Source organism: Lactuca virosa, chromosome 4 (assembly GCF_052849685.1).
Source record: "Lactuca virosa cultivar CGN04683 chromosome 4, Lactuca_virosa_CGN04683_v6, whole genome shotgun sequence".
Taxonomy (NCBI): Eukaryota; Viridiplantae; Streptophyta; class Magnoliopsida; order Asterales; family Asteraceae; genus Lactuca; species Lactuca virosa.
In genome coordinates this window covers 485,286,915-485,359,003 of record NC_136429.1, presented here as the reverse complement: position 1 = coordinate 485,359,003, position 72,089 = coordinate 485,286,915, and the positions used below count along the sequence as shown (strand labels likewise).

The window sequence follows — 72,089 nt, the reverse complement described above, 5'->3', positions numbered from 1 at the left end:
ATAGTTAGACAAATCAAAAATTCAAGAAAATTTATCTTGAGGTCTTTGACTTCAATTAAAACTGAAATGCAAAGTTTGGGAACTTTTAGAACTAAATTGATTTAGTTTTGAATATTTAATCATTGGAACACCTCTAAAATGTTAAATATTAACATTTCAATAATCGAAATTTTCCACTTAAATTGTTATATAACAATTGATTCTTTGAAACTTAATTTCCACAGAAAAATATTTGTAACTTATCTATATTAAATTTTGACACAATATTGGCATAATTCTATTGTAGTAGTAAGTATACTAGTGTTAGATTTCGATTAGAGACTCACTAGCGAATACCATTATTGTAGGAATCGATAGTGGTACAAGTGGAACTTAGCTCAAGGCATCATTTGCATCATCTCAATGCATATTGTGAGTATTCACGCACTCCCCTATTTTCAGTTTTTATGTTTTGGGGTGGAAAAGCATGTCCCGAAAAACTATTATTTGAATGTTGTATTTAAATTGATTTGTATCAAACATGATTGCTATTTTATTGCTATGTCTCTCTATGTATGTCTATCCAACACGGAACATGAGAACTTATCGTACTAAGGCCCTTCCCTTATCTCTAACCATTAACTCTTTGAGCCAATGGTCATTATGGATAGCGCTATTAGGAATTGACAACTCCTCACTCGCCCTATTGCTGGAGTGCATGATACCATATTCATCTATGGAACGATAAGCATAGATCTTGATAGGGCTTCAGTCATAGGTTTGGTTGAGACTCATTGTTTGCTCATACACATACAAACTCGTTTCTCGTTATAGCAATAAACTTGTTATTAATTATAGCAATGAACTTTGTTTCTCATTACAACAACGAACTTTTATTACTGAAAACTTATATACATGTTTCAGCAATGAAATTGTTTGCTCCTTGTAGCAACAAAATTGATTGCTCATTTTAGCAATGAAACTTGTTTACTCGTTTGAGTAACGAACTTTATCTTCCATGAGAATATGAATGTTGCATCTTATTCGGGCAACATACTTTATCTCTCATGATGACAAAGAACTTTGTTTTTACAAACTTATTTACTCCTTTTAACAATATACTTTTATTATTGGAAACTTTTATCAAAACTTTGATTTCAATTCATGAACCAATATTATTTTGTTAAACTTGTGAGTACTCACCAACTATTTTTATAGTTGACGCTCGTTTTACATGCTTTTTCAGGAATCATCGAGTAAGTGGCACTTAGGGACACTTCACTTTTAGGAGCATTCGCATGTGTTGTATTTCAATTTACATTGTAATTTCTTTTAAAAGTTGTTCAAACCCATCGTAAATTTGTAATGATTTTTAATACTATGGTTGGTGTTGTCTTTTAACTTTTGCTATGAAACCCTTTATACTGCCACGCCTCGTGTTTCCGCGTTAGCGGGGTGTGACAGGAAATGGTATCAGAGCCGAAGGTTATAGAGAATACCGGTTTTCCTTTGGAGAACCACAACTATAGCCAAACAAAAAAAAAAAAAAAAAAAAATTCAAAATGTTTTTAAAATACCGAACATACTACTAGTATAACTAATTCGAGTACGCATTATTGGACTTTAACTAAGTATAGCCTGGCCAACTATGCTTAATTAAGGAAGGTTAATGTGAGGCTGGAAACGGTTATACTAGAATTATGTTCCAAACAATTTTCAACTTAAACTTTTGAAAAACAAAATTTTCGGTGAGCGTACGGGCATTGCATATTATAGGCATTCATCTAGATACACTTAGAAACTAAGTGCACTTTTATAACAATGTCTTTATTTAGAAATATTCTTATCCCTTATCAAGTGCTAGGTTAACCACTTAGGTTATATCACTAGCCACTCTAGGAGCAATGCACTTAGTACTGAGAATGAGTATTCCTTGGTAGCTATTGACTTTAGATGTAAGGTTAGTAGCTAGATATACACTAGTAATAATCATAAGTCGAAACCTATACCAATTATTCCTCAATACCTCTTCATCGTCTTCGTACTAGAGTTACAACTATGAAAAAGTGTTTCGATATCGACACAAATGATAATTGGAGCATCGCGTAAGGAGGTAGATGAGTCGCCACTAAGTAATCATTTGGATACCATTGGTGGGCATTCCGGATTCGACTCACGAGGAGACACGGAGGTTTAACCCATACGTGAGACCTTATTACTACGCTACGATTTAGCTCTAAGTTGTTTCCACCTTGAGCTTAAAACTTAACATTGGATATCCATTTGACCTCTATAAAAGGTCGTAAACTGTATTGAGACCATAAAACGTTTTTCAAACAATTTTTCTTGTCCTTTATCTTGGGGAAAAGACATCGGCACTCGCCTTAGACTCGCATTAGTATTTAGGTACGATCAGCTACACTAACATACTTATTCCTTACTTCTTAATCTTCCATCGAAAAATTATTTCGCTTCATCGGTTTTATTTATCATCGATAAAATATTTTATAACCACTTCAGTCAATTTAGTAGACATTTCCTAACAATGTAAGCCATATTCTCGCTAAAAAAAATATTTTGACAACTTGCTTTAATTTAACACTTTTCTTCAAAACTCAATTTAACCAATATTGGTTTTAACATTGCTATTTCAATTTCATTTCAATCCATTTCAATGGATAGATGTGCTTTTAAGGGCATATAAACCATTTTAAACCTTGATTACCATTTTGACACGTTTTCGAAAAACTTAGAAACATTTTCTTTTATAAAAGTGTTTAAATTCTATGCTATAAAACTTAGACATATGACATTGAAGTTCATATTACGTGTAAAAGCTTCATCGGATCTTTCAAACGAGTTTTGTTTTGGCTCTTTTGACCACTTTCTCATTTAGGCATTTTACTTTACTTAAATGTGTTTTCCTGAAACCCAACATGGTATTTTTACAACTTTCTAATTCAAACATGTTTATAAGAAATCTCTAATTCCTACATTTCCAACATACCTCATTTATTTATTTTATTTCAAATTACTTTTATACTTTGTAAAGTTTCTAAAATTTAAAGCATTGCAAAACTTAGTGTTCACTTTTAAACTTCCAGTGACGCACTTTCGACAATGCACAATTATTCATCTAAATATGTTAAGTCTTTACCTTATCCGTTTTAACCATTGTTGGACTCTAGTCTAAAAGGTCAACACTATCAGATTTTCAATTACCAATTGTAGTGCTTCTTCTTTTTCACAAATGGATTTCAATTTAATAGATAACTCATGAATTTTTAGCAAACACTTTAAAACTCCCACATGACTATGTAACCATCAACATACATCAAATATTGATGTTTGAAATATATCTCAACCTGGTTTTAAATCTACCTATATTTATTATTCTTAAAATTTTAACAATAGCAATCATTGTCGCTGGTACCTTCCTTTCTATCCCCCGCACTTGATTTCTTGCTCTCCTTCTAATTTTAGATATTGCACACCCACGATAATAACATAATACATTGACTAACTTTGTTTCTGTCTATTCTGCTTCTCGTGGTATCATGTTCGTACACATACAGACTAGAAGTCTACCCTTTCGTTTTGAGCGATTAATACGTGTATAGTCGTGACACATAATTTTGATTTAGTCAACTTTGATATATTCAATTACGCCTTTTATCATATACATCTTGTTTTTATTTTGAAATCTACTATAAACAAATGATCCTTATTTACATTTGCTCTTTCGTTCTAAATTCAAAAACTTGATATAAAATGGAATTTTCATTGTAAGTTTTCATTATAATTAATACACAAGATGAATACTCGTATGCTTATCATTTTTCTATATTCAAAAATTATATGTGAAGGATATGTTTCCTTATGTTTTTCTTTTCTTTAAAATACATCAAAAGCTTTGAATTTTACGATTATCTATTCTCTAAATGATTGTTTTTTTTAGAAACACTAAACTAAGAGTGTACTATTTTCAAAGATTGACATTTTTACACATTTCTTAAAATAGTATTTTACTTTGCAATTTTCAGTGAGTTCCTAAACTCTCAAACTTGTTTTCATAAGTATTCCGACTCCCCGTAAACTTGAATTTGTCCTGACTTAGACAATTGGACAATTTCTCAAAAATTTAATACAAATATTTCTATACAAATTCCTTTAATGGCGACTTAAACCTTTAACCTTAATTAATCTTTATATTATTTTACTACTTCGTTGGATCGCCACACATGTATCTTCATTATCTTGGAATTATTGAACATTTTGATAACAGTGAGATTTTTGATCACTTCTAAACACTTAAAATGCTATATACACAATGTGATTTAATTTATCATAAATTTTCTTCGCCTCCATTTGCACCAATGACTCTCTAAATATATTTATTCTTCGAATAAGGTTTTATTATTGTAAGAGTAACCGTAGTGGTAATTATAGCCTCGGAGATGCTCAATCATTTCGTAATTTATTTTGTCGACGACACTTAATTAGCCTTTACATTTGAGATGTACCAAAACTTCGTTGCCTACCCTTAGTACGTATTTTTAAGAACTTACCCTCAATCGCTTCTCTTTCATTCATGCCACCCCTTCTTATTTCAAAATATATCTTTTCCAGATGTAGTAGCCAACCCGGAAGTGAACAAATTGTTCCTAATCTCTTCTTTATTAGGCGGCAAATTCACACTTAGTGCTAATTTAGAATGCAACTTAAAGATCAATGCAGATTTAACGCTAAATGCAGTTGGTGCTTCGGAAAAAAAAATTATAACTCTCTTGATTCAAATAATATCTAATTAAATAGTCTTTTTCAACTAGGTCGCCATGGTTGGATCATGATTTCCATGATCCTAATTTCTCGGAATCTAGACTGTAGAACTCGAATTAAGGAAACATTACTTTGATTATAGCTAAAGAACTGGGCTCTTCCCTTGGAGAATTAACCCAAAATAATCAAAGAACACTTCAAGTCACCACCTCCCGAACGATACAATTGTATTCGGCTGAGTTCTAATAGAATACGTCACGAATTTAATTTCGGGACGAAATTCTTTCAACCGGGGGAGACTGTGACAGTCGTCAAAATTCGAGTCGGTTTTAGATTTGACTAAACTTAGTTGCACATATAGGCACTACACATACTAGACTTAGTAACTAGAAGCTAAGTTATAACCTACTAGAAACTTGGAAACAATTAGAATCAATGGATAGTGTGCATAGATTTCACATTGATATGTGAATTCTATAACTACTTAACTGTAGAGACTATCCATATTCGGGTCATTCTTTGACTCGAACACCATTTCATGAATCATATTCACACATCATGCACTTGACCTAGAAGTAGAAATTAGGTCAAAGTCTCATAGAAACTTAAGTCAAAGTTGAAGAGTAGGACTAGTATACTTGATTCCTCAATTTCGTTTGAATCTCGGAATCACTACATAGAATGCCAATAAACCGCTAAAAATAAATTACAAACAATATTTCTAATTTGAATAAGAGTTATGAAACTCTAAAATAGTTTGAAGTCTCAAAATTCAAGTAATTTTGATATCCAAAGATTTACAAACTCTCAAAAACCCTAAATGCCCTAAAAACTCACATTTATAAACTTTGACCTTAAAAATTCTATAAAAATAATCATGAACCTTATAATATGATCTTATAACAATTAAAATTATGAAAATCCATTCAAGGAAAATGAAATTTAACTCATTAACATTTACCCTTAATTTATAAACCAAAAATCAAGAGTTTTATGCATAAAAACTAGGTTAAGGTGCACATTTTATAAAAAGTTGGATATTTTTATAAAAGATTTGAATTTTTATAAAAGAAACAAGAGAGAGGGAGCCCCTCCTCCCCTAAAATCGGATCCCTCTCTCCCCATATCTCTCTCACACTCTCATTCTCCAACACACACATCTCTCTTCTTTCTCTCTCTAGAAAACTCTCTCTACCTTCTCTCTACTTTTTCTCTCCAAACACCACTCCATTCTCTCTTCCTCCCTCTAAAGAACCAAGCAATATTCCAGAAAACAAACCCAAGAACACTCCTCAAACTCGAAATCTTCATCATCTTGTGGTATTCTTGAAGGTAAAATCGATTTCTACTTCACTTTTCCTTCAAGTTTTGCTCTTTTCTTACACTTTCTCCTTCTTCATCTTCTTCAAACTTGTTTTATTTTTGTTAAAATGGTTTTTAGAACATGATGGATGTGTTTTAACACCATGCATGTATGATAAACAAGGTTGCATGTTCATGATCTTAGTGCAAAAATCGATTTTAAGGATTAAAACATCAAACTCAAGTTAAGAGTTTTTGAGAAACAAAATTTTCTTCATAAATGCATGTATACATTTTGATAAGTTTTAATCTTTTGATCTCTGGAAACATGACCAAAATATGAGGTTATCATGATATATTTAAAATACTTCAAAAGGTTTACTCAAGGAAATGATGAAAACTCACTTTTCTAACCAATCATCATGCATGCAATCTGCCAGATTTCTTTACCTGACTTTAAACTGTCATATCTCACTTGTTTCTTAGCCAAAATTCGTGATTCTTTTTCTGAAATATAATATATTGAGTTAGCTTTCAAACCCATCTGACCTCACTGAAAAATTCCAATATTTCGATTTTTACCAATTTTTACAAAACTGTTGCTCAAACAGCACTTTCCTTATGAACATTTGTTTTGTGTTGCATGTTCAAAGGACTTATTCATCACTAAAAATCATTCAAAAATTATTTTGAGCTCTTAATATCATGTATTAATAGGTACAAAAAGATCTTGATTCAAAAGTCTTTGTAACATGTTGCAAAAATTGTCAAAGTAACATCACTAATCTTTACATAAATCACAAGAACCAAGTTTTCTCTATAATTTATTGAGCCTTTAGGCATGGTGTTCAACATCAAAAATAAGAACACAAATTGTCATTGTTATCAAATTGTATGAAGATGCATTCTGGAAATTTTCAGCTCAATATATATTTTCTTTATTTTTATATGAAAATAATAAGAAAATAAAGTGTTAAATCATATAAAATACTTAAGCTAGTAAATAAATTATGGAAAAATTCTTGGATGATCCTTTAAGTTAATAAACATCTCCCATTAAGTTTCATCCATTTTTGTTACCGTTTAATATGGTTTTGAATTTTCTTTTTGTTTAGCTCTAATAAATCATAAAACCACATTAGGGAATATAAAAATGGTATCTAATAATTTTTGCAGCTTATACTCTCTGTGGAACACTTAGAAAAATATTTTTGAGAAATTTTCATAATATATTCCTATTTTTCTTCGATTTTTTTATTTATAATGGACTAAAAACAGGAAAAGTAGTTTTACTCATCCAAAAATTATGAAAATTTACCAGAACACCTTGTAATACATTAGGATGCTACATAAAAATTTTGATGATTTTTCTCTTCTGTATACTATTTTTCTTCTATTTTCCCAAGATTAAATACACTTAAACCCAATTTTATTAGAATAAATACACAAAAATCATAAAATTGGGATAAACAGTTTAGAAATTCATTTTTATATTTTTCCTAGTTTAATAATGACTAATAACAGCGTTACAAAAATTTTGGACAATTTTGGAAACAATTTTCTATTTATCCCCATTTTTATTAGAATAAATGTATAAAAATCATAAAATTGGGTTAAAAAGTTTAGAAACCGATTTGTATATTTTTCCCAGCTTAAGTACGTGTAATGACATTACTATAAAAAGTTTGGGGCATTTTCTTAACCGATTTCTATTTTTCATGAATTTTTATATATTTAGAGAATTAAATATATGAAAAATGGTTATGCATATCCATAATCCATGAAAATTTATCTAGAAGCCTTTTAACGTATTTAGAACCAAAATCTGAAGTTTGGTAATTTTTATTAATTGTTTAGTATTTTTCATGATTTTATGGTTATCCAAGAAACTAAAATGGTGAAAAATAGTTAGACAAATCAAAAATTCAAGAAAATTTATCTTGAGGTCTTTGACTTCAATTAAAACTGAAATGCAAAGTTTGGGAACTTTTAGAACTAAATTGATTTAGTTTTGAATATTTAATCATTGGAACACCTCTAAAATGTTAAATATTAACATTTCAATAATCGAAATTTTCCACTTAAATTGTTATATAACAATTGATTCTTTGAAACTTAATTTCCACAGAAAAATATTTGTAACTTATCTATATTAAATTTTGACACAATATTGGCATAATTCTATTGTAGTAGTAAGTATACTAGTGTTAGATTTCGATTAGAGACTCACTAGCGAATACCATTATTGTAGGAATCGATAGTGGTACAAGTGGAACTTAGCTCAAGGCATCATTTGCATCATCTCAATGCATATTGTGAGTATTCACGCACTCCCCTATTTTCAGTTTTTATGTTTTGGGGTGGAAAAGCATGTCCCGAAAAACTATTATTTGAATGTTGTATTTAAATTGATTTGTATCAAACATGATTGCTATTTTATTGCTATGTCTCTCTATGTATGTCTATCCAACACGGAACATGAGAACTTATCGTACTAAGGCCCTTCCCTTATCTCTAACCATTAACTCTTTGAGCCAATGGTCATTATGGATAGCGCTATTAGGAATTGACAACTCCTCACTCGCCCTATTGCTGGAGTGCATGATACCATATTCATCTATGGAACGATAAGCATAGATCTTGATAGGGCTTCAGTCATAGGTTTGGTTGAGACTCATTGTTTGCTCATACACATACAAACTCGTTTCTCGTTATAGCAATAAACTTGTTATTAATTATAGCAATGAACTTTGTTTCTCATTACAACAACGAACTTTTATTACTGAAAACTTATATACATGTTTCAGCAATGAAATTGTTTGCTCCTTGTAGCAACAAAATTGATTGCTCATTTTAGCAATGAAACTTGTTTACTCGTTTGAGTAACGAACTTTATCTTCCATGAGAATATGAATGTTGCATCTTATTCGGGCAACATACTTTATCTCTCATGATGACAAAGAACTTTGTTTTTACAAACTTATTTACTCCTTTTAACAATATACTTTTATTATTGGAAACTTTTATCAAAACTTTGATTTCAATTCATGAACCAATATTATTTTGTTAAACTTGTGAGTACTCACCAACTATTTTTATAGTTGACGCTCGTTTTACATGCTTTTTCAGGAATCATCGAGTAAGTGGCACTTAGGGACACTTCACTTTTAGGAGCATTCGCATGTGTTGTATTTCAATTTACATTGTAATTTCTTTTAAAAGTTGTTCAAACCCATCGTAAATTTGTAATGATTTTTAATACTATGGTTGGTGTTGTCTTTTAACTTTTGCTATGAAACCCTTTATACTGCCACGCCTCGTGTTTCCGCTTTAGCGGGGTGTGACACAAAGGAATGACAAGGGTCTCATCAGACAAACATTTCTTCAGGTTTGACACATGAAAGGTAGGATGAACGTGATTGAGTTCCTGTGGTAATCGTAGCTTGTATGCCACCGGGCCAATCCTGGCGAGGATTTCGAATGGTACGATATACCTTGGATTTAGTTTACCACGTTTTCTGAAACATATTAATCCCTTCCAAGGTGATACTTTTAGAAGTACTCGATCCCCAACTTGAAACTCCAAAGGTTTTCGTCTCTTATCCGCGTAGCTCTTTTGTCGGTCTTGCGAAGCCTTCATTCGTTCTCGAATTTGGACGATCTTTTCGGTGGTTTCCCTTATGATTTCTGGGCCAGGGAGTGCGCTGTTAGGGACTTGCCGTCTTGCTAGTTGCATATCGCCGACCTCAGCCCAACACAGGGGTGATCTGCACTTACGGCCATAGAGGGCTTCGAACGGCGCAACTTTGATGCTAGTGTGATAACTATTATTGTATGAGAATTCGATAAGGGGTAAATGGACATCCCATGCCTTACCAAAGTCTATCACACAAGCTCTTATCATGTCCTCTAACGTCTGAATGGTTCTTTCACTCTGCCCGTCAGTCTGTGGGTGGTAGGCTGTACTCATGTCCAACCTAGTTCCCATAGACTTCTGCAGTGACTACCAGAATCGTGACGTGAACCGACTATCTCTATCGGAGATAATGGATATCGGTACTCCGTGAAGACGCACTATTTCTTTAATGTAGATCCTTGTCAGTTTCTCCATTTTGTCTGTCTCTTTTATTGGTAGGAAGTGTGCGGATTTGGTTAATCTGTCGATGATTACCCAAATGGTGTCAAGTCCACCCGTGGTCTTAGGTAACTTGGTAATGAAATCCATCGTATTCCGCTCCCACTTCCACTCGGGTATCTCTGGTTGTTGAAGTAGTCCCGAGGGCTTTTGATACTCTACCTTAACCTTGGCGCAAGTTAGGCACTTGCCCACAATGGTAGCTATTTCGACTTTCATGTTCGGCCACCAATACATCTTTCTGAGGTCTAAGTACATCTTGTCTGAGCCGGGATGTACGGAGTAGCGAGTTTTATGAGCTTCGTTCATGACAACGTCCCTGAATCCACCAAATTTTGGTGTCCAAATCCGGTTCATGAAACAACGAACGCCGTCATCCCTGACTTCAAGATTTTTGTCCATGCCTCTCAACGCTTCACCTGTCACGTTTTTTGGCTTCAAGGCTTCTTCCTGAGCCTCTTTGATTTGTTCGGACAGGTGGGAATGGATAGTCATGGTTAACGCCTTTACTCGGCGGCCCGAGTATTCTTTTCTGCTCAAGGCGTCTGCAACCACGTTGGCTTTTCCGGGGTGATAACGAATCTCACATTTGTAATCGTTTAGTAATTCCACCCATCATCTTTGTCTCATGTTGAGTTCTTTTTGATTGAGGATATGCTGAAGGCTTTTGTGATCGATGAAGATAGTGCACTTAGTGCCGTAGAGGTAATGTCTCTAGATTTTTAGGGCGAAAACTACTGCTCCTAATTCGAGATCGTGCGTCGTGTAGTTTACCTCGTGTGTCTTCAGTTGTCTTGAGGCGTAGGAAATGACCTTTCCTCGTTGCATTAACACACATCCTAGACCTTGGTTTGACGCATCTCAATAAACCACAAAGTCTTCGGTTCCATCTGGTAAGGACAAGATCGGAGCACTGCATAGAGTTCGTTTTAGTGTTTGTAATGCAGCCTCTTGCTTATCCCCCCAGACGAAAGTCACTCCTTTTTGAGTCAAGGTGGTGAGTGGTTTTGCGATTTTGGAGAAGTTCTGAATGAATCTTCGATAGTAACAGCCGAGTCCTAAAAATTGTCGGATCTCCGTGGGTGTTCATGGTGCTGCCCAGCTTTCAATCGCCTTGATCTTTGAAGGGTCCACATGGATTCCTTCCTTGCTGACTACATGTCCGAGGAAATTCACCTCTCGAATCTAGAACTCACACTTTGAGAACTTTGCGTACAATTTCTCCGCCCTCATCTCCAGGACTCGACGTAAATGCTGGCTGTGTTCTTCCTTACTTCGGGAGTAGACTAGTATATCATCGATGAAAACAATCACAAATTTGTCTAAGTAAGGTTTACACACCCGATTCATCAGGTCCATAAACACTGCGGGTGCATTTGTTAAGCCGAAACGCATCACTACCAATTCGTAGTGACCATAACGCGTTCTGAAAGCTGTCTTGGGAATATCCTCCTCTTGAACTTGTAGTTGATGGTACCCAGATCTAAGGTCAATCTTCGAGAAGAAACTTGCCCCTTGAAGCTGGTCGAAGAGGTCACGGTAGTCAATGCACATGCGGAACGATCCGTCCTTCTTCTTGACGAAAAAAACCGGTGCTCCCCTAGGCGAGAAGCTTGGTCTAATAAAACCTTTGCTCAGCAGTTCGTTCAGTTGACTGGACAGTTCCTGCATTTCGGCCGGGGCTAGGCGATATGGCGACTTGGCTACGGGGGTAGCTCCAGGAATTAAGTCGATTTGGAATTCGACTTGTCGAGGAGGGGGCACTCCTGGAAGGTCTTCCGGGAATACATCGGGGAAATTGCAGACCTACGGAATATCCTTAATGTCTTTCACTCCTTGTTCCTTGTCTACGACGTGGGCTAGGAAGGTGTGGTACTCCTTGCGGAGATACTTTTGAGCCTTGACACAAGAGATGATCTGAAAGTTTGAACTAGGTTTGTCGCCATAGACAACGAGAGTTTCGCCACTTGGCAGATTAAGGCGAACGACCTTTTCGTGACATAGGATTTCAGCATGGTGAGGGCATAACCAATCCATGCCAATGATAACATCAAAACTTTTTATGGTGTCCGGTATAAGGTCGATTTGGAAAGAGTGATTGTTTAAGGTGAGGGTACACCCGGTGTAAATGTCGTTAGTGTTCTCTGTTTTTCCGTTAGCCATTTCTACGGTGAATGTGTCTTTTAGTGTTTGTGGTGTTTGATTAAGCAAGCGTTTAAATTGGTGGCTCACGAAGCTTTTCTCCGCGCCACTATCGAAAAGAATGCATGCGTATGTATTGTTGATGAGGAACGTACCGGTAACCACAGTTGGATCTGCGACGGCTTCCTCATGACCTATCGCCAGAACTCTGCCCACTTCGCCGGGGTTGGGGTTTCTTGCCTTTGGACAGTTACGCTTGAAGTGTCCTGCTTCTCCACATCTATAGCAGGTTCGGCTGGCTCCGGCGTTGGCAGCTTGTGCGTTCGGTTGGGCCGGAGTTCTACAAAACCGGGCGGTGTGCCCCTTTTTGTTACAGTTGGTGCAATGCATTTCATGACATGCACCGTTGTGGTGATAGCTGCACTTGTTGCACTTGGGTAGGTTGTCGGCGTGTTGCCTTATTGGAGTTGGGTTGGTAGTGGTTGTGGCAGCGTGCACAGCAACCATTTGTTGTTTCTTGGCAGGGTCTTGAGCAGGTTGGCCCTTCTTATTATCCCAAAACTTCCTTTTGTTGTTTCCCCCTTTTGCTTGCTCGGAGGTGGTCGTCACAGTGCCATGGTTGGCTTTATGGTCGATGAGTTGCTGTGCCAGTTCCTTGGCACTGTCAAAGGTAATTGGCTTTGAGGCCAATACGTTTCCTTGAAGTTGGGAAGATAATCCCCATATGTACCTTTCCACCTTCTTGCTTTCAGTAGGAACCATCCCGGGACACAGCATGGCTAGATCGCTGAACCTTGAGGTGTACGACAGGATGTCAGAGCCTGTCATTTTGAGACCCCAAAATTCTTCTTCCAGCTTCTGTATATCACCCCTGGGGCAGTACTCCTTCATTAACATGGTTTTCAGATCTTCCCATGTTATCGAATTAGCCACCGGGAGCGTTAGTGCCTTGACGTGGCCCTTCCACCAGGTGAGGGCCCTTTCAGAGAATGTGCATGCAACAAATTTGACCTTGATGGCTTCAGGGCATGCGCATATTTCGAAAATGGTCTCGGTTTTCTCGAACCATTGTAGCAACGCTATGACACCTCCGCTTCCGTTGAAGGTTTTGGGCTTGCCGTTAGTAAAGTCTTTGTAGGTACACTCTCTCGAGCGTCCGTGGCCGTCCCCGTTATTAGAATTTGAGGCACCACTACCCGCACCTCCTGAATTACTGGGGTTGATTTGGGCTATCGCGGCTGCCACTGCGGCCGTCACGGCAGCCTGGAACATTGCTGGGTCGAACTGAGGGGGCGGTGGAGGTGGTGGGGGCGTTGCAGCTCCTGCGGCGCCGCCGCGTCTAGGATTTCTACGAAGTGGCATTTTCTGCCATATCAAGAATGAAAAGACAATAAGTCTTTGATAATACTCACAAGTCGAGAGTTTAAAACTAAACATTATTAGTTCTTTATATGCATCATGATTCCGACTTGTAAAGATTTTGTATAAATCCATTCATACTAAAAGTCTCTAGATAATGAAATATGGACTTTATGAATGCTGATAGTTTTGATCCACATGAAATGTCTGTAATAGAATCCATACCGGGCCCATCCAACGATCGTTTGAGGTATAATATTTATATTTAATTAAGATTAAATAAACTTTCGAATCTAATGGGTCTGCCCCGGGCCCACTACCAAACAAGGAACAGGATCCAAGGCGGAACCACCATTTCTAGGTTGACATGGTCTTAATTATATATAACTTTGATTTATACACCAAACTATCATAAATCAGACACCAATAAATTTAATCTGAAAATAGCTCATGTTATGAATATGATGTAGTAAAGCAAATAGCGTGTCAATTTCATTGATATAACTTAGTATACAATATTGGGGAAAATTTGACCCGACTAGGGGTCTATGCTATATCAATGCATGGGAAAATTTTGACCGCCTAACTGATCCCGGAAGTGTAAACACTTAAATCGCGAGATCGGACATAAAATACTATAAAATAATAGTAATATTTATCCACAAAACTAGATTAAACTGGAGCGAGCAGTGCAACACTACTTGCGGCGGTTGAATCTTTGAGGATCACGAAGTTCCTTATTTCGGTTCTAGATTCCGCCGCTTGGCGCTCTGCTTCAGCCAGACGTCCTTCTAGAGTGGCTCGGTGTTCTCGGAGTTCTTGTACTTCAGCTCGGGTTGCAGCCATTTCCCGTCGAAGAAGCTCGGTGCGGTCTCGAGTCCGATCGTGGTCGTCATCCAACCGACGAATGCGAACGAAGTTGACTTGGCTAGTGGCACCAACTTCCATGAGATGTCGGGTGTTAACTCTTGTTTGCTCTTTATGGCGCGTGACACAGTGAACTATGACAAGGAGGGCTCGGTCGACTGACCCTCCTCTGCTGAGATCGTAGAAACCTCGTTGCATGCCATAGGGAGGTCGTTGACCTTGCTCTCGGCTCCATCGATGTATAGTTTCGGCCCATTGGGGCGTTGGGCCCTGGAAGTGTTGCGGAGGAATAGGGGCAGGGTGTGGATTGTAAACTTCGGGTTCGGAGTCGGTCCTATCTGAGTCTTCTTCCTCTTCACCGTCTACGGATTCTTCCTCTTCCATGGGTTCCTCATCCTCCATGGGTTCTTCTTCAGGTTCTTCCTCTGGGTCTTCCACAATCCAACCGGCATTCCCTTGGTTGGGAAAGTAGGGATCACCTGGTAAATGAAATCCTGCCATTACGCCTGTACAAGAATAGGGATAAGAAGGATATCGCGAGAACTTTTGGGAATAAGAAGTTAGTTATCGCAATTTATAATGTGCTTATTACGGTTTTTGAGTTAAAATACTCCTATAGTATTTTTTATGTTTGATTTTCGAAGTTTTTGGTAAGTTGAAGACTTGTTGCTCATCATGATCCTTCTTCGGCATACATTGGTCCTACATTGGATAAATGTAGTTGATCAGGCTATATTCATCCAAGATCTGACTACATACCCCGAAGCTGAATCATGGTGTTCAACTTGTCTTGATACTTTTATGTTATTGCCATTATGATACTGAATTAGTATGTGCGATTGTGCGAATACTTATATAAAAATATAAATTTTTATTTTAAAGTATTTTTGAAAAGCTACATTAGAGAATTTTGTCCCGTTGTATTTATAGTTGGTATATCTTACATGGTTCGATATACTTAGTTCACTATAAAAAAAGCTCTGATACCAATCTGTCACACCCCCAAACCAGAATGGCGGAAACGTTCGAGGGCGGAGGACGTCATGCTCAGTATCATAACCATAGTGAAGAAAGTAAACACAACCATCATAAATATAATTTAAAAGGGTACATCGTTTCAAAAGTACATGTTTCCAAATAAATTACATATGATGTCAAAACATAGCAAAAGAATCTACGCCTTAGCGTCTTGACTTCAGAAATCTTGTGGTTACCTGTTTTACTGATTACCTGAGAATACAAGTTGTTTTGAAAGAGTATCAGCATAAAGCTGGTGAGTTCATAAGCAAATTTATGAATGAAAAATGAATGATGTTCCTTTTTGTTTGTTACAAGTTTGTTTCCAGAAAATCCAATATTTTCTAAAGGGTTGTTATAGTCTTAACTTAACCAAGATTTAGTGTATGTAAGTAAATCGTCATACTCGTGTGTGTGTGGTTTTATATTTAAATAAAACTCCTTAAATCCCGTGAACTATGTGTTTTGTTAATTTCCCATGTGAGATGTTATAACCATACTAAACTCGAAGACCTCGTACTCGACATTCTTCAGGCGTCGGAATGTTATGACACTTGTCACCCCAGACCTGGCGGTCTAGCTGTTGCAAGCAGCTTAGGTGCGGGTTTGTCAGACCCAATATAGATCTATACACAACTATCACGCTCTCCCTCCAGGAGATTCTGATTATAACTACAGGACTTTACTGTGGTACTTAAGAGTACCCCAAAGGAGTCTCACAAATTTATTTATTAACAAGTTCACGTCGTGTGTAATGAAATACTTGTTTTGTAAGTCGATTGAGTTATTGTTTTCTTTGTCAAACGAAGTGCTCAAACTATACCTATTATAGTTTATCAAAAGTGTTGTGTGTTTGAATGAAACCTTGTTATGCATTTCTTTGTATTTCCATAAAATGACATTTAAAATACTAAGTGTAAATCGTACACACCTTGCTCAGCATGTTACAAGGTGTGAATAACTCTTAAACATGTATTTGACAGTTTTACCCTTAACTGTCACTGTTTTAGAATATTTTTAGAAAAATCATCGTAAGTCGAAAACTGAATCCGTAAACTCTGAGTATTTGGAAAAAGAGTCTACTGTATTCATAAATTTTCCTATAGTTTGTGGTGGTCTCAAACCAGGGTGAAAATGTTCATCTTCACAACCTGGTCCGACTTTGATGCTGTAGTGATAGGCAGTTTTGTAAAAATCACCATAAAATGTAGAAAAATCGTATGGAGATTTTAAAGTAGTCATTTTAAAGGTATAAACCTGAACTACATGCATATTAAACAGTTTTGAAAAATATTAAGTTTAAGTTGGGTAAAACAGTTCGTGAACATGTCACAACTTTTCTGTTGTAAGCTGTCAAGTTAAGTTTCAAATATGTTTTGGTGTTTTAACTTGTATTCCCCCCCCCCTGAAAACTAAAGAAAACGGGAAAATGTAGGGGTATGAACTCACCTTGAGTGATTTCTTGAAGAATGGAAGGTCGAAGACGAAGAGTATCAAGTCAAGAACACTTGATGAACACGTGAAAGCTTGGATGATCCTAAGAACAACTTTTGGTGTTAAATGTGTGTAGATGATTCAAGGATGTTAGGAAAACATGGAATGACACCTGATTTTAGATGAAATACTTACCAAAAAATGAAGTAGTAGCTCAAGAACACTAGCACAAAGTGGTGGGAAGTAGAGAGAAAAGAAGCTTTCTTGAGGTGGTTTGAGAAGTGTAAGTGTTTGAAATGATCAAGTAAGCCAAGAAATCCTCCAGGGATTTCTATATATATTGAAGGTTGCTGGAGCAACTTGTAAGTTTGAAGTGATGTTTGCCTTGGTTTGTGTGATGTGGATAAGGTTGGCTAATGAGAGGATGACACATGGAGGCAAGTGGGCACACTTGACCCACTTGTGGGGTAGAATACTCCCCTTATTATAAAATAATGATTTTTAATTAATAATCCTTGAAAAATAAATAAATATATGAGTTTTGGGGGTTAAAAATGGTAAAAATATGAATTTGGTGAAAAAATCCCGTCAAAAACGTCAAAAACGGGCTTAGGAAGCGAAAGTAGTCGAAAACCGGCATTAAGGACCGAACCTGCGAGGTTCGGCTCTTAGGAGTGTGAGAACCGAGAGAAAGGGAGGAGGAGCCAAAGGGGGAAGAAGGGACCGAAGGTGGCAGGGAAGGAACCGAAGGTGGAGGCTCGGTCCGAAATTATGAAGGAAGCGAAATAGACCGAGCCCTCGGTCTATTTCGGTTATATCAGGGCTCGGTTCGGCTGCAGGCTTCGGTTCGGATGTTCGGTTCTGACAGGTTCGCTTCTGACAAGTTCGGTTCTGAGAGGGTTCGGTTCTAATAGAAGGGTTCGGCCCTAAGAGGTTCGGTTCCTAAGAGGTTCGGTTCCTAAGAAGGGTTTCGGCCCCAATTAGCTGTTTTTTTTTATATAACTCTCCGTTTCAAGCGGTTTTTGGCCAAGTTAAGGGTCGGGATGACTAAAAAAAGTTGAGAGAGATTTTGAGAGAGATTTGGGAGAGATTTCACATACTTGGAGAGATTTGGGAGAGATTTCACATACTTGGAGAGATTTGGGAGAGATTTCACATACTTGGAGAGATTTGGGAGAGATTTAATCTTAGCCATTATTATCGTATAATTTCGTGATGCAAGGTTCGTGAACCCCGTTATGCTTCGTTTATGATTGTTTAAGTCCCCGAAAGGGTCCTTAGTCGTGTTTTGATGCGTTTAACTCCCTTTTTAGGGTTTTTACATGGCTAAACACATAGATTCTTCGAGACACTTGAATTCTTGATATACAAATGCACATTTTTATACATAGAATAACTTTTAGCATACAAGTACTAATTAAGTTTGACCAGTTTGACTTGTGGACTTTGACTTGTTGACTTTGACTTTGACTTGAATTTGACGGTTGTCACATTTAAGGCCAAAAATTTCGTTTGAACTAATTAAAAACCACTTAGTAAATCTTGCTCAAACATTTAAAAACATTCTTAATAAGACAATTATCAGAGTTTTAATCCCAAAGATCATCTAGTGCGGAAAACGTAGTGTGATGCGCTGCGATCACCTCGAGCTCCTTCCTTGGAACAACATTAGTACCTGAAACAAATAGCTGAAAGCCGTAAGCACGAGCTTTGTGAGTTCCCCAGATACCACATACCATACATATCAACTGATCCATACATGCCATACGTAACCATGAGCCATACATAAAAAACATATCCATAATCAAGTAAGGTGCTATGTGCCAAACATAGTCTTGCTGTTATGCCACAGGCCGCACGTGGTCTTTCCTGTCAAGCCTGGGGCCACTCCCTGGGTCTTACAGCCAAGTGCCAAGGGCCATCCCCTGGTCTTCCATACAAGCATCTCAAAGACAACTATACATACTACTCTACTAGGCTACTCAACATACAGTGTGCCAGGAGCCACCTCCTGGTCTTTCATTCATAATAGCATACAGTGTGCCAGGAGCCTTCTCCTGGTCTTTCATACATGTTGCCTAGGGCTAACCCCCGGGTCTTCCTACCATACATAATAACATACTGTGTGCCAGGAGCTTCCTCCTGGTCTTTCATGCATAATGCGTAGGGCTAACCCCCAGGTCTTCCTACCATACATAAACTAAATGGGACGACATTGTAGTCGTAGACCCATACAAACAGTGAGGAGACTCACCTCGCACTGCTGAAAACTCGCTGAAAACTTATGACTGCTAACCGGAAACTTCTGAACCGCTGACCCTTCGGCTTCCCGAACTATCAATACCCAAAACAACATTTAGACCATAAGGATCCAGAAGTCAACCCTGGTCAAATTTGGTCAAAGTCAACATCCAGTTGACCTGACTCGCGGAGTTGGTCTACCAACTCGTCAAGTCCATACTCCTCCAACCCCATACAACCCCGAATCCACTCGTCGATTCTAGCAATAACTCGACGGGTTCTCCTTCAACCACACAATCGGGACCAACCTCATCCGACTTGCCGAGTTCATCATCCACATATGAATGTGTCTAGTCTGTGACTCGCCGAGTTGTATGAACAACTCGTCGAGTCCATCTTCATAACTAAGGAGATTGCCTTAGACTCGCCGAGTTCTTCCTTGAACTCGTCGAGTACGAGGAACTTCATGACCATTATGGACTCGGGTCGACTGAGTCCCTTTCCAAGTTCACTCATACCCTTAACAGAAGGGTTTTGGGGCAAGAAATGGCCTGACTCGCCGAGTCCCACAACTGACTCGCCGAGTCTCTCTATGTCCAACACTATTCATACGATTTCCAACTAGTGTAAGGCATCCGAGACCTAGATCTGGCCTCCTAGGGTCGGTATATCACACAAAGCCACTACCTTTGCACCCATGCATGGCCCTTTTTGCTCAAAAGGCCAAAACAACTCCTTAAACTTTGCATGGAGAGGTATAATGGCATAAAGCTTCCACCTTTATGCCTCTACTACTCTGAACACCTCTAAATCTGGAAGGATCTAGCTTGGGGACGTCCAAATCCCACAAGACATCCTTCTTGGACCGTAAACTCCATAAAAAGGGGCATAAAGGGATCTATCAAACTAGTAGTCAAGGTGAGAACTTGATTACCAGAAAATGAAGATGATGAAGCAACCTTCCTGGATCTACAACCTTTTCCTTGGACCTTCAACCTCCTTCTTCTTCTTCAAGACTTCAAGAACACTCTAAATCCTTCAATAAGGCTCACACACTCAAAGAGAACACTAGGGTTTCGTGGGACAGGTTCTGGACAACGGAGGCTACAAATGAGGCTGATAGAATGAGAATAAGATGCTTAAATAGGGCACCAATCCCGATTTAGGGTTTTCCCAAAACCTGGCCAACTCGCCGAGTCAGTGCTCTGACTCGTCGAGTAGGTCACTTAACCCGCGACCAAAATCGCGCTCCTACTCGTCGAGTCACCCATCTACTCGACGAGTCACTCCCTTATTTGAGGTTTCCTTTCCTTTCTAGGCCTCCTGAATTCAGGGTGTTACAACTCTCCCCCACTTAAACTAGACTTCATCCTCGAAGTCCGCCACGGTTCACTACCTTAAAATCCACTTACCACTTACCACTAGTTACACTCTTCGTCCAACCGATCCAATCCTTGGATATGTCATCTTCAGAATAATCTGATCTCTACTACCTTCGAGTACAATACTTTTACCCAACTGGTAGCCCTACCGGTACTCCGAGTGCACTTACACTGATACACAAGGGGTCCACCCCTTTTCCTTGTACTGCCACCTGCCCTTCCAAGGCATCTTCCTAACAACAACCTTACCAATCTCCTTCGAGGACCAATCCTCTGCTGAAACCGCAATCCCGGCCACTCCCAGTGCCGGAATAATCCCACAATGATGCTCCAACACTGAAAACTTCACTCAGCATGAGAATTCAGAAAATCCCTCGGGTAGCAGATCCCTCTTTGTTACGTTCTGCTCCCATAACATGGTTGTTTCTCCCCCACTTAGCTTCGGCTAAGTCTTTACGGTACATGAAAATCCGATGATTTCCATTCCTTCCTCCCTTACACGATAGGCATGATAACCACTATCGCCTTAATCTTGCTAGCGATCCGTCACTAGCCCACTCCAAATACCGTACGATTACCGAATACTAGATGAACACTTTCTGCATCCCCGATACTGATAATCCCCTGAGCTCAAACTGACGTCCTTAAGGTCCGAATAACTAATGCTACGAGCAACCTCCTCAGTGATAGACCACTTCCCTTGATGCTTCCGAAAGCTATCCCAAACACCAAGACTACAACCACTGGACCCTGATGATGGTGGATGACTACTCCATGGACCCTGCCCACCGACCTCCACGTAACACTCCTAAACTGTTTTCGGTCGCAACCGACATATACTGGACACTTCGAACCCGAAGTGAGAGATGACCTTACACTAGCTACTAATAGTTCCTGGTATGCAATTGGCATATGATAATTCTGAAAATACAATCCGAATACAAGCAGAGAGATAACTCATACATACTATCACCTGAGACCGAGGTAAGAACAATCATAGTACATATGGAATCGAAAATAGCCATCGATACATACCCACAACATTCCCTGCTGTAATCCGGATCTCCCTCGTCTGTCACTTCAAGGCCCTACCTTCTCGCCCATCCGTAATCCTCAAGGTAGTCGGGGCAGACGCACTCCCTGCTCCTCCCCTCATTGCCGAGCATGCGGTCTTCTTGTGGCCCACCTGATTGCAGTGAAAACATAATGGGCTTGCCCCTTGTGGGCAGTCCCTGCTGACGTGACCATCACTGCCACACTTGTAGCAGCCTGAACCCCTGGAACGACAAACTCCCTCGTGCAGTTTCCCACACATGCTGCACTCACTTCGGCCCTGCCGACCTACCAATTGCTGATCTGAAGTCTTGGGCCTCTTCCCGGGACCCTTCAAAGTATACATCTGATCTGACCTTCTCTTTGCAATGTGCTCCAAATCAATTTCCCTTTCCCGTGCCCTGGCAATCATAGAGTCCAGGGTCGGGCATGCTGAGAAGCTGACATGCTCCCGAATATTAGCTCTCAACATGTCATGATAGCGGGTCCTCCGCATCTCCTCATCCGCTGCATACTGAGGCACCAATAAGGCCCTCTCCCGGAACTTGGCGGTAATCTCCACCACCGACTCCGTTGTCTGTCTCATGTCTAGGAACTCCCTGGCCAGCTGCTGAAGCTCCACAGTCGGCGCAAACTCCCCCCTAAACCTGGTCACAAAGTCGGACCAGGTCATAGCCTCAATGGATGAGGCTCCCAAGGAATCACCAACTGACTCCCACCAGTCTCTAGCTCTGTACCTTAAGCATCCTGCAGCAAATCGAACCTTCGACTCCTCAGGACAGAAGCTCGTCAACTGTGCAGACTCAATGTCTGCAATCCATCTCCTGGCAACAATGGGGTCCTTCACCCCATGGAAGTCTGGCGCGCCAGTCCCCCTGAAGTCCTTGAAGGACAGTGTGCGTGATCCTGACTGGCTGGATGCCATGTCACTCCGAAACGCTCTGAGGCGATCCTCCATCAGCTCAATAGTCCCTTCCTTGATCGACCCGAAAATCACCAGGGTCGACTCAAGGATACCTCTCGTGATCTCAGACACGCTGAAATCGCATAGTCCCTCATCCACTGGCTCGGAACCTGCACCCGAACCTGATCCTGAACTGGATCCTGACCCTACTGCTCTGTGTCGCGTAATCATCACCATTCTGAAATGAAACACATAATTGCCAGGGTCATACGTAACCTCAGAAGGTCTCACATACTACAAGTTTCCCGGTTCTATCTCGGCCCTCCTTGACTCGAGTACGGATCCTCTGCTTTCAGTAGTACGGGCCCATACTACCTTCCACATCTATCTGTACTTTCCTCAAGGATTAATTCTACTTCACCAAGTCCCTTCTACTTCTGTTTCACTCTGCCACTCTCCTCCTAGGCTTTCCTAGGTTCCCGAACCACCCAGTCCTCAGCTGCTGAGAGACTCTTCATGATGCCAATTTACCACTACATGAATACCATCACATGTGGCGAGGCTCAGATAATCCTTCGAGTAAAAGACTCATCCCTACAACGGTTAGACTCAAACGGGAGCTGCGCAGTAGGGTCAAATCCAGCACTCTGAGATTATTCAACCCTGGTCACATGTGACTTAATGTATTCATCTAGTAGTTAACTCCCATCACTCGAAATCCCACAAAGCACAAAGCAAGCAGCATTCAGACAATGGAAAATCTAACCAACATATTCCAATCAAGCTATCCTCTACTCAAGAGTCTATACATGCAATTCAAGGGCTCATACAATTAGGCATAACCTAAACATGCCATCCTACTACTGGCTGATCAGTCCTAACATGCAATTCTACAAGTTCACATAAGCATACAAAGGCATCTCTCCTTGATCCTTAGCCATAATCTAGCATGCGAATCACATAATCATATCATATCATATATCAAACATGTATTGGTATTTTGGGAACCACTTACTTGAGCTCGGCCGATTGCACGCATCACACACCTTGTTCTTTTCAAAGTTCTTTTCTCTTTTTAAATACTTTTCAAGATCCTATTGAAAATTTTCATATCAAGTCCTCAGTTTGAGTCCAGACACACCCGAGAGTGTGCCCAAATCCCTCAAACCAAGGCTCTGATACCAACTTGTAACATCCCAAAATTTAAGGCCAAAAATTTCGTTTGAATTAATTAAAAACCACTTAGTAAATCTTGCTCAAACATTTAAAAGCATTCTTAATAAGACAATTATCAGAGTTTTAATCCCAAAGATCATCTAATGCGGAAAACGTAGTGTGATGCGCTGCAATCGCCCCGAGCTCCTTCCTTGGAACAACATTAGTACCTGAAACAAATAGCTGAAACCCGTAAGCACGAAGCTTAGTGAGTTCCCCAGATACCACATACCATACATATCAACTGATCCATACATGCCATACGTAACCATGAGCCATACGTAACAAACATATCCATAATCAAATAAGGTGCAATGTGCCAAACATAGTCTTGCTGTTATGCCACGGGCCGCACGTGGTCTTTCCTGTCAAGCCTGGGGCCACTCCCTGGGTCTTACAGACAAGTGCCAAGGGCCACCCCCAGGTCTTCCATGCAAGCATCACAAAGACAACTATACATACTACTCTACTAGGCTACTCAGCATACAGTGTGCCAGGAGCCACCTCCTGGTCTTTCATTCATAATAGCATACAGTGTGCCAGGAGCCTCCTCCTGGTCTTTCATACATGTTGCCTAGGGCTAACCTCCGGGTCTTCCTACCATAAATAATAACATACTGTGTGCCAGGAGCTTCCTCCTGGTTTTTCATGCATAATGCGTAGGGCTAACCCCCGGGTCTTCCTACCATACATAAACTAAATGGGCCGACATTGTAGTCGTAGACCCATACAAACAGTGAGGAGACTCACCTCGCACTGCTGAAAACTCGCTGAACACTTATGACTGCTAACCGACAACTTCTGAACCGCTGACCCTTCGGCTTCCCGAACTATCAATACCCAAAACAACATTTAGACCATAAGGATCCAGAAGTCAACCCTGGTTAAATTTGGTCAAAGTCAACTGTAAAAGTCAACATCCCGTTGACCTGACTCACCGAGTTGGTCTACCAACTCGTCGAGTCCATACTCCTCCAACCCCATACAACCCCGAATCCACTCGTCGAGTCTAGCAATAACTCGACGAGTTCTACTTCAACCACACAATCGGGACCAACTTCATCCGACTCGCCGAGTTCATCCTTGAACTCGTCGAGTTCATCATCCACATATGAATGTGTCTAGTCTGTGACTCGCCGAGTTGTATGAATAACTCGTTGAGTCCATCTTCATAACTAAGGAGATTGCCTTAGACTCGCCGAGTTCTTCCTTGAAATCTTCAAGTACGATGAACTTCATGACCATTATGGACTCGGGCCGACTGAGTCCCTTTCCAAGCTCACTCATACCCTTAACAGAAGGGTTTTGGGGCAAGAACTGGCCTGACTCGCTGAGTCCCACAACTGACTCGCCGAGTCTCTCTATGTGCAACACTATTCAGACGATTTCCAACTAGCGTAAGGCATCCGAGGCCTAGATCTGGCCTCCTAGGGTCGGGATATCACACAAAGCCACTACCTTTGCACCCATGCATGGCCCTTTTTGCTCAAAAGGCCAAAACAACTCCTTAAACTTTGCATGGAGAGGTATAATGGCATAAAGCTTCCACCTTTATGCCTCTACTACTCTGAACACCTCTAAATCTGGAAGGATCTAGCTTGGGGACGTCCAAATCCCACAAGACATCCTTCTTGGACCGTAAGCTCCATAAAAAGGGGCATAAAGGGATCTCTCAAACTAGTAGTCAAGGTGATAACTTGATTACCAGAAAATGAAGATGATGAAGCAACCTTCCTAGATCTACAACCTTTTCCTTGGACCTTCAACCTCTTTCTTCTTCTTCTAGACTTCAAGAACACTCTAAATCCTTCAATAAGGCTCACACACTCAAAGAGAACACTAGGGTTTCGTGGGACAGGTTCTGGACAATGGAGGCTACAAATGAGGCTGATAGAATGAGAATAAGATGCTTAAATAGAGCACTAACTCTCGATTTAGGGTTTTCCCAAAACCTGGCCAACTCGCTGAGTCAGTCCTCTGACTCGTCGAGTAGGCCACTTAACCCGCGACCAAAATCGCGCTCCTACTCGTCGAGTCACCCATCTACTCAACAAGTCACTCCCTTATTTGAGGTTTCCTTTCCTTTCTAGGCCTCCTGAATTCAGGGTGTTACATTACTGATGATGTTCATCCACATTCGTCTGTTTAAAGTATTGGTACTTCTTCATCAACTCAAAGTGTTACTGAACAAATTGAAAGGCTACAGAAAAATGAGAAAAGATGCATGAGAGAGCTTCGTGGTGCTCTTCCTCCTGTGGTGTATAATTACGTTAAATCTTGAAAAACATCAAAACAAATATGGAATACACTAAAGGAAAAGTACCAGGGTAGTGAGAAGACCAAAATCAGTTCAGTCAAGCAATGTCTGATTGAATTAAGGGAGTTTAAGCAAAAAATGGTGAATCGATCGAATTATACTATGATCGTCAGAACGAGCTCATCTACAAGTGTAATAGGTATGGAATTACCAGATCTACTATGAAATACAACCTTACTTTCATAATGGGGATACACAAGGAATGGAGGAATGTGAGCTTGATGATGAGGACACAACATACCTTCGATTTTCTGACTCTTCATGATCTTTACAATCTACTAAAAGCTCACGAAACTGAAGTGAACGAAATAGCTGAAGAGTCAAAAATCAATCTGGGAGGTCCATTAGCGTTGGTTTCAAAAGTAACGGGAAAATTAGGTGAGATGGAAGTTACTGCGAAGGAGAGCTCTGCAGACGAAGGTCTTATTGTCAACTCTGATGACGAAGTGGTGGCTTTTTACTCTAACAACAGAGTAAAGAAGTTTTATAAAAAGCCATTCTCTAGAAAGTCGAAAGTTGGTGAAATGAGAGGAAGTAACACTGGGAAAGCTGGAGATGAGAAGAAGTTCTAGAAGAAGGAGGTTAAAATTGAAGATTCGAAACTAGAGAAAAAGCTGAAGCGAGATTCGGGAGTTGAGTGTCATTATTGTCATGGTGCAAATCACATGGCAAATGATTGTATGCTGAAGAAGAAAGAAGAAAAGAAAAATAGGGTTAAGGATGAGGCATACTATTCCGAACGTTTAGAGGAAGTGAGAGCAAAGGCGAAAGGGATGTCACTGGTTGCGAGAGGAGAAGATGAGGATGAGGGAAAGTACCAAATATGGTCTTCTGGCTCGGATGACGAAGAAATGAGAAATCCGACACATGGAGCCATGTTTGCGAAGTTTGAGGAGGAGGAAGAAGAGAACATTACTGGTAATTGCTTTCTTTCGACATCTGCAGACAAAGCACCAATGACTTCGAAGGTATGTTCTCTACTTCAATCATTTAATATTCCTTCAAGTGCTTATAATTCTGTGTTAACTGGGTTTGATGATGTTGTTACTTATGTTAATAATCTAGTGATATCTGCTAGCAATGAGGCTAAGAAATCTAGTACTCAGTTACTAGATACCCAAAGGATGCTGGAGGCGAATAAGGGTAACATAGATCATCTAGAGTTGCAAATAACAAATATCATGATTGATAGAGATAAATTGAATACATATAATAGGATTTTGTTAAAACAAAGGAATATTTACTATAATTCTGCTAAAAGACTCTATGGTAAATTGACTGAATTGCATCACTCTAGTGACATAAGTAAAGAACAACATAGGAAGCTACTACCATTCTTATATTTCAAAAGGGAAAAAGTTGATGCAACCACTTATGATTGTGAGATGACTATTTTAGACTTTGACAAAGTCCCAGATAATAGATATCCCTATGGAATAGTGAAAATCGATGAACATTTAGATGCTAATGATCTTGTTGATATTGTTAATAAGACTTTGACTGTTAACGAACAAATCAAGATTTTGAAAAAGACTGAGAATTCGACTTCTGGCTCTCAAAACAACTTTGTTGATATCGAAGATGACAATATCAGTGAAATTGAAGTAGAGGAAGTTGTTGACTGTTCTCAGTTATCTGTCATTAATGTCCAATCATTAGCTAAGGGTAAAGAAAAATGTCATGATTCGAATATTAAAGTTAATAAAGACCAACCCTCTCCTTCGAAAGTTTTTAACCCTGACAATGTGACTGTTGAAGATAGTCAAACCGATAGTGATGATGATATGAGGTTACAAAAGCAACGAATGCTTCAAGTGTTTCGAAAGAAACAAAAATTCCTCGAATTGTTGAAGATCAGGTGTATGAAGAAATAACGAAATTTGATAAAATCATGAAAGAAAAAGGTTCTCATTATCTTGAACCTAATTTTGTGGTTTATCCAAACTTCACTTGCACTGATAATGTGTCTTTCCAAATCAAGTTTTCGTTACAAAGGGTAATGAAGACAGTGTGAAACCATAAATCAACAAACTGATTGAAGAGGACAATAAGAAAGCGTCGAAAAATGGATTTTTTCTCAAATCAAAGCATCGTTGAGAACAATATTACCAAAAACTAATACACTTTTCAAAGACAAAAACCAAGTCGATCTTGGTTGGTTAAAACTGAATCATCAAAGGTTGAGAAACAAACAAATGATAAAGTTTTTGAAAAACCAATTAATAAAATTCAAAGTCAAAAACAAAATATTCAAAAGATTTCACAAGAAAATGGTATTTCAATGAATAAGGCACGAAACAAAGCTTATTGGGAGACTTACGTGTCTAAAAAGAAACAACATAATTTTTCTTCCAAAACATCTAAAAAGAAAAAGTTTGAGTCTGTTAAGACTTATGTGCTTTGTAACGAAATCTTAAACCACCTTTGAAACTTGATAAAAGACGCCCTTCGATACTTATCTACAAGTAATCGATTGTACTTCACGGGAAACCACACAAGCTGTTGATTAAATCTCTTGATAATTAATGAAGCGATCTTTGCCTGGGATCTAACTGCCATTATGTCGAAATTTTTATTTTCGACATCACAGATCCAAATTTTCTTATATTTGCTTCTTATCTATTTCTTGGCACATATGCACTCACGAAATCCTTGAGGTTCTGAGTAACACCAACTCAGGCTGATGATTTCGAAAGTCTGGCACATGACTTCGCTTTTAAACCCAAAAGTGAAAGAGCCTAACCTCCATTCCGAAGGCTTCTGACGGTTCTTATCCATTGGGTGCTTTCGAAACGACGTGTGATGTGACAGTTTGGAACTGTGCGCTTTTCTAGGGTACACAACTCATCTCTTTTTCCTGACATGGCGTGCTTTACGGCTATGGGTACAACTATCAAGGAAAACGTGGCGAGTCTATGAATGCTAACCGTTTGAGATTCAAATTGTGGTCACCTATAAAAGGAGACTTAGGGGATTCATTCCCATTTTACGCTCACAGATTATTCTCAAAAGATTTGTGCGATCATATCCTCTATTTCTTCAAGTTCTTTTCCAAACCCTAATCATGGCTGCTCATCAATCAGAAACCACAGAAGATGTTTCATCTCAACCATTGATGAAGATTCAAAGCACAAACTTTCAAGTTCAAGACGATGAAAGTGTTTATCCGGAGGGATTAAAGATGCTCGTTGTGGCTCTCTAGAGTTATGTGTTATCTACTGCCATGTTAAACTCTTTTGCTGTTCCGATGTCTTGGCTATCTTTGGCTGGTTCTACTGCATCTTAATGCAAAACCATGATGATTGTTACTTTTCAATTGACGAATGATAAGAAATTCCGACCGTCAAAGAAGTTATTTGCCCAAATCTTGAACATCCCCAATTGTGAACTGTTTTACAAAGTCTCGAATGAACAAGTCATTCATATGTTCAATGAGATGGGTTATCAACCTACTCTCACCAAGATCAGTGAGTTCAAGAAATCGGGGTTGCCATGTATTTGGAACTTTTTATTTGGAATTTATCTTCGATGCTTGACAGGTCTAAGTATGGGGTTGGACAAAGGAAGGCTGGAAGTATATGCTATGGTGGCTGGCATTTACTATGATCTACAGGTAGATTATGCAACACAAATGTGGAAAGAATTTACGAAGAGTATTGAAAATACAAATGTTGTTAATGGGGTATCATGTGATCCATACTGAAGTCTTATTCTTCAGTATGTATATACCAAATACGGTATTCCAGTTCTTGAAAACGAAGAAACTGCTAGTTTTGGTTTATATCAGTTTCCTAAAACTGTTGAAGATGATGCTGAAATTTTTCCAAGTGTTGCTAGGATTCCCGATGCAATGCTTCGAAAAGTTGATCCTCTAAATCCTGTGTTGGTGAACTATTTGACTACGATTAATCCTGATGTTGAAACTGGGAAGTTGTTAGAACAGACAACTGAAGGTGCTTCGAAGAAGAGAAGAGGTTCAAAGAAGGAAGCTCAGCCAAGTCCTTCGACATTTGATCCAGTTGAAAAAGAAGCTAAATCTCCAAAGAAGGTCACAGTTAAAGTTAAAGCTTCAAAGCAAAGATCAAAGCCCACTGTTACTGAAAATGTTGATCCTTTGAAGGATGTGGTACCTTCGAAATCTGGTGTTCTCAAACGACTCAAGAAAATGGATCATAAATCTCGCCATTTTCCTGAAAGGTCTGGACGTTTTTCACCTTCGTTTGTTAAAAAGCCACAACTTGGTCGAAAGGGGGTTCTTATTCGTGAAATACCCGTTCCTGTTTCACCACAAACAAAGAAAAGGAGAGCAGAAGATACGGCGAAGAGGATTTCGAAGAAACAAAGGAAACAAAAGAACCAAAGGAAACTGGTGTTGCAAGAAGATTCAACGGATGACGAAGTGGTTCCTGACACACCAATTGCAGATACTATATTGGGTAATCCTTCGCCTATGAGGGATTCTCCAGTCAAGTCGACTTTCGAGGAGAATGGAAATCTTGATGGCTCTGTGAAAACTTCTATAGTGGACACAACCATTAATCCAGGTGAACAACCAAAGATTTCGACTCCTGAGCAGACAACGGTCATACCACCCGAGGTTTCGCATTCTGAGTCATTTAATGAGGAGGTTCGAACCTTAGGCATCACTACAAACGTATCTAATACGGGTGCAAATGTCAACAAGGGTGATGGAGTTTTGACACATGAAGCCCAAGGTAATCTTTCTATTATCGTATCATCTACTTTTAAAACATTAGTTCTTGATACTACAGTTTCGTTACCACCATATATTCTACCCAATACATCCCATGTTCCTTCTTCCACTCATTCTCCTACATTCGATACTGTATTAAAACAACCATTTATCACTTTATTTCCATCCAAATCCACCGATACACCACCAGTTCACGACACAAAAACTGATGAAGAAGAGTTTCAGGGTTCGTTTGCTGAAATTGAGTTTGATTCCGAGGAAGAAAAAATCCCAGATCACACGATAATGTCCGGAAAGCAGTTTAAAATCCTAAATAGGAAACTCAATTCCCTGTTACAGTTTCAAGCAAATGCAGGCAATAATAATTCTGTCTCAGGAATCGAAGTGGATGTGATGCTTAATGCTCAGGAGCATCGAATTCAAAGTAAACTTCATACTGTGAATAAAGATCTTGAATCCAGGCTCAAAGTTCAATCTGACTCCTTTAATGATGTTCTGAAAGAATTAAAGGTAGTTGCCAAAGAGAGACATGTTCTTTATGTTCAGGAAGTAAAGACTGTTCGTGAGAATGTTAATCTCAAGATTCAAGAGCTACGTGATGATTTGGCGAAGGAAATTGCTGAATTGGATCACAACTATTCCAATCTTAACAACAAGGTGGATATCCTTGCTGATGCAATCACGAAAGTAGTGGAATGGCATACAAATCTTGTTCCAAAAGTTGATAAGCTTGGAGATGATGTCGTGAAGGGTTTTGGGAATGTTGAAAAATTGTTGGGTGAGTTGAAATATCTTGTGGCTAAGACTAACTCTTCGAAGGTTATGTATATTTCTCCTGAAATGTTAGCTGAAAATTTTCAAAAGTTAGAGTCCACAATTCACTCTGAATTGGCTCCACTTGCGAAGTTTGCACACTTCATGCCAACAAATGCCCAGCCTGTTAACACAGGGGTGCAAGGGGGAGAAAAGGGTGGTGTTGGCACGGGTTCGAAAGTGAATACAGGAGGAAGTGGTTCTGGAAATGTCGAAGGTGATGCCAAGGTGGTTGGAAGAGTATTGACCACTCAAATTCCAATATCTTTACCAACAACAACTCTTGTTTCGACATCAACCACAAAAACAACAAGACCAATAACGAAGGGTATAGTTATTGGGTCAGCTGGCGGAGAATCAGGTTCCTCAAAGCCCAAGCCAATTGAAGTTGATAAAGGCAAAGGCAAATGTGTCATCACCAAACCTTCAAAAGAAGATACCAAAGTTGCTCAAGAAGCTGAGATAGAAAAACAAAGGCATGTCCAAAGACTTTTGAAACAGCGTGCAAATGACCCTCCTGGTCTGAACAAAGGTGATCCAACAAAGATATATCACTATGAATATATCGAAGATTTGACGGTGACAGGAGCTATGCATGAATTTGAAAGGTTCCCAAAAGGAGTTTCGACACTGTGAACACAAATCTAAATCAACTAGATTTTCCAGTGAATAGAATGATGTTCCTGGATGAACAGTTCGAACTTGTTGACAAGTACAAGGATAAGACTGAATTCAAACGTCTAAAGTTTCGCTTTCATGCTGTACTTGGGAAGAAGGTGGAGGAGATATGTTCATTGGTCAAAATAGTTTGAGTTGTTGGCATATCCAAAGACGTTTTGTTCGAGGGTATGTTACAAAATTATCGCTATTATGCAGTCCGAGCAAGCAATGTGAAATTCGACTTCTCGGTTGCAGACTTCCCTATTATGAATCTACATGATTTAATAGTGGTGGCCATGATCATGAAGAATGTTGATGTTTCAAAGCTTCAAGTCACAAGAAAAGAAGACTTTTTGAATGGTTATGCTCATTTGAAAACCTTCATTGACAGATATTCTGGAGCATTAACATTAACATATATCGAATTGGTTAAGTATTTGGACAAAGAGATATCTGTTCCTCAAACTGTTCATGTGAATAAGGCAAGTTTGAAAAGCTTCAAAGATGGAGAGATCTGCTTAAATCCTTTTGGGAATTGTTTTCGTTGGAAAGAACAAAAAGGGAAATAATTCAAAATTTCTATTCCCTGTGTGTGATGTTGAAAGGTATACAACACCTCATTACACAAATCTTATGGTTCGAATGAATAGCTGTACCAAAAACAATGAGAAAGAAAAGCCTGAGATTCGGAAGATTGTGAATTGGTATGCTGAGATCAGAAGAGTCATCCATCAGACTGCGAAGATATTAATAACTTGATTCATCACTGCTCACAAAGGGGGAGAATGTAGAGGTCAAATTTAGTTGTGAGGTGTCAAATCCTGTTGATAGCTTCGTTAGTTTGTAAACTTATTACAAGGGCATTTTAGAGTTCAAAGTCCAGTGCAATTAGTCCCTTGTATTTTTTGTTCGCTTTCAGGTTCCCTATAAATAGGTGAACGGTACTAGAGTTAGATAAGAACTTCGTTGTATTTTGTCTATTCACTCTGTACTCTCATGAAAGCTAATTGAGCCAAACAAAACATTATTAACATCGTGTGTTCTACGTTGATTGTTTACTATGATTGTATTGTTTTCACTCTATTGATTTACAACTACAAAACAGTTTGACAAGAAGAGGATGTTAGTGAAAAGATGAAATGGCGTATTGATTCCTAATGCTAAGATTCGTCTCAACGACATCTCTAAGGTGTGTATGTTAAATTATAGTTCACTGACATATTATTTTAAACTTAGATGATGCATATAGATCTCAATAATATATCTTTTTTTTATCTTTCATGTAGAACTTGGGTGAATATGAAGTATGTAGAAGCGGTGATAATCAAGCTGAGGTGAAGTTCAAGGGAACGTGCTGGGAAGTCAACCTAGACAAAAGAAAATGTGGCTGTCGAGTGTGGCAAGTTACGGGCGTTCCATGTGTACATGCAACGACTTTTATTGCTTTTACAAGGGATGCTAATTGGGACCAATATGTTGATCAATATTTTAGTATAGAGAAATTTGAAGAAGCATATGCTTTCAAATTTGCTCCGATGCTCGGAAAGGATCAATGAATTAAAAAAGATGGGGAGAAAATTTACCCACCTCTCATGAAAAGACCGCGTGAAAGACCCAAAAAAATAGAATTAAACCCTCGGATGAGCCTAAAAGAAGGCACAAGTGTCCACTATGTGGTGAGTATGGACACCGTGAAAAGACTTACAAAAATCCCGCATCTCAAAGTATCGATCCAACTGAAACATCCACGTCTACAAGGTTGCTCAAAATTACATTTATTTTGTCTTATTTCATAAATAGATATCAAAACATATACAATGCTAATATTGTTTTTATTTATTTTAGGAAACGTGGAAAGAAAACAAAATCTGGCGGTAGCTTGAGAGTTTCAGGGTCGATGTGAAAAAAATTAATGACAATAGTTGGTCGTTTTGACAATTTTCTTATTTTTATTGATTACAAGTTGTAAGATGTTGCTAAATAGGTTTTTCTAATACGTATGTTGCTAGAAATAGTTTGTTTAGAAAGTATGATGGTAAAATGGTTTTTCTACAAAGTATGTTGCTACAAATATGTTTGTTTACAAACTATGTTGCTAAAAATATTTGTCTAGAAAGTATGTTGCTGAAATTTAAAACAACAGGGACCAAACTATAACTAAAGCAAAATTTAAAACAACAGGGACTAAACTGCAATAATTGCTAAACTAAAAACAACCGGCACCAAAATGTAATTAATGAAAAAATTAAAACAACATGGACCAAACTGTAAGTATTGCAAAATTAAAATCAACAAGGAACAAACTGTAATTATTGCAAAACTAAAAACAACAGGACCAAATTGTAATTAGTGCCAGATGTGAAACAACATGGACCAAACATGTAAGTATTCTTATTAAAAAGTATAGAGATAAAAACATTGGCTATTGTAATTAATAGCATCGTACTTACACATCATCCATTATAATATCAGAGATGTACTTCATACATCACATTACATGCTCCTAACAAGTTGCATCAAACTACTAAAAATGCTATATTAACATAAAGGGCATCCTCTATACCAATACATTCGCTCGGTCGATTTGGAAAGAGGGACTAGATGCAAAAAGACTTTGTCTGCTTGTGCAAATCCTTTACAAAAGCCTGTCCACTTTCTTATTAATCACTACCTTTCTCGTTTCTTTCAATTTTCCTATAGAGCCTAAATTTTTCAAAACAGATACCTTCAAGGGGCACAACACCCCTGAGACAAGATCTTTAAGAGATTGTCCCCCTTGTAAGATGCTTTTTTTTAACAGTTTCAATAACTTGGGTAGAGCAGGAATTTAGAATCTTCAACACGTGTTCCATGTACTTCCCACAAACCTCTGTCGCTAGATGATCTAAATCATGAATTATCTGCAAAACACAACAAAACAATAAGTTATTAACTGAATAAAATTTAATTTTATAAAATAATATTTTTTTTCTCTATCTGCTAGTTTAAATTCATTTACTTTTTCTAACTGTACATCACAAACAACACGTTTGAATGTCTCATTCCATTCCTTCAAGCCAACCAAACATGATAATGGAATGTAACTACCCATTGCATTCCATCATACAGAATAGAACCTAAAACTTATAAAATTGAAGAAGAAAGAGAGACATACATAAACAAAATCATTAGGGGCAGCAACAAGTGCCCATTCAAAGCCTGAGTTACGGGTTCTATGACCAGAGAGTCCAGTTGACAACCAATTTGCATATTTGTAGTTCTGTACATCAAATTTTTGCCATGTCAGCAATATTATTATTAATTAAAAAAATTATAAAAGGGTTGAAATTTGATTGGAAAATTGACCTAGATATTAGTTGCAGAGTTAAGCGAAGAAATTTATCAGAGATAGAAAGGACAAGAATGTCTTCTCGCCAACAGGAATTGAGGCATTCCAAAAGAGTAAGATTTTGCTTTAAAGTCACGTTCTGAGAAGATCCCTGATCAGAATCGGAATTTGACTTCAGAATTGGAGTTAGACTGGAACCAACAAATGCAGAATCTAATGTGTCACACCCCAAAACTGGAACGGCGGAATCATTCGGGGGTGGAGGACGTCATGTACAATATCATAACAATGCAAAGTAGTAAACAAGCAACAACATCATCCATTGCATTAATAATATAATTTTAATACAAGTGTGTTCTGTGAAGTGTAATAGACACCAAAAATATGAATCAAAATAAAAGATGAGTCTTGAACGAGCTCCATCTTCTCAAAACCTGGCACCGGTACCTGTCTACTGGTGACCTGAGAATACAAGTTATTTTGAAAGAGTTTATCATCATTAAAGCTGGTGAGATCATAAGTATTTTAGTGTCATTGTTTGTATGAAAGTGTTTGTAAGTATGCGATGTGTAAGTTTGTAAATGTTTGTAAAGTGTTTGAATCTCCTAGAAAACCCTATATTTTCTACTAAAAGTAGCCTTCTACCAAGGCATCAAGTGTTTGTATGTGTGTCTCTTGTAAGAGTATGTATTTTTCCCAAATCTGACTATCATTAACCAAAAATATAGTTTTTACATTACTGTTCATTGTGTGAAGATCACAAAGTGAATGCATTGGGAAATAAAATAGTACTGTAGTGTTGTATTAAGTAACTACTGCTGTACTAACTACCTTAAACCAATTGTTATTTAAAGTACCATGTGATCTGCCTGTACCATACTACCGACTAGAAACACGACGATGTAAGACGTCGGAAGGAATGACGTTTGGCACCCGTAGACTTGCAAGTCCCACTGTAGCGAGCAGCAAGGTGTAGGATAGTCAATCCAGTATAGATCTATACACAAACTCAACGCTCTCCACTTAAGGAGATTCTGAATACAAAAGGAGCCATGACAGGTGATGTCATGCCCCGTTACGTGGCTCACATAACTGTAGTAGTGTTCTTGTATATGTATTATGTGTACTAGCTGTATTATATGTTCTCTCTCTGTCTAGTATGTATGTATGTTCTCTCTGTTTCTCATAATAGTATGTTCTCTTGTATAATGTATAGTATGTACTAGCTGTATTGTATGTTCTCTCTCTGTCTAGTATGTATGTATGTTCTCTCTGTTTCTCATAATAGTATGTTCTCTTGTATAATGTATAGTATGTACTAGCTGTATTGTATGTTCTCTATCTGTCTAGTATGTATGTATGTTCTCTCTGTTTCTCATAATAGTATGTTCTCTTGTATAATGTATAGTATGTACTAGCTGTATTGTATGTTCTCTCTCTGTCTAGTATGTATGTATGTTCTCTCTGTTTCTCATAATAGTATGTATTGACTCATGTATGAACTGACTCATTGTATGTTTCATTGTTCTAGTAATAGTATTAGTAACTTCCTAAACTATACCTATTATAGCTTACTAGTAATGTTGTTTGTATGTATGAACATGTTTGCATACCTTTGCTACCCAAAGGCATTGAATTGAAAGAAGGAACTTTTATATCTATATACATATACATAATATATAACTAGGATTCAAACGACCTTCGAACAAACAACCGATACCCTAAGTCCACAACCAAACAAGGAACAGGAGGTAAGGTGAGCTATCAGTCCTAAGTCCTTTCAATCCTACTTATATAACTATATCTATATAGATACACATTTAACAAATATAAGTTTAAAAGAGTTTATTGAAAGTATTTAACACGTAAAAGAGTTTGTAAAACAGTTTGAAGTAGTTTGTTTGATAACACAGTTTGAAAAGTAAGAAATCCACTTGTTTGGTAGTTATTAATCACATGTGATTGAAATAATAACTATAATAGTTCAACTTGTATTCCCCCCATAAAAGCATTTAAAATCATTTAAAAGGTTGATTAAGGGGTATGAACTCACCTGTAGTGAGTGGTTTGGATGAACGGATGGTATAGGATGCTAAGTGTCAAGTGAAGACTTGAACACACACACGGATCCTAATTAACTTATAATAACACATATATGTATCCAATTAGTTATTTAACAACTAATTAATCACGTAAAGACACCCTAGAACATGGAAAAAACTTTGATTCAAGTGCTATAAGCACCAAGGATTGCATCTAAGGGTTGTAGGGCTTTGCTTTTGAGTTTATGGTCCAAGGGTAAACTCTTCATGAGTTTACGGTTTTGGGTTTACGGTCCTAATGGGTTTACGGCCGTAAACCCATGGTAACTTCTACCATTTGGTGTTTTAAGGTCTTATAAGTCAAGGTTAAGCATCTTATAGTCAAGTCCAAGCCTTAGGAAGCATTAGTGGCACAATGGCACTACTTTATAGAGTTTATGGCCCATGGACCATTCCTCATGAGTTTACGGCCGTAAACTCATGTGTGCTTGGTTCTTTTGTTTGTTTAAGGTCCTATACTCCACAAGGAAGTGATCTAGACTTGTATCCAAGGCTTAGTAAGGGACTAGGGCTCACAATGGCCCTTTAATTAGAGTTTACGGTCCAAGGAGATTGCCTTGGCCGTAAACTCTTATGATCTTATGTTTCTTGTTGTTTTCTAGTTGTTTAACAAGTGTATCAAGCCTATAACAAGCTAAGGTAAGAGTACTTACAATATAGAAGCTTGTAAGGGAGTTCACGGCCCAAGAACACTAGTGTGTGTTCTTGGTGTTCTTGGTGAAATGAAGAATGCTTGAAGATCTAACCAAATGAAATGATTTGATGGATGAAATCATGTAAGATCACTAGATTAAGGAAGAGATCAACTAAACAAGGAAGAAAACACTTACTTTCTTGAAGATTTTGAAGAAGAATTGAATGATAGTTGAGAGAGAAATGGTTTCTAAACTTGAAAATGTGAAAAAGTGATAAAAATGACTAAGTGTCACTTATATAGTCCTTAGGGTTTACGGCCCCAATACCATTTGGGCCGTAAACTCCAAACTCTTGGAGTTTTGGAACTTAAATGTTGCACACTTTACCCTAAAGTATCCTCTCTCCAGTTATCTCTTGCAGTACTAGGCTTTAGAACACTCAAACTGACTCAAAAGGCTTAAAAGTTAGCAAAAACAATTCTGAATTCTATTGAAGTGAATGGTTGTACAGAATAGAAATTTCAGGTTGTCACATCATCCCCCCGTTAGAAGGAATTTCGTCCCGAAATTAGAGTTTAAGCAAATAAGTAGTTACAAATAACTAAGTAAAAAGACGAGGATATTTCAGTTTCATCTGATCCTCTCGCTCCCAAGTGAATTCAGGTCCTCGCTTGGCGTTCCAGCGAACCTTCACTATCGGGATACGACTTTGTTTCGTTTGCTTGACCTCCCGGTCCATGATCTCTACAGGTTCTTCCACGAAGTTGAGGCTCTCGTTGATCTCGATCTCGTCGAGTGGGATTACAAGATTCTCGTCGGACAGACACTTTTTCAAGTTCGAGACGTGGAAAGTGGAATGTACATTACTGAGCTCGCGGGGTAAGTTAAGTTTGTAAGCTATAGGGTCGATTCTAGCGAGAATCTCGAAAGGCCCTATGTATCTTGGATTTAGCTTTCCACGCTTTCCAAAGCGTATTAAGCCCTTCCAGGGTGAGACCTTCAATAGAACACGGTCTCCTACCTGGAATTCCAACGATTTCCTTCGTTTATCTGTGTAGCTTTTCTGTCGGTCTCTAGAGGCTTTCAATCGTTCACGAATCTGAACGATCTTCTCTGTCGTTTCCCGAATGATCTCCGGACCCGTGAGAGTGCTGTCAGGAACTCGTCCTTTAGCTAACTGGGTATCACCCACCTCAGCCCAGCACAGAGGGGATCTGCACTTTCGGCCATAGAGGGCCTCGAATGGAGCAGCCTTTATGCTCGTGTGATAACTGTTGTTGTAGGAAAATTCGACAAGGGGTAAATGAGTATCCCATGCTTTCCCAAAGTCGATCACACAGGCTCGCAACATATCTTCCAAGGTTTGTATAGTCCTCTCACTTTGTCCGTCGGTCTGTGGATGATAGGCTGTACTCATGTCCAGCCTAGTTCCTAGGGAACTTTGTAGCGACTGCTAGAACCTCGAAGTGAATCTACTATCTCTGTCCAAGATAATGGATATGGGAACACCGTGCAGTCGTACAATCTCCCGAATGTAGGTTCTTGTAAGCTTCTCCATCTTGTCTGTTTCTTAGATAGGCAGGAAGTGTGCGGACTTGGTCAATCTGTCGACGATGACCCATATGGTATCAAGTCCACCCGTTGTCTTGGGCAACTTGGTTATGAAGTCCATAGTGATCCGCTCCCACTTCCATTCCGGTATCTCCGGTTGTTGTAGTAGACCTGAGGGTTTCTGGTATTCGACCTTGACCTTGGCGCAAGTAAGGCATTTACTCACGAAGGTAGCAATCTCTGCTTTCATGCTAGGCCACCAGTATAGCTTTTTAAGATCCAGATACATCTTATCTGAACCTGGGTGGACGGAATAACGTGTGTTGTGCGCCTCTGTCATGACCAAGTCTCTGAAACCTCCGTGTTTCGGTGTCCAGATCCGATCCATGAGATATAAGGCTCCGCCACCTTTGACTTCCAAGTTCTTATCCATCTCTCTCAGGGATTCAACCGCCACATTTTCAGGTTTCAAAGCGTCAAGCTGAGCTTCCTTAATTTGCATGGACAAGTGTGAATGGATAGTCATAGTCAATGATTTGACTCTACGACCAGAGTATTCTTTCCGACTTAGGGCGTCAGCTACTACGTTGGCTTTACCCGGATGATAACGAATTTCGCATTCGTAATCACTGAGTAGCTCGACCCACCGTCGTTGTCTCATGTTGAGCTCCTTCTGGTCGAATATATGTTGTAGGCTTTTGTGGTCTGTAAAGATAGTGATTTTTGTACCATACAGGTAGTGTCTCCAGATCTTCAGAGGAAACACAACTGCTCCTAGCTCAAGATCGTGTGTGGTGTAGTTGACCTCGTGTGTCTTCAGCTGTCTCGAGGCATTGGCGATGACCTTACCTCGTTGCATCAGAACACAGCCGAGCCCTTGATTTGACGCATCGCAATAGACAACGAAGTCTTCTATCCCTTCGGGGAGGGATAGTATTGTGCACAAGGCTCGCTTGAGCGTTTGGAACGCTCTCTCCTGCCTCTCTTCCTAGTTAAAGGCCACGCCCTTCTGGGTCAAAGTCGTGAGAAGTTTTGCAATTCGTGAGAAGTTCTGAATGAACCTGCGATAGTAGCCAGCGAGGCCTAGAAATTGACGAATTTCTGTAGGCGTCTTCGGTGCTGACCAGCTCTCAATGGCTTTGATTTTGGAAGGGTCCACGTGTATTCCCTTTTTGCTAACCACGTGCCCTAAGAATTTGACTCTTCGGATCCAAAATTCGCATTTCTAGAACTTCGCATAGAGCTTCTCCGAACGCAGTGTTTCCAAGACCTGTCGCAGATGTCGACTATGCTCCTCCTTACTACGAGAATAGATAAGTATGTCATCGATGAAGATGATGACGAACTGATCCAAGTAAGGACGGCACACCCTATTCATTAAATCCATGAATACTGCGGGCGCGTTTGTTAATCCGAACGGCATCACTACGAATTCGTAGTGCCCATAACGAGTTCGGAAGGTTGTCTTCGGGACATCCTACCTAGCACTCGTAGTTGGTGATATCCGGATCTTAGATCGATTTTCGAAAAGAAGTTCGCCCCTTGCAGTTGATCAAATAAATCATCTATGCGAGGCAGATGATAACGATTCTTGACGGTCAGTTTGTTGAGCTCCCTGTAGTCGATGCACATACGAAACGATCCGTCTTTCTTCTTGACGAACAAGACTGGAGCTCCCCAGGGTGAGAAGCTTGGTCTTATAAAGCCCTTGCTGAGCAGTTCGTTAAGTTGACTGGACAATTCTTGCATCTCTGTAGGTGCTAAACGATAGGGCGATTTGGCTACTGGGGTAGCCCCTGGAATTAGGTCGATTCTGAACTCGACTTGACGTTGCGGAGGTAATCCTGGGAGTTCTTCCGGAAAGATGTTGGGAAAGTCGCGTACTACTGGAATGTTCTTAATGTCTTTCGTTTCTTGGCTCACATCTACCACATGAGCAATGAATGTGCGACATTCCTTTCGCAAGAATTTCTGGGCTTGAATACTCGAGATGATACGAAGGTTCGTGCCGGGTTCGTCGCCATAAACTACTAGAGTTTCGCCGGACAGCAGATTAAGGCGAACAGCCTTTTCATAACACATGATGTCGGCACGATGAAGATTCAACCAATCCATGCCGATAATGACGTCAAAACTTTTAATTGAGACCGACATGAGGTCGATCGAAAATGAATGGCTATCTAGAGTTAGGGTACACCCTATGAATATACTGCTAGTGCTTTCCGTCTTTCCATTAGCCATTTCTACAGTGAACGGTTCTTTAAGTGCTCGTGATTTTTGCTTAAGTAAATGAGCAAATTTTTGGTTCACGAAACTCCTCTCCGCTCCACTATCAAACAGTATGCATGCATAAGAGTTATCGAGGAGAAACGTACCAGTGACCACTGTGGGGTCGGCAACCGCCTCCTCGTGGCCTATGGCCAGAACTCTTCCCACTCCACCGGCGTTCCCTGCCTTCGGGCAGTTCCTTTTGTAGTGGCCCGCCTTGCCACAACCGTAGCAAGCTTGGCCCACACCAGCGCTGGGGACTTGGGTGATTGGTTTTGCTGGAGCCTTGCAGAAGCGGGCAGTGTGCCCTTTCCTGCTGCAGTTAGAGCACTGCATTTCTCGGCAGGCTCCGATGTGGTGGAAGTTGCACTTGTTGCACTTTGGCAAACTTCCAGCGTACTGCTTTACCGGAGCAGCAGCGGCAGGTGCTATCGCAGCATGAACTGCAACGACCTGCTGCTTCTTGGCAGCTTTCTTCTTCTTCTTGTCATCCCATAACTTCCGCTTGGAATCAGCGGTTTTGGAAGGTTCTGAGATGGCTAGGGTTGTTGTTGCCGCTGGGGTACGGATCCCATGGTCAATGAGACGCTATGCGAACCGCTTGGCACTATCGAATGTAGTGGGGTTTGAAGCCAAAACATTTCCCTGGAATGGAGGCACCAGCCCCCATATGTATCTTTCTATCTTCTTTCCCTCTGTATGAACCATGTTGGGACAGAGGGCCACCAGCTCACAGAACCTGGCGGTGTAGGAGACTATGTCGGAGCCTTTCATGGTTAGGCTCCACAGTTCCTGGTCCAGCTTTTGGATCTCGCCCCTCGGGCAGTACTCTTCAATCATCAGCTCTTTCAGAGCTTCCCAGTCCATAGCATTAGCCACTATGAGAGATAGTGACTTGACATGGCTATTCCACCATGTCGGGGCCTTTGCCTCGAAGGTGCACGCAGCAAATTTGACTTTGCTTCCTTCTGGGCATGAGCAGATCTCGAAGATCGACTCTGTCTTTTCGAACCATTGCGAGAGGGTAATGACTCCGCCAGTCCCTTTAAAGGACAATGGCTTGCAGTTGGTGAAGTCCTTATAGGAGCACTCTCTCAAGCACACAAGAGCTTCACCATGGGTCGAATGAACAGGCGTTTCCGCACCACTGGCGTTGGTGGAATGATATTGAGCCATGGATGTAGCCACAGCCGCAGGTACTGCAACATTCAGAGCTGCCGTATCGATTTGAGGAGCAGGTGGTGTTGCAGTTATCGGAGGATCGCATCTCGTTGATCGGCGCGGAGGCATCCTTTAACTATAGGTTTAGAAAGATGAAGATATTGATAAGAATTTAATAGGGAGAATGTGATGAGAATGACTCATGGACTAACTCTCCATAGCCCAACAGCACAATTGAATAGCACGATTGAATGTAGATCTAATACTAAAAGATGATAGCTTTTGGATAATAATTTCCATGAGATTAGATATCTGTCAATAATACTGGGATTATAGATGTAACAAGTTCGGGAAAAATGACCTAGAAGTAGGTCTTACATCAAACCAAGATGGAAAAATTTTGACAGAACTACGACCTAATCAAGACCTAACAGGTGCAAGTTTTAACAAAGATAGGAAATCAGACTAGGGTTTTTACATAAACTAAGTTATATCCAAAAGAGAAGTCGAGAAGACTCTATCTACGAGGAGAACTACTAGGGTGGGTTCTTGACTCAGACAGATGGCGTTCTATGTCCCTCATACGCCTTTCAGATCTTGCTTGCTGAGCTCGAAGTTCCCTAACTTCAGCTTGGGAGGCAGCTAGATGTTGCTGCAGAGTCCCATTGGTTATCCTAACCCTTTCCATAGCTACCTCGAGTTGGTGAATGTGGACCGTGTTAACGCCAGAGTTGGCGTCAATCTCCACCACTCGGTCGATAGTTGCTCGACCTTGCTCGGTGTTCCGAGAAATCCTACGGACCATGATGGGCAGGACACGATCAGCTAAACCTCCCTCGGTGAGGTTGTAAAAGCTTCTGTCCCCATTGTAGGGAATGGGTTGACCCTGTTCCTGACTCCATCTGTCCAAGTTTGTGGCCCACAGAGGTGTGAGTCCTTGAAATGCTGGATGAGGGTTTGGGTTTGGAGCTACTGGGGGTAGGTTGTTGACTTCCGGCTCTGAGTCAGAACCATCAGAAAAGCCTTCAGCTTGGTGATCATCCAAAGGGATTGGGTGATCATCTTCTGGTTCTTCTCCCAGCCATCCCGCATTGCCGTTTTTGGGATAGTACGGGTCTCCGGGGATATGGAATCCAGCCATGATATCTATGCGAGAAAAGGGATATAAGAAATAAGCACATAAGTAATTTATAGTAACACAAAATACTCCTATAGTATTTTAGGTTTATGTTTTATTCTAAGGTTTTCGTTGTGGTATTGTTGGTAAGTTTTTAGACTTGTTGCAACCTCACAACCACACTTAGGCACATGCTAGTCACTCCTCGGATAATATAGTTGATCAGGCTATATCTTCCCAGATTTGACTATATGTCTCTAAGTCTACTCTTGCTGCCCAACAATCGTAATACTTTTGTTCTGTCCTAGTGACACTGATTTTATTATGAATGCAGGTATGTATACTTGGTTAAATATTTTATTATTTAAAAGTATAAACTCTTTATCAGAGTATTTTTAAATCCCGCTGTGTTTATAGTTCGTATATCTTTTATGGGTTGATATACTCGATTCACTATAAATAATGCTCTAATACCAATCTGTCACACCCCAAAACCGGAACGACGGAATCGTTCGGGGGTGGAGGACGTCATGTACAGTATCACAACAATGCAAAGTAGTAAACAAGCAACAACATCATCCATTGCATTAATAATATAATTTTAATACAAGTGTGTTATGTGAAGTGTAATAGACACCAAAAATATGAATCAAAATAAAAGATGAGTCTTGAACGAGCTCCATCTTCTCAAAACCTGGCACCGGTACCTGTCTACTGGTGACCTGAGAATACAAGTTATTTTGAAAGAGTTTATCAGCATTAAAGCTAGTGAGATCATAAGTATTTTAGTGTCATTGTTTGTATGAAAGTGTTTGTAAGTATGCGATGTGTAAGTTTGTAAATTTTTGTAAAGTGTTTGAATCTCCTAGAAAACCCTATATTTTCTACTAAAAGTAGCCTTCTACCAAGGCATCAAGTGTTTGTATGTGTGTCTCTTGTAAGAGTATGTATTTTTCCCAAATCTGACTATCATTAACCAAAAATATAGTTTTTACATTACTGTTCATTGTGTGAAGATCACAAAGTGAATGCATTGGGAAATAAAATAGTACTATAGTGTTGTATAAAGTAACTACTGTTGTACTAACTACCTTAAACCAATTGTTATTTAAAGTACCATGTGATCTGCCTGTACCATACTACCGACTAGAAACACGACGATGTAAGACGTCGGAAGGTATGACGTTTGGCACCCGTAGACTTGCAAGTCCCACTGTAGCGAGCAGCAAGGTGTAGGATAGTCAATCCAGTATAGATCTATACACAAACTCAACGCTCTCCACTTAAGGAGATTCTGAATACAAAAGGAGCCATGACAGGTGATGTCATGCCCCGTTACGTGGCTCACATAACTGTAGTAGTGTTCTTGTATATGTATTATGTGTACTAGCTGTATTATATGTTCTCTCTCTGTCTAGTATGTATGTATGTTCTCTCTGTTTCTCATAATAGTATGTTCTCTTGTATAATGTATAGTATGTACTAGCTGTATTGTATGTTCTCTCTCTGTCTAGTATGTATGTATGTTCTCTCTGTTTCTCATAATAGTATGTTCTCTTGTATAATGTATAGTATGTACTAGCTGTATTGTATGTTCTCTATCTGTCTAGTATGTATGTATGTTCTCTCTGTTTCTCATAATAGTATGTTCTCTTGTATAATGTATAGTATGTACTAGCTGTATTGTATGTTCTCTCTCTGTCTAGTATGTATGTATGTTCTCTCTGTTTCTCATAATAGTATGTATTGACTCATGTATGAACTGACTCATTGTATGTTTCATTGTTCTAGTAATAGTATTAGTAACTTCCTAAACTATACCTATTATAGCTTACTAGTAATGTTGTTTGTATGTATGAACATGTTTGCATACCTTTGCTACCCAAAGGCATTGAATTGAAAGAAGGAACTTTTATATCTATATACATATACATAATATATAACTAGGATTCAAACGACCTTCGAACAAACAACCGATACCCTAAGTCCACAACCAAACAAGGAACAGGAGGTAAGGTGAGCTATCAGTCCTAAGTCCTTTCAATCCTACTTATATAACTATATCTATATAGATACACATTTAACAAATATAAGTTTAAAAGAGTTTATTGAAAGTATTTAACACGTAAAAGAGTTTGTAAAACAGTTTGAAGTAGTTTGTTTGATAACACAGTTTGAAAAGTAAGAAATCCACTTGTTTGGTAGTTATTAATCACATGTGATTGAAATAATAACTATAATAGTTCAACTTGTATCCCCCCCATAAAAGCATTTAAAATCATTTAAAAGGTTGATTAAGGGGTATGAACTCACCTGTAGTGAGTGGTTTGGATGAACGGATGGTATAGGATGCTAAGTGTCAAGTGAAGACTTGAACACACACACGGATCCTAATTAACATATAATAACACATATATGTATCCAATTAGTTATTTAACAACTAATTAATCACGTAAAGACACCCTAGAACATGGAAAAAACTTTGATTCAAGTGCTATAAGCACCAAGGATTGCATCTAAGGGTTGTAGGCCTTTGCTTTTGAGTTTATGGTCCAAGGGTAAACTCTTCATGAGTTTACGGTTTTGGGTTTACGGTCCCAATGGGTTTACGGCCGTAAACCCATGGTAACTTCTACCATTTGGTGTTTTAAGGTCTTATAAGTCAAGGTTAAGCATCTTATAGTCAAGTCCAAGCCTTAGGAAGCATTAGTGGCACAATGGCACTACTTTATAGAGTTTATGGCCCATGGACCATTCCTCATGAGTTTACGGCCGTAAACTCATGTGTGCTTGGTTCTTTTGTTTGTTTAAGGTCCTATACTCCACAAGGAAGTGATCTAGACTTGTATCCAAGGCTTAGTAAGGGACTAGGGCTCACAATGGCCCTTTAATTAGAGTTTACGGTCCAAGGAGATTGCCTTGGCCGTAAACTCTTATGATCTTATGTTTCTTGTTGTTTTCTAGTTGTTTAACAAGTGTATCAAGCCTATAACAAGCTAAGGTAAGAGTACTTACAATATAGAAGCTTGTAAGGGAGTTCACGGCCCAAGAACACTAGTGTGTGTTCTTGGTGTTCTTGGTGAAATGAAGAATGCTTGAAGATCTAACCAAATGAAATGATTTGATGGATGAAATCATGTAAGATCACTAGATTAAGGAAGAGATCAACTAAACAAGGAAGAAAACACTTACTTTCTTGAAGATTTTGAAGAAGAATTGGATGATACTTGAGAGAGAAATGGTTTCTAAACTTGAAAATGTGAAAAAGTGATAAAAATGACTAAGTGTGACTTATATAGTCCTTAGGGCTTACGGCCCCAATACCATTTAGGCCATAAACTCCAAACTCTTGGAGTTTTGGAACTTAAATGTTGCACCCTTTACCCTAAAGTATCCTCTCTCAAGTTATCTCTTGCAGTACTAGGCTTTAGAACACTCAAACTGACTCCAAAAAGCTTAAAAGTTAGCAGAAATAATTCTGACTTCTAGTGAAGTGAATGGTTGTATATAATAGAAATTTTGGGTTGTCACATAATGAACCTGTGATTTCCTGAAACCTACAAGTAAGATGCAGATGCACTTGAATTAGGTGTGTTTGGTTGGATGGAATTGAATGACAAAAGAATGGAATGGGATAGAATAAGCAAGGTAATGGAATGAGTTATTACATTCCATGATTATGCTTGGTTGGCTTGTAGGAATGGAATGAATTATTTATATCATATGTAACTAAATACAATGTATACAATTAACTCTACTTAATAGATTATTTGAATTATAATACAATAAGATAGTATGGTTATTTTACCTAAATGGTTATTTCCAAAATATAATTACTTTACAATTTAGGGTCCCAACATCATATATCATCACATAAAGGGAATTAGAAGTACCTCAGTGAGAAATACACCCCAATGTTCCATTGTTTAATGAAATCTACATATACAACCTCAGCTCTAAAGTTGGCAACAACAAATCTTGAAGGACAATATCCTTAAATAACAATGCAAAGTTAAATCTCAAACAGCATAGCAACTCAAATACAAATCCAGATACATGAAATAAGAATTTATTCTATTACCTTCTAAATCAGCCAAAAATTCAAGACTTGACTTGTAGTTATTCAAGAACTCTGTAGGTCTTCCAGGAGAAAAAGCCCCTGACTTTCCCTGCTGAATTGCCCAAAGAACCTCCTTAATAATTGAATTTGCAAGAAAGCTAAATACATGCAAACCCGAATTTTTTGCAATAGTAAGGGACAATTACATACCATCAAAGTTCAAACACAACAATAATACCCAAATCATGTAGAAAAATCTCCTTATATTCCTGATGGTATAGAAAAAAGGAATAAAGAATGAACATATACTTGCAGAAGAAATCTCCAACAAAAATGTACAATCTTGAGCAATGAGATTCTTGATTTGTTTGTAGTCTTCTTCAAGCTCATCACTAGTGGACCCACCAACCACTTTAGATGAAGTGTAGGGAATCACTTTCTGAACTAATGGTACCACTATTGTTGATCTGAATATCTCTTTTGTATTTTGGGTATTGTCCACAAAAGCATAAGCACGTAAGCAATTATATATTGCATTTACATCTTTGTGTATCAATCCATCTACAAAACAGTGTCCCAAACTTGTGTCCAACAATAAGCTGGCATTTTGTATCCTTTTTTCCATGGTCTCAATAAAAGGCAGGTTCTGTACTGCCGTTAACACATAAAGAATGCGTGTAAGTTACTAAGACAGAATTGATCAAGAAGGATGCGTAAATTTTTGTTTGTATAACAGGGATGTAGTGGAAAGACCTTGGCATGAGCAAAGTAGAACTTTAGCCTATTCATTTCACTGGGGCTGAAGATCATAGGCGAAATTAAAAGTTCGAAGTTCACTGGAAACTGTATTGTAGCTCAAATCCAACACAACTAAGCTATCAAATACAACATAACTAAGCTGGATGTAAAAAGAATTTGAACAACTGAAACTAGGAACCCTAAAATCGAAATTGAAGAGATGGAAAATAGGAATAGGTTGAAGTTGATTTTACCTGATGTGATGATGTGAGTGTACGACAACAAGGGGGGAGAAGGATGTTGTGTGTTGCGGTCGGAAGGGAGATGCGATACGGAAGGATGCTGCGATAGCACAATGAAGTTGTGATCAATAATCCCTTGTGAATGTGTGTATCGTTTTGGAATTTAAAACTAAGGGCAATTCTGTCCATTTAAAATGTTTTTTAGCTTTAATGATTTTAAAATGATAAAAAATATTATAAATCAATAAAAATAACCAAAAAACTAGATTTGGGTATATATGATATTAAAAAACATTAAGAAGGGCAAATACGATATTTAAAGTTTAGGCCGGACAAATACGATATTTAGTTGTTTAGCAAGGGCGTATACGAAATTCTCCCCTAGTGTTATAACTATTGTTATATAAAAACTCAACTAGTGGTAATTGAGTGTCCCATGTATTACTGAAGTCTATCACAAATGTGCGGAGAATTGACTTCCAAAGTTTGTATCGTTCTTTCACTCTGGCCATCTATTTGTGGATTATACGAAACATTCATGTCTAGCTTAGTTCCTAAGGACCTCTGCAATGATTGCCAAAATATGGAAGTGAATCTGCCATCTCGGTCCGTGATAATAGCTATTAACACACGATGCAGTCTGACTATCTCCTTGAGATAGGTCCTGATAAGTTTCTCCATCTTGTCACTTTCTTTGATGTCTAGGAAATGGGCAGACTTGGTCAAATGGTCAACCACTACTTAAATAATGTCATAACCACTTGAAGTTCTTGACAACTTCGTTATGAAGTCCAAGTTCTTGACAACTTCGTTATTAAATCATATATGATTTAATCGCATGTGATTATATGTATTTAATCATGTGATTATTTTAGAAAAGATTTTTTAGCGAACCTTGTTTAAGGGTGGGTAGCGATGGGTGGTGGTTGTGGTGGGCGGTGGGTGGAGTTGATAGGTGGGTGCTAGCGGGTGGTGGTGGCTTGTGATGCTGGTTGGAGGTGGTGATAGTGGTGGTGGTGGTGGCGGGTGTTGCTGATGGGTGGAGTAGTGATATTTGGTGATGGTGGTGGAGGTAGAGAGGTTGGTGGGTGGTGGTGGTAGTGGTTGGTAGGTGATGGTGGTCATGGATGATAGTTGGTTTGTTTTGGTTGTGGGTGGTGGTGAAGGGTGTTAGGGGTGACAGGTAGTGGTAGGGGATGGTGGTTATAGTGGGTGGTGTGTGGGTCAGTGGTGGTGGTGTAGATCGGTTGGTGATGGCGGGTGGTGGTGATGGGTAGTAGTGGCATGTGATGATGTTAGGTGGTGGTAGGTGGTAGTGGTGATAGGGGTGACATGTGGGCTGGTGGGTAGTGGTAGGGGTGGTGGAGATGGGTGTATGGATGGTGGTGGTACAGATGGTGGGGGTAGTGATGGTGATGTATGGTGGTTTTGGCGGGTGATGGGTGGGGTGGTGGTGGCGAGTGGTGGAGGTGGGCGGTGGTGATGGGTGGTGGTGGGGGTAATGATTGTGACATCCCCAATTTCACGGCCAGAAAAGACCGATTTTATTTATGCTTTATAAAAATCAGAATAATCGTTTAAAGAAAACTGTTGCGAAATTTGTTCCCAAAACAAAATATGATAAGAATCTATCTAAACTTTTCTTGAGGAAATGTATTTTCATTAAATAACAAAATCTTGGGATGTCATGTTCCGATACAGACCAAAATCATAAACGGCACATTATAAGCCTTACAACAGTTATATACAACTACTGGCCTATAAACAAAATATCTTCACAAGTTGTCCAACTTATGATCTCGCGCCACTACCTGTAATGTAAATAAAACTGAGTGGGTCAGGCTTGGGAGCCTGGTGAGCATATAGGGTTTTCAACCCACAATAATATAATTACTACATTTAATCATCAAACAAACAACCCAACTACCCATCCCCATTATCTTCTTTAATCTTAAGGATCTACCCTAAGAATCATCTATCCTTCATTCCTAAGGATTGACCTAAGGAATAGGCACAAAGTCCATCGTTGCCAATAGCACAGTTGCCAACGTTCTATATTAGGCACAACTATCAATATTATCCTTTAGGCGCAGCTGCCAGGATTGTGTTGTTCTCAACCAGGCGCAGCTGCCAATATCACCTACTAGGCGCAACTGCCAATATTATCCATTAGGCGCAGCTGTCGGGATATTTAGATTTCAACTGGTGAACATGTAAATCAAAAACACCTAAGGGTTATGGCGAAGCTGCCAATATTCATCTATATTATATTTCATCCCTCATTATTTATCTACCCATGTTCTTCCCAACATATTCCTAGATATAAAATCCATATACAGTTTAAATCATTAAAAAAAACTGTATAAAACATTCATTCAACATCTATCTCAAGTAAACAAACAATGTATAAACACATAGCTCGTATTTCATAGCAAATACTTCATATCTATGTGTTAGAAGAAAGTAACTACACACTCACTTGATCAGACGATGCTCAGACAGCACTACGGCTCTTCACGTAGAAGTTCTTCTATGAAACTGTGATATCTTCACACACCGGGCTTCTCGCGGGCAGAGCTTTGGCTCAAAACTCTTTTCTTCTCGGGATCTTCGGGTCTTCGGGACTATCTTCGGGTGTCGGGATGATACCGGGGCTTCGGGGGTGCTTCGAGAGGGCTAGAGAGGGTGTAGACAGTGAGAGAGTGAAGGAATTAGCAACCATGGCCGGCTGCCCTTCGGTTTCTATTTATAGGGCCATTTTTCTGGATTCATGTCGTGAATCTCAAAATTCACGTCGTGAGTTCAGTTAGGCATAGGTCATTGTGTTCGTCATCAGTCCACTTGCTCTGGAAGGCGTCACTTCTGAGTTCACGTCGTGAACACTGTGTTCACGTCGTGAATTCTAACACAGTGTCGGGGTTCTTGCCCCGAACTTCAGAAACTCATATCTTTCGCATACGAGCTCCGTTTTCGACGTTCTTTATATGCACACGTAGGTGAGATCATGATCTACAACTCTCGTTTAGACTCCGTCGGCTAATTTTGACTTAATTTTTATTATATTATTTTTAGTAGGCCGGGACAAGAAAATTCCGTTAGAAGTTCATAACTCCTTCATCTGACATCCGTTTTCATCTGTCTTTTTACCGTTGGACTACTATCGATGATATATTCGATTCTCGTTTAGATTGTTTTGGCCAAAGATCACTCGATCTCAATTTCGAGATTTGGGCTGCATACCGCTAAGTTGAAACTTAGAAAAATCATAACTTCCTCATACGAAGTCAGATTTGGGCGTTCTCTTTATGCACGCTATCGGTTTAACGTATTCTATGAATTTTGTTTAGATCGCTAAAGCCAAATATCGCTCTATCGTAAAAACACTATTTACGTCGCGCTGTGTCGTGCCGGATATTATTATTAATTAAAAATTATAAAAGGGTTGAAATTTGATTGGAAAATTGACCTAGATATTAGTTGCAGAGTTAAGGGAAGAAATTTATCCGAGATTGAAAGGACAAGAATGTCTTCTCGCCAACAGGAATTGAGGCATTCCAAAAGAGTAAGACTTTGCTTTAAAGTCACGTTCTGAGAAGCTCCCTGATCAGAATCGGAATTTGACTTCGGAATTGGAGTTAGACTGGAACCAACAAATGCAGAATCTAATGAACCTGTGATTTCCTGAAACCTACAAGTAAGATGCAGATGCACTTGAATTAGGTGTGTTTGGTTGGATGGAATTGAATGACAAAAGAATGGAATGGGATAGAATAAGCAAGGTAATGGAATGAGTTATTACATTCCATGATCATGCTTGGTTGGCTTGTAGGAATGAAATGAATTATTTATATCATATGTAACTAAATACAATGTATATAATTAACTCTACTTAATAGATTATTTGAATTATAATACAATAAGATAGTATGGTTATTTTACCTAAATGGTTATTTCCAAAATATAATTACTTTACAATTTAGGGTCCCAACATCATATATCATCACATAAAGGGAATTAGAAGTACCTCAGTGAGAAATACACCCCAATGTTCCATTGTTTAATGAAATCTACATATACAACCTCAGCTCTAAAGTTGGCAACAACAAATCTTGAAGGACAATATCCTTAAATAACAATGCAAAGTTAAATCCCAAACAACATAGCAACTCAAATACAAATCCAGATACATGAAATAAGAATTTATTCTATTACCTTCTAAATCAGCCAAAAAATCAAGACTTGACTTGTAGTTATTCAAGAACTCTGTAGGTCTTCCAGGAGAAAAAGCCCCTGACTTTCCCTGCTGAATTGCCCAAAGAACCTCCTTAATAATTGAATTTGCAAGAAAGCTAAATACATGCAAACCCAAATTTTTTGCAATAGTAAGGGACAATTACATACCATCAAAGTTCAAACACAACAATAATACCCAAATCATGTAGAAAAATCTCCTTATATTGCTGATGGTATAGAAAACAGGAATAAAGAATGAGCATATACTTGTAGAAGAAATCTTCAACAAAAATGTACAATCTTGAGCAATGAGATTCTTGATTTGTTTGTAGTCTTCTTCAAGCTCATCACCAGTGGACCCACCAACCACTTTAGATGAAGTGTAGGGAATCACTTTCTGAACTAATGGTACCACTATTGTTGATCTGAATATCTCTTCTGTATTTTGGGTATTGTCCACAAAAGCATAAGCACGTAAGCAATTATATACTGCATTTCCATCTTTGTGTATCAATCCATCTACAAAACAGTGTCCCAAACTTGTGTCCAACAATAAGCTGGCATTTTGTATCCTCTTTTCCATGGTCTCAATAAAAGGCAGGTTCTGTACTGCCGTTAACACAGAAAGAATGCGTGTAAGTTACTAAGACAGAATTGATCAAGAAGGATGCGTAAATTTTTGTTTGTATAACAGGGATGTAGTGGAAAGACCTTGGCATGAGCAAAGTAGAACTTTAGCCTATTCATTTCACTGGGGCTGAAGATCATAGGCGAAATTAAAAGTTCGAAGTTCACTGGAAACTATATTGTAGCTCAAATCCAACACAACTAAGCTATCAAATACAACATAACTAAGCTGGATGTAAAAAGAATTTGAACAACTGAAACTAGGAACCCTAAAATCGAAATTGAAGAGATGGAAAATAGGAATAGGTTGAAGTTGATTTTACCTGATGTGATGATGTGAGTGTACGACAACAAGGGGGGAGAAGGATGTTGTGTGTTGCGGTCGGAAGGGAGATGCGATACGGAAGGATGCTGCGATAGCACAATGAAGTTGTGATCGATAATCCCTTGTGAATGTGTGTATCGTTTTGGAATTTAAAACTAAGGGCAATTCTGTCCATTTAAAATGTTTTTTAGCTTTAATGATTTTAAAATGATAAAAAATATTATAAATCAATAAAAATAACCAAAAAACTAGATTTGGGTATATATGATATTAAAAAACATTAAGAAGGGCAAATACGATATTTAAAGTTTAGGCCGGACAAATACGATATTTAGTTGTTTAGCAAGGGCGTATACGAAATTCTCCCCTAGTGTTATAACTATTGTTATATAAAAACTCAACTAGTGGTAATTGAGTGTCCCATGTATTACTGAAGTCTATCACAAATGTGCGGAGAATTGACTTCCAAAGTTTGTATAGTTCTTTCACTCTGGCCATCTATTTGTGGATTATACGAAACATTCATGTCTAGCTTAGTTCCTAAGGACCTCTGCAATGATTGCCAAAATATGGAAGTGAATCTGCCATCTCGGTCCGTGATAATAGCTATTAACACACGATGCAGTCTGACTATCTCCTTGAGATAGGTCCTGATAAGTTTCTCCATCTTGTCAGTTTCTTTGATGTCTAGGAAATGGGCAGACTTGGTCAAATGGTCAACCACTACTTAAATAATGTCATAACCACTTGAAGTTCTTGACAACTTCGTTATGAAGTCCAAGTTCTTGACAACTTCGTTATTAAATCATATATGATTTAATCGCATGTGATTATATGTATTTAATCATGTGATTATTTTAGAAAATATTTTTTAGCGAACCTTGTTTAAGGGTGGGTAGCGATGGGTGGTGGTTGTGGTGGGTGGAGTTGATAGGTGGGTGCTAGCGGCTGGTGGTGGTAGATGGTAGTGTTGGGGGTGGTGGTGGCGGATGTTGCTGATGGGTGGAGTAGTGATAGGTGGTGATGGTGGTGGAGGTAGAGAGGTTGGTGGGTGGTGGTGGTAGTGGTTGGTAGGTGGTGGTGGTAATGGATGATAGTTGGTTTGTTTTGGTTGTGGGTGGTGGGTGGCGGTGAAGGGTGGTAGGGGTGACAGGGAGTGGTAGGGGATGGTGGTTATAGTGGGTGGTGTGTGGGTCAGTGGTGGTGGTGTAGATCGGTTGGTGATGGCGGGTGGTGGTGATGGGTGGTAGTGGCATGTAATGATGTTTGTTGGTGGTAGGTGGTAGTGGTGGTAGGGGTGACATGTGGGCTGGTGGGTAGTGGTAGGGGTGGTGGAGATGGGTGCATGGATGGTGGTGGTACAAGTGGTGGGGGTAGTGGTGGTGATGTATGGTGCTTTTGGCGGGTGATGGGTGGGGTGGTGGTGGCGAGTGGTGGAGGTGGGCGGTGGTGATGGGTGGTGGTGGGGGTGATGATTGTGACATCCCCAATTTCACGGCCATAAAAGACCGATTTTGTTTATGCTTTATAAAAATCAGAATAATCGTTTAAAGAAAACTGTTGCGGAATTTGTTCCCAAAACAAAATATGATAAGAATCTATCTAAACTTTTCTTGAGGAAATGTATTTTCATTAAATAACAAAATCTTGGGATGTCATGTTCCGATACAGACCAAAAACATAAACGACACATTATAAGCCTTACAACAGTTATATACAACTACTGGCCTATAAACAAAATATCTTCACAAGTTGTCCAACTTATGCTCTCGCGCCACTACCTGTAATGTAAATAAAACTGAGTGGGTCAGGCTTGGGAGCCTGGTGAGCATATAGGGTTTTCAACCCACAATAATATAATTATTACATTTAATCATCAAACAAACAACCCAATTACCCATCCCCATTATCTTCTTTAATCTTAAGGATCTACCCTAAGAATCATCTATCCTTCATTCCTAAGGATTGACCTAAGGAATAGGCACAAAGTCCATCGTTGCCAATAGCACAGCTACCAACGTTCTCTATTAGGCACAACTATCAATATTATCCTTTAGGCGTAGCCGCCAGGATTGTGTTGTTCTCAACCAGGCGCAGCTGCCAATATCAACTACTAGCCGCAACTGCCAATATTATCCTTTAGGCGCAGCTGCCAGGATATTTAGATTTCAACTGGTGAACACGTAAATGAAAAACACCTAAGGGTTATGGCGAAGCTGCCAATATTCATCTATATTATATTTCATCCCTCATTATTTATCTACCCATGTTCTTCCCAACATATTCCTAGATATAAAATCCATATACAGTTTAAATCATTAAAAAAAACTGTATAAAACATTCATTCAACATCTATCTCAAGTAAACAAACAATGTATAAACACATAGCTCGTATTTCATAACAAATACTTCATATCTATGTGTTAGAAAAAAGTAACTACACACTCACTTGATAAGACGATGCTCGGACAACACTACGGCTCTTCAAGTAGAAGTTCTTTATGAAACCGGGATATCTTTACAAACCGGGCTTCTCGCGGGCAGAGCTTCCGCTCGAAACTCTTTTCTTCTCGGGATCTTCGGGGCTTCGGGACTATCTTTGGGTGTCGGGATGATACCGGGGCTTCGGGGGTGCTTCAAGAGGGCTAGAGAGGGTGTAGAGAGTGAGAGAGTGAAGGAATTAGCAACCATGGCCGACTGCCCTTCGGTTTCTATTTATAGGGCCATTTTTCTGGATTCACGTCGTGAGTTTAGTTAGGCATAGGTCATTGCATTCGTCATCAGTCCACTTGCTCTGGAAGGCGTCACTTCTGAGTTCACGTCGTGAACACTGTGTTCACGTCGTGAATTCTAACACAGTGTCGGGGTTTGTGCCCCGAACTTCAGAAATTCATATCTTTCGCATACGAGCTCCGTTTTCGACGTTATTTATATGCACGCGTAGGTGAGATCATGCTCTACAACTTTCGTTTAGACTCCGTCGACTAATTTTGAATTATTTTTTATTATATTATTTTTAGTAGGCCGGGACAGGAAAATTCCGTTAGAAATTCATAACTCCTTCATCTGACGTCCGTTTTCGTTTGTCTTTTTACCGTTGGACTACTATCGACGAGATGTTCGATTATCGTTTAGATTGTTTCGGCCAAAGATCACTCGATCTCAATTTCGAGATTTGGGCTGCATACCCCTTAGCTGAAACTTAGAAAAATCATAATTTCCTCATACGAAGTCAGATTTGGGTGTTCTCTTTATGCACGCTCTCGATTTAACGTATTCTACGACTTTCGTTTATATCGCTAATGCCAAATATCGTTCTATCGTAAATTCACTATTTACGTCGCGATGTGTCGTGCCGGTTCTGCCGTGAAACTTCGACATGTCGTAACTTCTTCGTTATAACTCGGATTTCAGCATTCTTTATATATCCGGAATCCTTGTAACATATAATACAACTTTTATTAAGGCTATTCATTCTAAATAATCTTCTATCAAAAAGTCGTTTTCGACACTTATTGTCTCTTAATTGACTAGCCCTGATCTACGGGTGTTACAATGATGGTAAGTGGTGATGGTTTTGGTGGGTGGTGGGTGCGGGTGGTTGTGGCGAGTGGTGGTGATGGGTGGTGAGTGGGTGGGGTTGGTGGTGATGGTTGGTGGTAGTGGCGGGTGATGGACATAATGGTGGGTGGCTGGTAGTGATGAGTGGAGGTGATAGCTGGTGGTGGTGGGTGGGTGGGTAATGGTGGTGGTGGTGGGTGGTGGTGATGGATGGTGGTGGTGGATGGTGAATGTGCTTGGTGGTGGCAGGTGGTGGTGATGGTGGTGGGTGGGGTGGCGGTGATGAGTGGTGGAGGTGGGTGGCGGTGACTGTCACACCCCCAAACCAGAACAGCGGAAACGTTCGAGGGCGGAGGACGTCATGTATAGTATCATAACAATGCACAATAGTAAAACAAGTAACAACATCATCCATTGCATTAATAATATAGTTAATACAACTGTGTTCTCTATAAAGTTTGAAAGACACCAAAATATGAAATCAAAATAAAGATGAGTCTTGAATACGCTCCGTCTTCTCAAAACCTGGCCATCTGTACATGTCTACTGGTGACCTGAGAATACAAGTTATTTTGAAATAGTAGATCAGCATTTAAGCTGGTGAGTTCATAAGTGTTTTAGCGTCAAATGTTTGCATTAGTTTGATGAAAATGTTTGTAAGTGTTTTGATGTAATTGTTTGTATACTTCCTAGAAAATCCTATATTTTCTACTAAAATGGAAAGTAGTCTTCTACCAAGACCGGACTGTTTTGTATGTTTGTTCTTTTGTAAAAATGTATGTTTTCCCAAGTTTATGAATATCTTTACTAGAAAATAGTTTGCATTACCTTTTATGTGAGAATATCACTATATGAATGTAATGGGAAAATGAAAGTGTACAATAGTACTGTATAAAGTACCTACAGATGTACTAACTACCTTAAAACAAATAAGTTAAATTAAGGTAAAATGTGATGAGGTTATAACCATGCTCGATTGACTAGTATAAAACACGACGATCAAAAGACGTCGAAATGGTATGACATTTGTCACCCGTAGACCTGCATGTCCCACTGTAGCTAGCAACAAGGTGTAGGATGGTCAATCCCGAATAGATCTATACACAAGCTCACGCTCTCCCTCCAGGAGACTCTGGTTACAAAATGTGACACAACAAATATATTGCTATGCCATGAAGTAGTGGCTCACATTAATGTTATCTTGTTCTTGTTATAGTATGTTCCTTCCTATTCTAGTTATAGTATGCTCCTTCTTGTTCAAGTTATAGCATGTTCCTTCTCGTTCTAGTTATAGTATGTTCCTTCTTGTTCTAGTTATAGTATGCTTCTTCTCGTTCTAGTTATAGTATGTTCCTTCCCGTTCTAGTTGTAGTATGTTCTTTCTTATTTTAGTTATAGTATGTTTGAACTGACTCATGTAAGTTTCACTGATCTAGAAGTAGTAGGTAGTAATCTTCTAAACTATACCTATTATAGTTTACTAGTATGATTGTTTGACTGCTACTGATGTATAGAAAGTCTCAATTACTCACCAAGCAATTAAGTATAATCCTTAAAAATGGGTTTAATATTCATATATGTATTTAATAAGTATAACTATGATTTAACCGACATTCGGACTAGTGATCCTACCCCAAGCCCACAACCAAACAAGGAACATGAGGCAAGGTATCTACCAATAGTCCTAAGTCTATTAAAGCATACTTATACGTAAATAGATAGACGAATATGATTTGATATAAAATAAGTTTATAAGAAATTTAAAAGAGTTTTCAACAAGTTTTGAGTATAAGAAATCCTTTCGGATGTTGTTTTCACATGTAAATGGTTAACACAATTTCATTGTGTTCTACTTGTATTCCCCACCTTAAAAGAATTTAAAAACATTTAAAAGATAGATTATAGGGGTATGAACTCACCTGTAGTGAGTGATTCGAATGAAAGATCAATATAGGATGCTAAGTATGCCAAGTGAAGTCTCGAGCACAAACGGATCCTATTGAGCATATAATGACACATATATGTATACAATTAGTGTATATAACAACTAATCATGTAAGGGAAACATCCTTAGGAACTAGGAAACACTCATAATTGAGTGTTAGAATCACAAATGATTGAATGAAAGGAATTCACGGCTAAACAAAGGGATGTTCACGGCCTTAGGAGGGTTCACGACCATAGAACACATGATGTGTTCACGGCCCAACCTTAATCATTTGAAGGGTTCATAGTCATGGATGAAGTGATCATGGCCTAACTTGCATCTAAGAAGGGTTCACGACCCAATGAAGGGTTCATGGCCGTGAACTCTTGAAGATCTTGCAATTTAGTGCTTGTCTCATGGGTGGAATAAAGTGCTTTCAATGGATAACAAGTTGATGGAAGAGATACTTACATTTTGGTAGCTTTGATTAGTGTTCACGGTTGAAGAAGTTGAGAGAGAATGGGGTGTGTTCACGGCTAGAGTTGAAGGATTTGAAAAAGTGAAGAAAATGAGTCAATTTCATATATATATATATATATATATATATATATATATATATATATATATATATATATATATATATATATATATATATATATATATATGGAAGTTGTTCACGGCCATGAACCTAGATGTGGCCGTGAACTCCTTTTGATGGTGTTTTCGGCTCAATTGCAACTCAAAGAACTCAAGCTAACACTTCCTAACACACAAACTTTGAGTGTACTAGGCTTAGAACTCTCAAACAAACCCTAAACAAGGCTAAAAGATAACAGAAACAAGTCTGACTTTTGATTGAATTGATTGACTTTACAAGATAGAAATTTCGGGTTGTCACATCATCCCCCCGTTAAAGGGAATTTCGTCCCGAAATTAGAGTTTATGCAAATATAGATAAACTAAGGGAAAAGATGAGGATATATCAGTTTCATTTGATCCTCGCGCTCCCAAGTGAATTCAAGTCCCCGCTTTGCATTCCAGCGAACCTTCACTATCGGGATACGACTTTGCTTCGTTTTCTTGACCTCACGGTCCATGATCTCTACTGGTTCTTCCACGAAGTTGAGGCTCTCATTGATCTTGATTTCATCGAGTGGGATAACAAGAGTCTCATCGGATAGACACTTTTTTAGGTTCGAATCATGGAAAGTAGGGAGTACGTTACTAAGGTCTCGAGGTAGTTGGAGTTTGTAAGCTACATGGCCGATTCTAGCGAGAATCTCAAAAGGCCCTATGTACCTTGGATTTAGCACCCCACACTTTCCAAAGCGTATCAAGCCCTTCCAGGGTGAGACCTTCAATAGAACACAGCCACCAACCTGGAATTCCAAAGGTTTCCTTCTCTTGTCAGCGTAGCTTTTCTGTCGGTCTCTAGAGGCTTTCAATCGTTCATGAATCTGAACAATCTTCTCTGTCGTTTCCTGAATGATTTCTGGACCCGTGAGAGTGCTGTCAGGAACTCGTCCTTTAGCTAACTGCGTATCACCCACTCCAGCCCCCAGCACAAAGGGGATCTGTACTTTCGGCCATAGAGGGCTTCAAATGGAGATGCCTTTATGCTGGTGTGATAACTGTTATTGTAGGAGAACTCGACAAGGGGTAAATGACTATCTCATGCCTTTCCAAAGTCTATCACACAGGCTCGCAACATATCTTCCAGAGTTTGAATAGTCCTCTCACTTTGTCCATCGGTTTGCAGATGGTAGGCTGTACTCATGTCCAACCTAGTTCCTAGGGAACTTTGCAGCGACTGCCAGAATCTTGAAGTGAATCTACTATCTCTATCAGAGATAATAGATATGGGAACACCATGCAGTCGTACAATCTCCCAAATGTAAGTTCTTGTCAGTTTCTCCATCTTGTCGGTCTCTTTGATAGGTAGGAAGTGTGCGGACTTAGTTAACCTATCAACGATCACCCAAATGGTATCGAGACCACCCGTTGTCTTGGGCAGTTTGGTTATGAAGTCCATTGTGATCTGCTACCACTTCCACTCAGGTATTTCCGGTTGTTGAAGTAAACCTAAGGGTTTCTGGTATTCGACCTTAACCTTGGCACAAGTAAGACACTTGCTCACGAAGGTAGCAATTTCTGCTTTCATGTTAGGCCACCATTATAAGTTTTTGAGATCTAGATACATCTTATCTGAACCTGGGTGAAGGGAATATCGAGTATTGTGCGCTGCGGTCATGACCACATCTCTGAAACCACCGAGTTTCGGTGTCCAGATTCGATCCATGAGGTATAAGGCCCCGCCACCCTTGACTTCTAAGTTTTTATCCATTCCTCTAAGGGATTCACCCGCCATATTTTCAGGATTCAAGGCTTCTAGGACAGATGTGAATGAATAGTCATAGTCAATGATTTGACTCTACGACCAGAGTATTCTTTCCGACTTAGGGCGTCAGCTCCTACGTTGGCTTTACTGGGATGATAACGAATTTCGTATTCGTAGTCATTGAGTAGCTCGACCCACCGTCGTTGTCTCATGTTGAGATCCTTCTGGACGAATATATGTTGAAGGATTTTGTGGTCTGTAAAGATAGTGCTTTTCGTACCATACAGGTAGTGTCTCCAGATCTTCAGAGCAAATACCACTGCTCCTAGCTCAAGATCATGTGTGGTGTAGTTAACTGCGTGCGTCTTAAGCTGTCTTAAGGCATAGGCGATGACCTTTCCTCGTTGCATAAGAACACAACCAAGCCCTTGGTTGGATGCATCGCAATAAACCACGAAGTCTTCTATCCCTTCTGGGAGGGATAATATCGGTGCGCTGCATAAGTCTCGCTTCAGCATTTGGAACGCCTTTTCTTGCCTCTCTTCCCAGTCAAAGGTCACACCTTTCTGGGTCAATGTAGTAAGTGGTTTCGCGATCCTAGAGAAGTTCTGAATAAACCTGCATTAGTAGCCAGCGAGGCCTAGAAATTGACGAATTTCTGTAGGCGTCTTTGGAGCTGACCGGTTCTCAATGGCTGTAACACTCAAAAATTTCAAGCCAATTTAAAACTTTTTAAACAATTCAAAACCCATTAGTCATTACAAAATGTTTTCAAAATATTATTTATCAGAGTATATCCCAGAGACAAAACATAAAGTGAGGAGTTGTACGATCATGCCTTTTCCTTGCCACGATCCCCTGATGTACCTGAAACAATAAACTGAAACTGTAAGCCCGAGAGCTTAGTGAGTTCCCCCAAAATACCGATACACATACAGTCCACATAACCATGTCAGCATCATCATATCATAACAACTGAACAGAACAGCACATAACGGGTCCACAGCCCTACAGACTGTAATACCCACGAGCCCACAGTACGGGTCTCCCTTAGCCCGTAACTGGAATGCTCCCGAGCCCACAGTACGAGGCTCCCTTAGCCGGTAACTGGAATGCTCCTAGGGTTTGTTGGCTACCGCACGAAGCAGTGCAACCTCAACCCATACCATGTAACAAACATATATCATAACCACTGAGCATGCAATAATCATATAACATCACAGGTAGTCCTACAGGTCTACCTAACTGGCATAACCACTATCATGCAACACTAACTCATACTCAACATCTAACACTGCTAGGATAACATATCTAATGGGCCGACCTTGGTGCCTTAGACCCCTTAGTATTGTGACGATAACTCACCTTGCAACTGTCGTCTGAAACTAGAAAGCTCAACTCCCGGATCACCAACACGAACTCCACCACCTATAGTTACCATAAAACCCTTTTTCATAAATCTCCAAATTACCAGAATACCCTCAGAAGTCAACTGGTCAACCCTTGGTCCAAGTCAAAGTCCACAGTCAAAGTCAACAGTCCATGTTGACTCGACTCGTCGAGTGCAGTTCACCGACTCGTCGAGTCCTTCCTGAACTCGAGAAGTCGTGAAATCCTTTATTGGCTCGTCGAGTTCCCCTTTAACTCGTCGAGTTCATACGTGTCCAAGAATTGGGAGAAACCCTAGCCGACTCGCCGAGTCTTCGAACGACTCGCCGAGTTTAAGGCAATCTTCAATGGACTCGCCGAGTTGTTCATCCAACTCGTCGAGGTCATGGCCATCTTCAACGGACTCGCCGAGTTGTTCATCCAAATCGTCGAGTCCTTGCAGACCTTTATCCATGCAGACGCTTTTTAAGTCATGGCAAGGTTCCAGATTACAGATCCAAGCTTCTAAGGCATGTTTAGCACATAAAGTTGCAAACTTTACGCACATGCAAGGCTCTAAAGGCCCTAAATGACCAATCTAAGCTTCCGATGGAGCTTTACACCTTGGGAGAGTCTCATCCTTGCACAAGCTGGAAAATTTATGGACTAAGAAGCCCAAGGGAGCTCAGTTCTGAAGTTACAACTTCAGATCTTAGCTTGCACACAAGAATAGCTTCCAATCATATCATGAAAATCCTAGAATTTGTCCAAAGAGGGGATCTAGAATGAAATGAGGTCAGGGTAATGATTTATACCTTCCAGAAGATGCCCAATAAGGTAGATTTCAGATCCCACAAGCTCCTTGCTTCTGAATACTTGCTCTGCAAGCTCCCTTCTCCACAAAATCCTCTTTCAAGCTGAGAATCGGGGCGTTACAATTCTCCCCCACTTGAACTAGACTTCGTCCTCGAAGTCTGCTGCAGCGAATAACTTTGAGTAATGCTCCCGCATTTCAGCCTCCGTCTCCCACGTCCACTCGGACCCCCTCCGATGCTCCCACTGTACCTTCACCAAAGGTATCTCCTTATTCCTCAGAATCTTCATCTTTTTCTCCAGGATGGCCACAGGCCTCTCTACGTAATTCAGGTGTTCATCAACCTAAATATCATCCAGCGGCACCACCTCCTCTTGATCCATAATGCACTTTCGCAGCTGCGAAACGTGGAAAGTGCTGTGTAGCCGACTAAGCTCCTCCGACAGCTCTAGCCTGTAAGCCACCTTGCCAACCCTGGCAATGATCCTGAACGGCCCAATATATCGGGGACCCAATTTTCCCCTCTTCCTGAAGCGGATCACACCCTTCCAGGGCGAGACCTTCAGGAGTACCATGTCACCGACCTGAAACTCTAACTTGGATCGGCATCGGTCAGCGTAACTCTTCTACCGACTCTGAGCGGTCTGCAGCCACTGTCTAACCTGCTGAATCTTCTCGGCAACTTGGTAATAAAATCCATCGTGATCTGTTCCCATTTCCACATGCGAATCTCCAGGGTCTGCAGCTTGCCATGCGGCTTCTGATGCTCGGCCTTGACCATCCTACAGGTCAAGCACCTCTCGACGTACCAAGCGATCTCTCGCTTCATGCACGACCACCAATAGCTCAAACTCAAATCCCGGTACATCTTGGTGGCCTCCGGGTGAATAAAGAAATGAGACTTATGAGCCTCCTCCATAACCGTCTGCCTAACCCCACCCGTCATTGGAACCCAAACCCGACCGCATCGGGTCAATAATCCCCGACTATCCTGCACGAACCGGGTATTCTCGCCCTTGATCCTCTCCAGCTTACAATTTTCTGGTCGTATACCCTCAACCTGGGCATCTCTGATCAAACTCACAAGCGGAGAATACACCGCTATCCTCATACATACCACTGGGGTGGAAGACCCAGCTGACTTGTGGCTCAAAGCATCCGCAACTACATTCGCTTTACCAGGATGGTAAAGGATCTCGCAATCGTAGTCCTTGACTACATCCAGCCACCTGCGCTGCCTCATGTTCAGGTTTGGCTGATCCATGATATGTCTCAAGCTCTTGTGATCTGTGTAAATGATACAGTGGACCCCATAGAGGTAATACCTCCATATCTTGAGGGCGAACACCACCGCCCCCAGCTCCAAGTCATGAGTAGGGTATCTCGTCTCATGCGGCTTCAGCTGCCGTGATGCGTAGGCTATCACTCGTCCTCTCTGCATGAGGACCGCCCGTAAACCTGTGATGGATGCATCACAGAACACCACAAAATCTTCAACTCCCTCTGGGAGTGTCAAGACTGGTGCCTCACACAAACGCTGACGGAGGGTCTCAAACGCCCTCTGCTGCTCGGGGCCCCACCGGAAATCCACCCCCTTCCTCGTCAGACGAGTGAGGGGTACTGCAATCTTGGAGAAATCCTGTATGAACCTGCGGTAGTGCCCTGCCAATCCCAGAAAGCTCCTAATATCTAAGAGAGATTTCAAAATTTCCCACTGCATAACCGCCTCGATTTTGGCCGGATCGACCAAAATCCCCTTCTGGTTAACGAGATGTCCGAGGAACTGGACCTCTCGTAACCAAAACTCACACTTCGAGAACTTGTCGTATAGTCGTTCTCATCTCAGAACTCCCAACAGCTCTCGCAGATGCTCCTCATGCTGGTCTCGGGTCTTAGAATACACCAAGATATCATCTATAAACACTATGACCGAGCGATCAAGCATCGGTTTGCAGACCCGATTCATCAGGTCCATGAACACTGCTGGCGCGTTGGTGAGCCCAAACGGCATCACCACAAACTCGTAATGTCCATAACGAGTTCGGAACACGGTCTTCTCTACGTCCTCCTCTCTAACCCTGACCTGATGATACCCAGACCTCAAGTCTATCTTGGAAAACCAAGATGCGCCCTGCAACTGATCGAAGAGATCGTTTATCCTCGGGAGTGGGTAACGGTTCTTCACCGTTAACTTATTCAACTCCCGGTAATCAATGCACATCCGGTGCGAACCGTCCTTCTTCCGGAGAAAAAGAATCGGCGCTCCCCATGGGGAACTGCTAGGTCGAATGAACTGCTTGCCCAGCAGTTCCTGTAGCTGCGACGACAGCTCCTGCATCTCTGGTGGTGCCAATCGGTACGACGCCTTAGCGATAGGGGCCGCACATGGCACCAGGTCGATCCTGAACTCGACCTGCCTCTCCGGAGGTATCCCTGGAAACTCCTCCGGAAACATATCTGCAAACTCCCTGCCACCGATACATCAGTAACCGAAATCTGATCCCTGACTCGCATATCTACCACATACGCTAGATAACGCGCACACCTATGTTGAATGTACTGCCGAGCCCTGCCAGCTGAACAAAACCCTGATCCCACTCTGGTGCCCTCGCCATATACAATCAGTTCTCCCCCACTTGGGGTTCGAACTACCACTCGCTGGCCCTCGCAATCAATCATAGCACCGAACCGACTGAGCCAATCCATGGCTACAATCACGCACACCTCCCCCATGGGGATCAGAATCAAATCTATCGGAAAGGACACCCCGAAAATCTCCAAGTCACACCCTCGATAAACTGAAGAAGCAGAAACCCTGTGTTCGTTGGCGATAGACACTCGCAACGGACACTCTAACTCGCCCACTGGCGCACTGAACTCCCTACTAAGAGACTGAGATACGAAGGACTGACTCGCCCCCGAGTCAAATAAGACCAAAGCAGGCAAAGAGTTCATTAAAAACGTACCTAATCACAGGTACAACAGATAAGTATACAACAAATATAGGAAACGAGATAAAGGATAGAAACATACCAGCAACCACATCTGGTGCTGCTCTGGCTTCCTCCGCTGTAAGCTGGAAAGCACGACCCTGAGCCTTCGGAGGATCTGCCCTGACTGGTCTCCCATCCGTGATCCTCAAAGTAGCCGGCGCTGGAGCCTGCTCCGGTTTGGCGGCGAGTAATGGGCAGTTGGCCTTCAAATGGCCAACCTGATCACAATCGTAACATAACTTCATACTCGGTATCGGAGCGCCCTGGCGACAGTCCTTCGCGTAGTGCCCCTCCTTGCCACACCTGTGGCACCCACTACTGGCTCGACAAATCCCGGAATGAACCCTGCCACACTTCCCACAAGAGCAGCTCTGGTGACTCCCAGACCTCAAATCAGCGGTCTTAAACCGCTTCGGCGCCGGCTGCGACTGTGCCGGGGCCGATCGCTGCTCCCTCAGCTGCAGCTCAATCTCTAATCCCGCCGTCTGGCAGCCTCCTGCAACTCTAGAAGAGTATCACATCGCTGGGTAGATACAAACTGTCGGATATCAGTCTTGAGCATACTCAAATAACGGGTCATCTGAGACTGCTCGGAAGCAAACTCTGGGTAGAACATCGCCCGCTCAGTGAACATAAGGGTGATCTCCGTCACCGACTCCCCATCCTATCTCAAACTCAGAAGCTCCTGGGCCAACCGTTCCCGCTCAACCCGCAGAATGTAGCGGGCGCGAAACATGTCCCTGAACTGCTCCCAAGTAACAGCAGCTCTCTGATCATCAGTGTACGACCCAGTCGCAAGTCCCCACCAATCCTTGGCCCCAGACCTAAGCAGGTTCAGAGCACACCTGACCTTCTGGTCAGCAGGACACGAGCAAGTGAAGAAACACCCCTCCACATCTGAAATCCATCTCATAGCCTTGATGGGATCCTGCGTCCCATCAAAAGTAGGGGCTTCGTGTTATCGAAGTCCCTGTACTGAAAACCTCTACCAACTCCTCCCCCTGCCGCTGATACAGCTGATGCAGCTGCTGCGGCGGCTGTCTCTGCAAGGGCTGCATAACGCTCATCAAAGTACTCCACCATGGCGGTCTTAATCGACCCAAACATCTCTGGTAATTGTGCCCGGAATGCAGCAGCAACCTCATCCTGTAGGATCTCTCGGATCCTGGCATCCAACTCCTCTATACCCATCTGCACCACTGGCTCAGGTGCTATTGGCCCCTCCTGGCCTCTGTCCCCTGATCCTGATCCCGAACCGGATCCAGCCACAAAGCGCCTCGTCATCACCATTCTAAAACATACCACAAGATATCAGACAATCCATATAAATAACTGGGAGCCAACTCCCTACTAACCCTTGGTATTGTGACTTACTTGACACGCGTATGGGTCCTGTGCTTTTAGTAGTACGGGCCCATACTAACTTCCACACCTACCCATATTTGTCTCAAGCATCACCACAATACCCTAACTGGATACACAACATGGCGAGCGCTCAATCCTCACTCCTAGAGGAATACTAAATATCTCATGACTGGCCCCTCGGCCTCACATAACCCACCTATCCATGAAACTTCCACCAACCCTGCAGTACTAGTGTGTGCTAGCCACACATAACGCTGGACCCTATAGACTTTCGAATATCCAATCCTACCCTAAGCTCCCAATCAAACAAGAACAGAACATAAGGCCAAATCAAACATTCTCAGGCTATAAGATCTTAATGATGTATAACCGTGATGCATACACTAAGCAACTACAGTAATGATGTCAATCTCATATAAAGGAAACCCTAGGCTAGCAGGCATCATGTAATCAGGCAATTCTATCATGCAATTCCTGAAGATCCCTAACCTAGTACTAACATGCTGTTCTAACATATCTCATAATCAAATAACTTGTATGGTATTTTGGGGTCTACTTACTGGCTCCGGCTGATCGTACACCCTGCATCCTCCTTTACTTATTTTGAAAACCATTTTAAAATTCATTTTGAAAATCTTTTCCTTGATTTGAGACTGGAGTCACACGAGTGTTCCTCTAATTCACTCAAACCAACGCTCTGATACCAACTTGTAACACCCAAAAATTTCAAGCCAATTTAAAACTTTTTAAACAATTCAAAACCCATTAGTCATTACAAAATGTTTTCAAAATATTATTTATCAGAGTATATCCCAGAAACAAAACATAAAGTGAGGAGCTGTACGATCATGCCTTCGCCTTGCCGCGATCCCCTGATGTACCTGAAACAATAAACTGAAACTGTAAGCCCGAGAGCTTAGTGAGTTCCCCCAAAATACCGATACACATACAGTCCACATAACCATGTCAGCATCATCATATCCTAACAACTGAACATAACAGCACATAACGGGTCCACAGCCCTATAGAATGTAATACCCACGAGCCCACAGTACGAGTCTCCCTTAGCCCGTAACTGGAATGCTCCCGAGCCCACAGTACGAGTCTCCCTTAGCCCGTAACTGGAATGCTCCTAGGGTTTGTTGGCTACCGCACGAAGCTGTGCAACCTCAACCCATCCCATATAACAAATATATATCATAACTACTGAGCATGCAATAATCATATAACATCACAGGTAGTCCTACAGGTCTACCTAACTGGCATAACCACTATCATGCAACACTAACTCATACTCAACATCTAACACTGCTAGGATAACATATCCAATGGGCCGGCCTTGGTGCCTTAGACCCCTTAGTATTGTGAGGATAACTCACCTCGAAACTGTCGTCTGAAACTAGAAAGCTCAACTCCCGGATCACCAACACGAACTCCACCACCTATAGTTACCATAAAACCCTTTTTCATAAATCTCCAAATTACCATAATACCCTCATAAGTCAACTGGTCAACCCTTGGTCCAAGTCAAAGTCCATAGTCAAAGTCAACAGTCCATGTTGACTCGACTCGTCGAGTGCAGTTCACCGACTCGTCGAGTCCTTCCTGAACTCGAGAAGTCGTGAAATCCTTGATTGGCTCGTCGAGTTCCCCTTTAACTCGCCGAGTTCATACATGTCCAAGAATTGGGAGAAACCCTAGCCGACTCGCCGAGTCTTCGAACGACTCGCCGAGTCTTCGAACGACTCGCCGAGTTTAAGGCAATCTTCAACGGACTCGCCGAGTTGTTCATCCAACTCGTCGAGGTCATGGCCATCTTCAACGGACTCGCCGAGTTGTTCATCCAACTCGTCGAGTCCTTGCAGACCTTTATCCATGCAGACGCTTTTTAAGTCATGGCAAGGTTCCAGATTACAGATCCAAGCTTCTAAGGCATGTTTATCACATAAAGTTGCAAACTTTACGCACATCCAAGGCTCTAAAGGCCCTAAATGACCAATCTAAGCTTCCAATGGAGCTTTACACCTTGGGAGAGTCTCATCCTTGCACAAGCTGGAAACTTTATGGACTAAGAAGCCCAAGGGAGCTCAGTTCTGAAGTTACAACTTTAGATCTTAGCTTGCACACAAGAATAGCTTCCAATCATACCATGAAAACCCTAAAATTTATCCAAAGAGGGGATCTAGAATGAAATGAGGTCAGGGTAACGATTTATACCTTCCAGAAGATGCCCAATAAGGTAGATTTCAGATCCCACAAGCTCCTTGCTTTTGAATACTTGCTCTCCAAGCTCCCTTCTCCACAAAATTCTCTTCCAAGCTGAGAATCGGGGCATTACAATGGCCTTTATCTTGGAAAGGTCCACGTGAATTCCCTCTTCGCTAACCACGTGACCCAAGAATTTGACTCTTCGAATCCAAAATTCGCATTTAGTGAACTTCGCATAGAGCTTCTCTTCTCGTAGGGTTTCTAAGATCTGACGTAAATGGTGACTATGATCCTCCTTACTACGAGAGTAGATAAGTATGTTGTCGATGAATACAATAACTAACTGATCTAAGTAAGGACGACACACCCTATTCATTAAGTCCATGAACACTGCAGGCGCATTGGTTAATCCGAATAGCATCACTACTAACTCATAGTGTCCATAACGAGTTCGGAAGGCTGTTTTGGGAACATCTTCCTCTAAAACTCGTAACTAGTGATACCCGGATCTCAGGTCAATCTTGGAAAAGTAGTTTGCCCCTTGCAGTTGGTCGAACAAGTCGTTTATACGTGGTAGAGGGTATCGGTTCTTGATAGTAAGCTTGTTTAGTTCTCGGTAGTCGATACACATACGGAACGGTCCGTCTTTCTTCTTCACGAACAAGACCGGTGATCCCCGAGGTGAGAAGCTTGGAATGATAAACGCTTTGCTGAGTAGTTCGTTCAGTTGACCGGATAGCTCTTGCACTCAGCTGGTGCTAGACGATAGAGTGATTTGGCTACTGGGGTAGCTCCTGGAACTAAGTCGATTCTGA

General features: G+C 40.3%; 1 protein-coding gene across 1 annotated transcript; it reads right to left on the bottom strand.

Moving 5' to 3' along the window:
* Positions 1-35,072: 35,072 nt before the first annotated feature.
* On the bottom strand, positions 35,073-49,160 carry LOC145106913 (conserved oligomeric Golgi complex subunit 2-like). The gene is made up of 7 exons (XM_079043832.1): positions 48,774-49,160; positions 48,557-48,668; positions 48,369-48,468; positions 35,778-35,832; positions 35,468-35,572; positions 35,312-35,362; positions 35,073-35,213 (listed from the first exon to the last, which is right to left on the bottom strand). The coding sequence occupies exons 1-7, from the start codon at positions 49,158-49,160 to the stop codon at positions 35,073-35,075; spliced, it is 951 nt and encodes a 316-aa protein (XP_078899958.1).
* Positions 49,161-72,089: the final 22,929 nt, after the last annotated feature.

What these genes read in the sequence shown, in the direction of transcription:
- LOC145106913 (XM_079043832.1), bottom strand. Translation starts at nt 49,160, where the DNA reads ATGGAAAAAAGGATACAAAATGCCAGCTTATTGTTGGACACAAGTTTG. An exon ending in ATTTTTGGCTGATTTAGAAG is followed by an intron (nt 48,469 to 48,556) that starts GTAATAGAATAA and finishes TTGTTATTTAAG; the next exon opens with GATATTGTCCTTCAAGATTT. An exon ending in GGGGTGTATTTCTCACTGAG is followed by an intron (nt 35,833 to 48,368) that starts GTACTTCTAATT and finishes TGTTGGTTCCAG; the next exon opens with TCTAACTCCAATTCTGAAGT.